Below are 71148 nucleotides of genomic sequence, written 5' to 3'. Positions count from 1 at the left end.
CTAATGTTTAAATGTACATTCCATTAGTTGGCATGATCTTGTATAAGCATATATTACACACTATAAAATCATGAGAGCAAACCTTGGAAATTATCTCCTGGTTCACGACCCATCATTTGTGCCAAGCTTGCGTTAATCTCTGGGCCGGTGAACGCCATCCCCATCTTTTTTAGTGCAACACATCAATGGATGAGTCATGAGTCCCAACTGTTACATGACATTTCAAAATTGATAATGAGTCCATCTTGACAACAAAAGATAGGACTAACAATAGTTGTTGCATCCAAGGCTTATTGTATTGCAAGAACAATTAAAATAAAAAAACATCCATCAATAAAAAAAGCATCCATCAATGAGAATGAGAATGAGACCATGCAATTTGCTTTCCATGATTCGTTGTTTACTGGCATGTGATGGGGCTACATCTGTAAGTGGACTATTCAAGTTATCAAGTAAATAATATATGAAAGCACGCACTCTAGTAATCGTGCAGAAACTGCATAGATAATCAACAAATCATGGAAAGCAAAACAGAGTGCAGAGCATGCTAGATTGAGCTTTTCTACTCAAACTTAACAAAGACACCAACAATTGAACATGCATGCTGCTAACTGAATTGCGACGGCCCAAAACACTGATAACAGAACATAGTTTTTAAGTGGGTCACACAATCTGATTATAATAGTTTGGTTCCTTAATAGTCTAGTTCTCTAAAAAGAAAAGGCAGAGAAGATTTCTAAACACCCCTTGTGTAGCCTAGGATCATGCACTCTTACTACAGACCATTATATGTTTAATTGTGAATCTGTAGAAGCAGAAGCACTCTGTATAGATAAGTCATGAAGGAGAAAGGAGAAAATAAAGGCAGCAAGCCTAACGGTCATGCTGTCATGCATTTCAATGTAGAGATGTAGGACTATATCGTCATTTAACTGTCAGTCAAGAAAAAAAATACTAATACGAGTCTATTTTTCAATGGTCTTAGTCAATTAATCATGGCTACCATACTTTTGGCACTTTTGGCAGTGCTTGTACGTTTTCTGCATGAATAATAGGCAGCTGACAAATGTTTAAGATAAGATAATCGGCTAGTATTACGCCCGAGTGATGGAAAAAGGAAGGTTCTAGCTAGCCATGGAACATACCGTCTCTTCGGTTCTAGCCAATGATAGCAGCCATGTTTTCCCCTATTTATTTGAAAAGGAATAGCAGCAGACATGTTAACACAGTAGCATTGCCCTGCCATCGAAAATACTATTTTACACTATAAACAGTACTACTATTTACAAAGTGAAGCTGAATAAGAGGTGAGATAGAAGGTTGGACAGTGCTGATGATAGCCTAATTAAGATGAATACTCATACTCCCAGTGTAGTGGCATTTGGGTTTTGTAATTATGTAATGTGTCTGTAGTAAGAGTGCATGTTCAGGGTTGTTCAGAAAGGGTTGTTCACCTATTATCTTCAAATATTGTTTAGCATTTCTCTTGTATGGTGTATGGTCTCTTCAGTTCTAGCCAAAGATAGCAGCCATGTTTTTCCCCTATTTATTTGAAAATGAATAATAGTAGACATGTTAACACAGTGGCATTGCTCTGCCATCGAAAATACTATTTTACAGAGAAATGTGTGGTAAGTTTATAGAGAAAACCACATAAACATAACCTAAAGCCCTATTCATAGATTGATCCCCAAATTTCAAAAGAAGTTACTATCAATGTGCATAGAACAACAAAATTCAGAATGTAATATCAAAATTCAGGATGACAACAAAGACAATTCACAGTTCACACAATGGCTCTTTCAGCATAGCATCTCAATAATTTGCTCCCTCTATTACAGAAATCTAGTAAGCATATGACAAATCAATTACTAAGGCGGAACCATCATAACACAAAGCATCATAACGTGCACGGTTAAATCATATTAATGAAATCACAGAAACTGAGACCTCACATGCAACTAAATGCCGCACTGCACAAAAAAGACAATTAACAAATAAATGTCGTACCCATTAACAAATAAAGAATATCCACGGTAGAGTAATATTCTATTGGTGGACGCGACGCTCCGGTCGAGGATCTCGGCGTAGTCGGCTCCCAGAGAAGAGGATACGACGAAGCAAGAGCCTTCGCCCCCGTGGCATATCATAGCAAGAAGCATGGTTCAGCTCATGTATGAGGCCACCAATATTTGCTCTTCCCCATGTTTATAGACTCCCAAACTCAGACGCAAGCAGATTCTTCACTTTATCAAGTTGTGCAACCAATGTCCAATGGCCACAATTGCTCCTAATATAATAGAAAACAAATATACAAATCTCATTCAGATTCTTAAATACTAAGAACAAGATTCCGTGACACTTGTTGATAGATTGGTATATGTGCAATCACCTCCAAACTGTTGCATATAGAACACGATTCATTCTTTTCCAAGAAGAACAAAATGCAATAGTCTCTTTTATCAAAATAACTTATATTATAAATTTCTCATCCAATCACTTGTAGTGATATCAGTCAAAAACTATTTCTTCACTCTAGGCAAATACAATAAATTTAAAGCTTGTGTAAGCTCACCCACGGGCTTCGCTGGCGTCGAGAAGCCCCCATAAGCCAGAGCTCCATGTTGTTTTCATCCACATTTTAAACCAAAACAGATCGACGGGCCCTTGTGGCTACATGTCAAGCACAAGAGCACGCGTGGAGCATGGGTCGAAAGCGAAAGGGACAATGTGCCGTTGATTTAGAATCTAGCGTTCTTACCTGTTAAACACCATAACCAGGGTGTCAAAGTTCGCTGGGTCCTCCAAGAAGGCCTTGAGCTCGGCGGCGTGGCGTGCAGATGGGAACCGGACGGCCGGGGCTCGCGTCATCCCGTCCTTGAGCACGATGCTGGGTTGCCTCATGAACATCACTGGTTTCTGTTCGGCATACTACATATAGAATATTTAGATAAGAACATACAACAAAAGAAACTGAGCAACTTCAACCTCCTAAACCCTAAATCACTATCACCCAATTGAAACGCCTACAAAGACACTTAAAATTAGTACATCAGGAAAACATTATGATTCAGAAGAGAATAATGAAAAGACCCAGGTTACCCTAGTTGAGAATAGCATCATGATTAAAGCACACTCGAAGTGCCGACACAAATCGCGTGGTAGGTAGCTTGACCGAAGAACCTAGAATTTCGGTAATAAAATTTATTAAAAATGGTGACACGAAGATATATGCAACAGTCATGATTATCACCTGGTATTTTAACACGTGTCAAGTCGGATCTTCTTGGTTTCAAGCATTCTGGAAACCTCATTTCCTGCTTCAGCCACTAATTGCCTACTCTATACTTGAGTACCTCAGTTCACCTAGATGTCATATACTTGTCAAACAATACTTGTCACCTAGATGACATATATTAGCTTATGAACAGTTGTGATGGTGGAAATGGGTTTACCTCAGTTCAAACAAAAAAATATTAGCTCCCCTAGATGCCATATATTTAAAAATGGAGGGAGTAACATAACATAATAAACAAGCAGTTTAAGAAGACAAATGTCCCACAAGACGACCACAATTTTTAAAGGCACCTGATAACAATACCTACTAATAGAGTTAGAATTATAAGCAGATGGGTTCAGTTATTTTTTTTTCTTGACTATGTCATGGGCTGGTATTAAAGGTCAAACCAATACAACAATTTAAAGTGGCAATTTAGCAAAAGAACTACAGGATCAGTTCAGTCATAGGCATCAAGAGCTGAATGAAAATGCAAGGAGGTGAGTAGTTTAAGGTCCTTGGGGTACCAAGGGAAGGGTAACATAAGGTCAAGACCATCCCCCACCCCTCACCCAACACATAAAAAAAGGTTAAGGCATGTTATCAACCAGATGAAGGTAGAAACATGAAGGGTGCCGATTTGTCAGATTCCACAATAAATTAGCAGAAGATATTGATCCCACAAGGGCAAAAAAACTAACAATTGAAGACCATAGAAGTGTGAAAATACAAAATAAATAGAGTAGAAGGGTGGAGTAGACTTTTAATGGCAATGGAAAATATGTGAGCGAGTGAACAAGTTGTCAACTTGTGCTGCTTAATCAAAACTATCCTAAATGATGTTTCTATCTTCACTGTATTGAATGTTTCAAGGTTACAAAATTAGTGCTTCCCTTGAAAGCTCCAATATTAGAAAATCAAGCTTATAAGGAAGTTTTAGTGGATGGGGTTTTCGGTACAAATAATCAATTAATCACCCACCTGGAGATGGATGGCTATATGCTTCACAGTCAAACCCTTTACATTCATCAGGTGCAGGATTCTCTCAGGTGCAGCAACTGTTAGGTGTTAGCCACCCAAAGAAAACAAATAACACATGGTCATGTTGTAGCTAATAAAATAACAAATACCTAATTTAGGTTTCAAGCCATGTGTAGGTATGAGCTATGCTTACACTTGTCCCCCCAAGAGCTTCGATAACCTCCAAGAACTTTTCATGGAGTTCAATGGTCCATGTGGCCTGATTTTGCTTTTTTGTCTCTTCATGTCCATTGCTTTCAGGAACAGATAATCATTTGTCTTTAGAATAAGCACTTCCTTAGGCTTTTCAGTAGATGGTGAAACCATTCTATTTTTGGTACTATTATTGAGACTTGATCCTTGAGGTGCTGCCTTTTTAGACTTGTAATCCAGTGCTTGGTGCCTTAGAATCCTGAAGCTTCTTCTGTCCAGTGGCTTCATCACATGGAAGCATGCACCCAGGTTCATACATTTGGAAAGTGCCTCTTAGTCGTCACAAGAACACATTGCTGTCAACAAGGAGGAATAACCCTAGAATGGTGAGTTTGGATAGGTGAGAAATCCTTAAGATAATAGAGCTCTAAATATAAACACTTACCGATAAGAGGGGCTTGAAGTTCATTTAGTATGTGATGGAACAATCAGAGTTTGCTGAAGTGTCTGGTGCCATATTGTTAGGATTAACCTCCACCAACACCAAATCAAGGTCTGCTTCTTTAGCAGCCCCACATTTAATAAAATCCAGGGTCGCTTTTACTGTTTGGAATGAAAAAAACTACACAACAATAAAGGTAATAAGATTAAAATATTTGGAAAATTAATACATGTATTTAGCACTGTTCTACACTTAATGGACCCTGCAATTGACATCACTACACATATAAAGATAGTCATAATATTAAGGAAAGCTTGGTGATGCTTCTATAGAAAAAATAAATAAATCCCATTACGAAGTCTTGGTGATGCTCACAGCTTGGTGATGCTCACGGCTTAGTGATGCTCACTTTATATTTATTCATCCAGCTGACTTCTAGAAGTTCCAAAGAAGTCATTACAAAACACATAGTTTAAGGACCAGAAGCCTGAGATTGCTCACCATCTTAATTAGTTGTTGCCTTCGCTTCCTGATTGATGATTCCCTGCTATCAATGTATAGTAACCATCATGTGCGACTATAAACTGCAACCAACAGAACTGATTCTCCAAGTGCCTGAAGTCGGCGTTCGTCGCGGATCCGCATGACCCCCTTATCGACATGGATGTCGTACCCATCCTCGTCCAACTGCCCGACGCTGATGAGGTTGATGTCGAGGCGTGGGATTAAGTAGACTCCAGCGAGCTGCCGGTGCTCACCGGTCTTGCACGAGAATAGGACCGTCCCCCGCCCTTCAATGTTGACGAGGGATCCATCACCGAACCTGACGGTGCCGGTGACGTGTTCGTCGATGTCGGAGAAGACGGCGCGCGACCCCGTCATGTGGTTGGTCGCACCCGTGTCGAGATGCCAGAGTGCGTCATCGGGGTTGCCTACGCCGTCGAGCTGTACGTGGGCACGTGCCTCCACCAGATGCACGCGCGCCTGCTCCGTCGTGGCGTGCAGCTCCTCCAGCACCGGGAGCAAGGCGGACGGGCGACCCGCAGCGGCGTGCCCCTCCACCACCAGCGATGGCGGCTTTCGCCCCTTCGTGGCGCGCGGCGCCTCCACTGCCGGGTCCGCGGCCGCGGCCTCCACCTGCCCCTGTCGAGCGCGTTGTGTCCCTCGGCACGCAGGTACCTGCTCCACCGCCAAGGTCAGGACAGGGGCCGGGGCCAGGGCCGGCCTCCCCTTCTCCGCCAGGGTCGAGGCCATCAGCTGCGCCATCTGGACCGGCGGCGCTTCCAAACCCCAGATGGAGGCCACCGGCGGCCGGATCTGGACCCTCGTCGCCTCCAACTTTGCTCCTTTGCCTACCGAAGGAGTACCGCCACCGCCGCCATGAACCGGTGACCGGAGCTGGACGGTGTTGAGTCTGGCAGAGCGGTTGAGGTCGTGGGGGAGGAGATTGAAGTCGTGGTGCGGCGCGCCGTCGTGGAGGCAGATTGAGGACGTGGGCACATCTCTGCGTGCGGCGCGCCATCGTGGAGGTAGAGGGTTTAGGGCTGCCGAAGATGATGACAGGCTGGGCTGGGCTGCACAATGGGCCGCACCAACGGTTGGGCCACACGAACCACTGGGCTGCACGCAGACACTGTTATGGGATTTATTTGATTAGTACCATACCGGCCACTGAGACAGACCAAACGTGGCTTATAAACGTTGGCGTGGATTGTTTGTTGCTCAGACTAGTTCCTCTGGTGCCGCACCAAGATGTATTTTTTGGCACGGGGATGTACGTCCACGGTTGGGAGGCAGAACGGGTCGGATCGCCCTGGATGAAGCGAACGGTCCAGATTACCCGGAGGCAGAACCAGGGGAGGCAGCCTACCCCTTGCGTTCTTAATAGGTAGTATAGATATTGAATATGATGCGAATTGAAAAAAAATAGTAAGTACATGAAGGCAAAAATGCAGAACACATCTACCATCGTGTCTGAAAGGGAATTAGGCTTACACCTAGTTCCTAAATAATTTTGGTGGTTGAATTGCCCAACACAACTAATTGGACTAACTAGTTTGCTCTAGTGTGTAAGTTATACAGGTGCCAAAGGTTCACACTTAGCCAATAAAAAGACCAAGTATTGGGTTCAACAAAAGAGCAAAGGGGCAACCGAAGGCATCTCTGGTCTGGCGCACCGGACTGTCCGGTGTGCCACCGGACAGTGTCGGTGCACCACCGGACAGTGTCCGGTGCACCAGAGGACTCCACCTCAAACTCGCCACCTTCGGGAAAATCCAGAGGTGCTCCACTATAATTCACCGGACTGTCCGGTGTACACCGGACAATGTCCGGTGCTCCAAAGAAGAGCGGCCTCAGGAACTCACCAGCTTCGGGAATTCGCAAGGGTAGTCCGCTATAATTCACCGGACATGTCCGGTGTGCACCGGACTGTCCGGTGTGACAACGGAGCAACGGATATTTTGGCGCCAACGGCTACCTGCAGTGCATTAAATGCGCGCCAGCGCGCGCAGAAGTCAGGCACGCCCATACTGGCACACCGGACACTCTATAGTACATGTCCGGTGCGCCACCGGACATCCAGGCGGGCCCAGAAGACAGAGCTCCAACGGTCGGAACCCAACGGCTTTGGTGACGTGGCTGGCGCACCGGACATGTCCGGTGTGCACCGGACTGTCCGGTGCACCATACGACAGTCAGCCCCACCAAACGGCTAGTTTGGTGGTTGGGGCTATAAATACCCCCAACCACCCACCATTCATTGCATCCAAGTTTTCCACTTCTCAACCACTTACAAGAGCTAGGCATTCAATTCTAGACACACCAAAGAGATCAAATCCTCTCCAAATTCCACTCAAGGCTTTAGTGATTAGCGAGAGAGATTTGTCGTGTTCTTTTGAGCTCTTGCGCTTGGATTGCTTCTTTTCTTTCTCACTTGTTCTTGTGATCAAAACTCCATTGTAATCAAGGCAAGAGGCACCAATTGTGTGGTGGCCCTTGCGGGGAAGTTTTGTTCCCGGTTTTGATTTGAGAAGAGAAGCTCACTCGGTCCAAGGGACCATTTGAGAGAGGGTAAGGGTTGAAAGAGACACGGCCTTTGTGGCCTCCTCAACGGGGAGTAGGTTTGCGAGAACCGAACCTCGGTAAAACAAATCCGCGTGTCACACTCTTCATTTGCTTGCAATTTGTTTTGCTCCCTCTCTCTCGGACTCGTTATTCTTTCTAACGCTAACCCGGCTTGTAGTTGTGTTTATATTTGTAAATTTCAGTTTCGCCCTATTCACCCCCCTCTAGGCGACTATCAATTGGTATCAGAGCCCGGTGCTTCATTAGAGCCTAACCGCTCGAAGTGATGTCGGGAGATCACGCCAAGAAGGAGATGGAGACCGGCGAAAAGCCCACTACAAGCCACGGGAACACTTCATCGGAAGAGTCCCGCACCAAGAGGAAGGAGAAGAAGAAGGACTCCTCCAAAGGGAAGGAGAAGAGATCTTCTTCACACCACAAAGAGAAGAAGGAGAAATCCTCTTCCCACAAGCCGCATCAGAGTGGGGACAAGAAAAAGAGGATGAGGAAGGTGGTCTACTACGAGACCGACTCTTCATCGGCATCCACCTCCGGCTCCGACGCGGCGTCCGTCACTTCTAAGCGCCAAGAGCGTAAGAAGTTTAGTAAGATCCCCCTACGCTACCCTCGCATTCCTAAACATACACCTTTACTTTCCGTCCCATTAGGCAAACCACCAACTTTTGATGGTGAAGATTACGCTAGGTGGAGTGATTTAATGCGATTTCATCTAACCTCGCTTCACAAAAGTATATGGGATGTTGTTGAGTTTGGTGCACAGGTACCATCCGTAGGGGATGAAAACTATGATGAGGATGAAGTAGCCCAAATCAAGCACTTCAACTCCCAAGCCACAACCATACTCCTCGCCTCTCTAAGTAGAGAGGAATATAACAAGGTGCAAGGGTGGAAGAATGCGAAGGAGATTTGGGATCTACTCAAGACCGCGCACGAGGGTGATGAACTCACCAAGATCACCAAGCGGGAAACGATCGAGGGGGAGCTCGGTCGCTTCCGTCTTCGCCAAGGGGAGGAGCCACAAGATATGTACAACCGGCTCAAAACCTTGGTGAACTAAGTGCGCAACCTCGGGAGCAAGAAATGGGATGACCACGAGGTGGTTAAGGTTATTCTTAGATCACTCATCTTCCTTAACCCCACTCAAGTTCAATTAATTCGTGGTAATCCCAGATACACACTAATGACTCCCGAGGAAGTTATCGGGAATTTTGTGAGCTTTGAATGTATGATCAAGGGCTCAAAGAAGATCAACGAGCTTGATGATCCCTCCACATCCGAAGCACAACCGGTGGCATTCAAGGCAACGGAGGAGAAGGAGGAGGAGTCTACACTAAGTAGACAACCAATCGACGCTTCAAAGCTCGACAACGAGGAGATGGCTTTAATCATCAAAAGCTTTCGCCAAATCCTCAAGCAACGGAAGGGGAAGGATTACAAATCCCGTTCCAAGAAGGTTTGCTACAAGTGTGGTAAGCCCGGTCACTTTATTGCTAAATGTCCATTATCAAGTGACAGTGACAGGGATAACGACAAGAAGGGCAAGAGGAGAGAAAAGAAGAGGTACCACAAGAAGAGGGGCAGCGATGCCCACGTGTGCCGCGAGTGGGACTCCGATGAGAGCTCCACCGACTCCTCCGACGACGAGGACGCCGCCAACATCGCCGTCACCAAGGGACTCCTCTTCCCCAACATCGGCCACAAGTGCCTCATGGCAAAGGACGGCAAGAGGAAGAAGGTTAAATCCAAATCATCCACTAAATATGAGTCTTCTAGTGATGATAATGCTAGTGATGAGGAGGATAACTTGCGTACCCTTTTTGCCAACCTTAACATGGAACAAAAGGAAAAATTAAATGAATTAATTAGTGCTATTCATGAAAAGGATGACCTTTTGGATTCCCAAGAGGACTTCCTAATTAAGGAAAATAAGAAACATGTTAAGGTTAAAAATGCTTATGCTCTAGAAATAGAAAAATGTGAGAAATTATCTAGTGAGCTAAGCACATGCCATGACACTATTACCAACCTTAGAAATGAAAATGCCAAATTAATTGCTAAGGTTGATTCTCATATTTGTAATGTTTCAACTTCCAATCCTAGAGATGACAATGTTGATTTACTTGCTAGGATTGATGAGTTGAATGTTTCTCTTGCTAGCCTTAGAATTGAGAATGAAAAATTGCTTGCTAAGGCTAAAGATTTTGATGTTTGCAATGCTACTATTTCCGACCTTAGAACTAAGAATGATATATTGCATGCTAAGGTTGTAGAATTAAAATCTTGCAAAACCTCTACATCTACCGTGGAGCACACTTCTATTTGTACTAGATGTAGAGATGTTGATGTTAATGCTATTCATGATCACATGGCTTTAATTAAACAACAAAATGATCATATAGCAAAATTAGATGCTAAAATTGACGAGCATAACTTAGAGAATGAAAAATTTAAATTTGCTCGTAGTATGCTTTATAATGGGAGACGCCCTGGCATTAAGGATGGCATCGGCTTCCAAAGGGGAGACAATGTCAAAATTAGTGCCTCTCCTAAGAAATTGTCAAACTTTGTTAAGGGCAAGGCTCCCATGCCTCAGGATAACGAGGGTTACATTTTATACCCTGCCGGTTATCCCGAGAGCAAAATTAGGAGAATTCATTCTAGGAAGTCTCACTCTCGCCCTAATCATGCATTTATGTATAAGGGTGAGACATCTAGCTCTAGGCAACCAGCCCGTGCTAAGTTGCCTAAAAGGAAAACTCCTAGTGCATCAAATGAACATAGCTTTTCATTTAAAACATTTGATGCATCATATGTTCTGACTAACAAATCCGACAAGGTAGTTGCCAAGTTTGTTGGGGGCAAACACAAGGGCTCCAAGACTTATGTTTGGGTACCCAAAGTTCTTGTTTCTAATGCCAAAGGACCCAAAACCGTTTGGGTACCTAAAGTCAAGAACTAAACTTGTTTTGTAGGTTTATGCATCCGGGGGCTCAAGTTGGATCATCGATAGTGGGTGCACAAACCACATGACAGGGGAGAAAAAGATGTTCTCCTCCTATGAGAAAAATCAAGATCCCCAACGAGCTATCACAATCGGGGATGGAAACCAAGGTTTGGTCAAAGGATTGGGTAAAATTGCTATATCTCCTGACCATTCTATTTCCAATGTTTTTCTCGTAGATTCATTAGATTACAATTTGCTTTCTGTATCTCAATTATGCAAAATGGGTTACAACTGTCTTTTCACTGATGTAGGTGTTACTGTCTTTAGAAGAAGTGATGATTCAATATCATTTAAGGGAGTGTTAGAGGGTCAGCTATACTTAGTAGATTTTGATAGAGCTGAACTCGACACTTGCTTAATTGCTAAGACTAACATGGGTTGGCTCTGGCACCGCCGACTAGCCCATGTTGGGATAAAGAATCTTCATAAGCTTCTAAAGGGAGAGCACATTTTAGGACTAACAAATGTTCATTTTGAGAAAGACAGGATTTGTAGCACATGCCAAGCAGGAAAGCAAGTTGGTGCCCATCATCCACACAAGAACATCATGACGACCGACAGGCCGCTTGAGCTACTCCACATGGATCTATTCGGCCCGATTGCTTACATAAGCATCGACGGGAGTAAGTATTGTCTTGTAATAGTGGATGATTATTCTCGCTTCACTTGGGTGTTCTTTTTGTAGGAAAAATCTCAAACCCAAGAAACCTTAAAAGGATTCTTGAGACGAGCTCAAAACGAGTTCGGCTTAAGGATCAAGAAAATTGGAAGCGACAACGGGACGGAGTTCAAGAACTCCCAAATCGAAGGCTTCCTTGAGGAGGAGGGCATCAAGCATGAGTTCTCTTCTCCCTACACGCCACAACAAAATGGTGTAGTGGAGAGGAAGAATCGAACTCTATTGGACATGGCAAGGACCATGCTTGATGAGTACAAGACTTCGGATCGGTTTTGGGCCGAGGCGGTCAACACCGCCTGCTACGCCATCAACCGGTTATATCTGCACCGAATCCTCAAGAAGACATCTTATGAACTCCTAACCGGTAAAAAGCCCAATATTTCATATTTTAGAGTCTTTGGTAGCAAATGTTTTATTCTTGTTAAAAGAGGTAGAAAATCTAAATTTGCTCCTAAGACTGTAGAAGGCTTTTTACTAGGATATGATTCAAACACAAGGGCATATAGAGTCTTTAACAAGTCCACTGGACAAGTTGAAGTTTCTTGTGACGTTGTGTTTGATGAGACTAACGGCTCTCAAGTAGAGCAAGTTGATCTTGATGAGATAGGTAATGAAGAGGCTCCATGCATCGCGCTAAGGAACATGTCCATTGGGGATGTGTGTCCTAAGGAATCCGAAGAGCATCCAAATGCACAAGATCAACCGTCCTCCTCCACGCAAGCATCTCCACCAACTCAAAATGAGGATGAAGCTCAAGTTGATGAAGTAGAAGATCAAGCAAAAGAGCCACCTCAAGATGATGGCAATGATCAAGGGGGAGATACAAATGATCAAGACAAGGAGGATGAAGAGCAAAGGCCGCCACACCCAAGAGTCCACCAAGCAATCCAACGAGATCACCTTGTCGACACCATCCTCGGCGACATTCATAAGGGGGTAACCACTAGATCTCGAATTGCTCATTTTTGTGAGCATTACTCTTTTGTTTCCTCTATTGAGCCACACAGGGTAGAGGAAGCACTACAAGATTCGGATTGGGTGGTGGCTATGCAAGAGGAGCTCAACAACTTCACTAGGAATGAGGTATGGCACTTAGTTCCACGTCCTAATCAAAATGTTGTAGGAACCAAATGGGTCTTCTGCAACAAGCAAGATGAGCATGGTGTGGTGACAAGGAACAAAGCTCGACTTGTGGCCAAGGGATACTCCCAAGTCGAAGGTTTGGATTTCGGTGAAACCTATGCACCCGTAGCTAGGCTTGAGTCAATTCGCATATTATTGGCCTATGCTACTTACCATGGCTTTAAGCTTTATCAAATGGACGTGAAAAGTGCCTTCCTCAATGGACCAATCAAGGAAGAGGTCTATGTTGAGCAACCACCCGGCTTTGAAGATAGTGAGTACCCTAACCATGTCTATAGGCTCTCTAAGGCGCTTTATGGGCTCAAGCAAGCCCCAAGAGCATGGTATGAATGCCTAAGAGATTTCCTTATAGCTAATGGCTTCAAAGTCGGCAAGGTCGATCCTACTTTATTCACTAAAACTCTTGACAATGATTTGTTTGTATGCCAAATTTATGTTGATGATATTATATTTGGGTCTACTAACGAATCTACATGTGAAGAATTTAGTAGGATCATGACACAAAAATTCGAGATGTCGATGATGGGGGAGTTGCAGTATTTTCTAGGATTCCAAGTCAAGCAACTCCAAGAAGGCACCTTCATTAGCCAAACGAAGTATACTCAAGACATTCTAACCAAGTTTGGAATGAAGGATGCTAAGCCCATCAAGACACCCATGGGAACCAATGGGCATCTCGACCTCGACATGGGAGGTAAATCCGTCGATCAAAAGGTATACCGGTCGATGATAGGTTCATTACTCTATTTATGTGCATCTCGACCGGACATTATGCTTTCCGTTTGCATGTGTGCAAGATTCCAATCCGACCCTAAGGAATCTCACCTTACGTCCGTAAAACGAATCTTGAGATATTTGGCTTATACTCCTAAGTTTGGGCTTTGGTACCCTCGGGGATCCACATTTGATTTGATTGGTTATTCGGATGCCGACTGGGCGGGGTGCAAGATTAATAGAAAGAGCACATCGGGGACTTGCCAGTTCTTGGGAAGATCCTTGGTGTCTTGGGCTTCAAAGAAGCAAAATTCCGTAGCTCTTTCTACCGCCGAAGCCGAGTACATTGCCGCAGGCCATTGTTGCGCGCAATTACTTTGGATGAGGCAAACCCTACGGGACTACGGTTACAAATTAACCAAAGTCCCTTTGCTATGTGATAATGAGAGTGCAATCAAGATGGCGGATAATCCCGTCGAGCATAGCCGCACTAAACACATAGCTATTCGGTATCATTTTCTTAGGGATCACCAACAAAAGGGAGATATCGAGATTTCTTACATTAACACTAAAGATCAATTAGCCGATATCTTTACCAAACCTCTAGATGAACAAACTTTTAACAAACTTAGGCATGAGCTCAATATTCTTGATTCGCGCAATTTCTTTTGCTAAATTGCACACATAGCTCATTTGTATACCTTTGATCATGTCTCTTTCCTATGCTATGACTAATGTGTTTTCAAGTCTATTTCAAACCAAGTCATAGGTATATTGAAAGGGAATTGGAGTCTTCGGCGAAGACAAAGGCTTCCACTCCGCAACTCATCCTTCGCCGTCACTCCGCGCATCTCTCCATCTTTTGGGGGAGAGTTCAAAAGCAAAAGGACTTCGTCTTTGGTATAATCTTCACTCATTTTCTTATGACCAAAGGGGGAGAGAGTATTACAAAAGGGCTCTAATGATTCCGTTTTTGGCGATTCATGCCAAAGGGGGAGAGAGTAAGAGCCCAAAGCAAAAGGACCGCACCACCACCCAATTTTAAAACTAATGATTTTCAAATTGGTATCTCATTGTGTTCAAAAGAGGGAGAAAGTAGTATTTTCAAAATTGATATCTTAAAACCCTCTTGAACACTAAGAGGAGGATTTCATTAAGGGGGAGTTTTGTTTAGCCAAAGGAAAAGCATTTGAAACAAGGGGAGAAAATTTCAAATCTTGAAAATGCTTTGCAAAATCTTATTCATTTACCTTTGACTATTTGCAAAAGAACCTTGAAAAGGATTTACAAAAGAATTTGCAAAAACAAAACATGTGGTGCAAACGTGGTCCAAAATGTTAAAAATAAAGAAACAATCCATGCATATCTTGTAAGTATTTATATTGGCTCAATTCCAAGCAACCTTTGCACTTGCATCATGCAAACTAGTTCAATTATGTACTTCCATATTTGCTTTGGTTTGTGTTGGCATCAATCACCAAAAAGGGGGAGATTGAAAGGGAATTAGGCTTACACCTAGTTCCTAAATAATTTTGGTGGTTGAATTGCCCAACACAACTAATTGGACTAACTAGTTTGCTCTAGTGTGTAAGTTATACAGGTGCCAAAGGTTCACACTTAGCCAATAAAAAACCAAGTATTGGGTTCAACAAAAGAGCAAAGGGGCAACCGAAGGCATCTCTGGTCTGGCGCACCGGACAGTGTCCGGTGCACCAGAGGACTCCACCTCAAACTCGCCACCTTCGAGAAAATCCAGAGGCGCTCCACTATAATTCACCGGACTATCCGGTGTACACCGGACAATGTCCGGTGCTCCAAGAAAGAGCGACCTCAGGAACTCACCAGCTTCGGGAATTCGCAACGGCTAGTCCGCTATAATTCACCGGACATGTCCGGTGTGCACCGGACTGTCCGGTGTGACAACGGAGCAACGGATATTTCGGCGCCAACGGCTACCTGCAGCGCATTAAATGCGCGCCAGCGCGCGCAGAAGTCAGGCACGCCCATACTGGCGCACCGGACATTCTACAGTACATGTCCGGTGCGCCACCGGACATCCAGGCAGGCCCAGAAGACAGAGCTCCAACGGTCGGAACCCAACGGCTTTGGTGACGTGGCTGGCGCACCGGACTGTCCGGTGCACCATACGACAGTCAGCCCCACCAAACGGCTAGTTTGGTGGTTGGGGCTGTAAATACCCTCAACCACCCACCATTCATTGCATCCAAGTTTTCCACTTCTCAACCACTTACAAGAGCTAGGCATTCAATTCTAGACACACCAAAGAGATCAAATCCTCTCCAAATTCCACTCAAGGCTTTAGTGATTAGCGAGAGAGATTTGTCGTGTTCTTTTGAGCTCTTGCGCTTGGATTGCTTCTTTTCTTTCTCACTTGTTCTTGTGATCAAAACTCCATTGTAATCAAGGCAAGAGGCACCAATTGTGTGGTGGCCCTTGCAGGGAAGTTTTGGTCCCGGTTTTGATTTGAGAAGAGAAGCTCACTCGGTCCAAGGGACCATTTGAGAGAGGGTAAGGGTTGAAAGAGACCCGGCCTTTGTGGCCTCCTCAACGGGGAGTAGGTTTGCGAGAACCGAACCTCGGTAAAACAAATCCGCATGTCACACTCTTTATTTGCTTGCGATTTGTTTTGCTCCCTCTCTCTCGGACTCGTTATTCTTTCTAACGCTAACCCGGCTTGTAGTTGTGTTTATATTTGTAAATTTCAGTTTCGCCCTATTCACCCCCCCCCCTCTAGGCGACTATCAGTGTCCAACAATCCAACTCCACAACTTTCTAAAGCAGCCCAATTCCGCTTCTGTTTTGTTATCGTTGTATCCGATCAACACAAGGTAGAAGCGCTCGACTCCGTCGTCGCCATCCCCTTGTTGTACTCGCCCTGACTTTTTCGCATGTCCTCTTCTGTGTTGCCCCAATGTCGCTGCCACACCTAGCTCCCTTTCTGCGCTCACCAACTCTGTCGCTGCACCAATGTCGCTGTCGCCCGTCCATCCCCCTTCTACCTACACTCACACACCCGCACAATTCAGTCATTCAGCCATCGCAACATTGACGCGTAGTTTTTTCTTGTTCATATTTTTCTCTTCTTTCAAATTTTAATTTCTATTGTTTGATCACTAGATTATATATGCAGTGTTACATCTGTTTTATAATCTTATCTAGATGTCTTATGATTTTGTTTGGCCCCACATAAAATTATGTCATACGTCCGCCACCGCAGTTGGTTACCGCAGGACGTACTCCTCTCTACTAAAACGATTGTATTTCTAGCTTTGACGGTAGATACCAAAGATACTGATAAAATTATATACATGTCCATATCTATACTACCTATTAAGAGTGTAATAGTAGTCTGCCTCCTGCCGTTCTGCCATCCTGCAACCTCAACCGTCCATTCCATTATTCTGCAATTTCATCCGTTCGATCACCAGCCGCTCGATCCCCCACCGCCGCCAGTCGTCCGATCCCATCGCACGATCCCCACCCCGGAGGTTGGAGATGCGAGGGATGGCCCCTGCCCCGGTGCCCCCCACCCCGGTTACCCTCGTCTGATCCTCTTCCTTCCCCCGCAGTCTCCGATCCGCCCGGCTTCACCAAATCTACCCCTCCCCACGCAACAGCCACCGACCGTGTTCGCCGCCCCACCTCCCCGCCTGGCGTCCGTGTTGCTCGCCGCCCTGGAAGGGACGCGTCCACAAGAGGCAAGGCCGTGCCCCCGCCCGCCCCCGCGCAACCGCCGCGGCGCTCGACGTGTGGACGTCCGAGCCGGCGCCCGTGCAGGAGCGGCGCCGGAAGCTGCTCCAGATGCTGGGGCTCGCCGGGGACCCTGCCCTGGCGCGCCTCGAGATGGGCCGATCGGTCTCCTACGACGACGGGCTTGTGCTCGTCCGCCCGGCGCCGGCCTCGCTGCCCATCTCCCGATCCAGATCAGACGGCGGCGCCGTGCCGTCCTCGGCGACCAAGCCGCCGCTGGGAGGGCGGTCGTCGGGCTCCTCCGAGGCCACGCCCGAAGGGGAGGAGGAGGAGGAGGCCGACCCGAGGTGTCTGATCCGGAACCTCGACGACGGCAGCGAGTTCGTGGTCAAGGAGGGGTCCGAGCTCCGCGAGGTCGGCACGGGCCGACAGCTCACCATGGAGGAGTTCGTTGACCTCTGCGTCGGCCGCTCGCCTATCGTCCAGGAGCTCATGCGGCGCGAGAACGTTGCGAGCTCCGGCTCGTCCACCCCCGTCCAGCGCTCCATCTCCGACTCCAGCAACGGAGCGACGCGCCATCGGCGGCGGCGGCGGCATAGCAGCTGGCTTCGGGGCATCCGGAACGTCGCCGGCTCCGTGGTGGCCAGCTCCCGCGACCGCCGCAGCAGCGACGACAAGGACACGTGCTCGGAGAAAGGCGGGCGCCGGTCCAGCTCGGCCACAGACGACAGCCAGGACAGCGCTGGAGCCGTGCGCCACGGCCCGGTGCGCGTTAAGGTGAGGCAGTATGGCAAGTCGTACAAGGAGTTCATATGAAAATGGAGCTGAGTTATCTGCTCTCCCCTACAATCATCACTTCCACTGGCCTTGTATTACCAAATGGCTGCGCATGAATGCGACATGTCCACTCTGCAAGTATAACATTCTCAAAGTGAATGCCTGCAACTAGAGGATAAAGTGAATGCACTCCAATAACTATTCCCTGGTCAAATTAATGGTATGTGTGCATATAGGAGTGACAACTACATTTATATTTCAAACTGCTTTATTAGATTTCTAAGCTATAAACTACTACCTCCAGTAAAGAGTCAACGTTAGTTCCAGTTTACCACAGGCAAATGAATCTTGTCCTAAACATCAAGTAATTTGAGAGAGTACATATTTTTCAGAGATAATTTATGAACCAAATAGCTTGTCCTAAATGTAGACAAAGCATGCTTACATTGTTGAGCAGATGTTGTATTACAGTTGTATATATCTATTCTTTTGTTAGAAACATTAGTTAGCATGCCCTGTACGCTCGGTAAAGTCTTCTGTTTTACATACCCTGAATAATTTCGTTTTCTTAAACATGCTCTTTTACATTTCACTTTTTTGGTTTAGAAGGGGAATAATGATACGATACAACATGTAGCCAATTCACAAGCGGCAACAGTTTCAAGCATACTCAGTACACGAGTAACTTTTGGTCATATACTTGCATTTTATAATAGGTGTAGCTCTTCATTCTTAGATATTGTACACGAGAAGGTCCAACTGCGGCTCACCACAGACCTAAAAGGTTAAAACAGCTAAACCAAATATATGCACGAACCATTTGTACTCTCCCAATTGCCTCTTCTCATGCCAGAGTAATTACTGTTACACCTTCCTACAGGGCATAAATCATCTTCTCATGATCAGAGAAGGCTTCCAGATCTGAAAAACCATCATGGAGTGACCAGGAGAAGGACTTGCTGCCACCTGCCCTCTTGATGCGGCGCTGTCTGTCTTCGCCAAACTTGAACCGTGGGCACAACAACGGATAGGCTAGGAACAGGAGGGTTCCGATCATGATCGGCCCTCCGATGGCTGATACTGTGAAGGCCATCCAGGCATGCTGTGGGCCAACTACAACATATGCCAGTGAGGTAAAAGCTGCACCTGTGCTAAGGCATGCAGTCCACATGAGCTTATTTATGATCTTGATAACTTGCTTCTGGGCACCAGTTTCCCAGGCAACCAAAGTGATCTGCATGACGACCACCACGAGGGAACTGAAGAGAGCAGTTGCATTCAGAAGGCAGAAGACACGAAAACCAGTAAGCTTGGCTATTTGAGCCTCACCAATGTCTCCCCCACTATTCACATCTTGGAAGTATTGACCTGGAAAATTGAATATGGCAATGAAGGCAATGGAGGCAATCAGGGTTGCTACCATGGTGACTGAATTGATGGTGTTCTGAATAGCTTCTCTATGCAGTTTTTGCAATTCTTTGCAAATCCCAGTCACTCGTTTATTGGTCTTAGCATTCTCGCTAAGCTGTGCCTGAACATTGTGCTTGATATCACTCACAGTTCTCCTCAGTTCTGATGCCTCATCAATTTTCTCCACATTTCTGGCATTCTTTGCACCAGCCTCTGTCAACCACTCTATTATTTCCGTTTTAGACTCACCATAAGGAACTTTGTCATCCAAATCCATAGCTGTTTCATTTTGAATATTGATAGCATTAATTTCAAGTGATTCGTAGCTAAGAAGAAGTTGTACCATCTGAAAACAATAGTGACCAGTAAGGTAAAATAAACTTGGCAAGTCAAAGCAAAGCATCCTTGGAATCAAGTATGGACAATTCCCACAAAAATATAAACATATGTTCAGAGTTTGAGAACAAGGTAACTTAGAACCTAATTCATGTCTCGTCGTTAGCTTATATTTTGGCTAGCTTCTATACGGAGTTAGAATGTAAATACTCCATAAAATAGAAAAGCAATCCATCATTCTGCAAGTTTGTGGATGCTTATTTTTTATCTTTCTTTAATACTCAAGCTTCATTTAGGTGTTTTTGAGTCTGGTTATAAGGTGGTGTTTTGTACTGATATTTCATTGTTCACTTGAAGAAACCTCTGTCGGAGGAGCAGAATGCTTGGTGCTGTTTAAGTTGGCTCATGTTATATTGCTCATGTTCCAAGCATACATATCCAACATGTCGGTCACTTTTCTGTTGTGCCATTCTAAGTTAATATATGTAATGCTATTTCTGCACCGGTGTAGTTTTGATCATTGTCTTATGCAGCAATATCTTTATTTTCTTTGGAAAAAATCCTTTTATTTCGCACGGGATTTCCGATGATTCAATGCAGCTTTCATACTGTTTGTTCGACTGCAGTATTTTCAGTGACACAGCCAATTTGCTTGTTCGCTTGCTGATGGCCTTGTTAATATGACGTCTGCCAACTTCTACCACTAAATTAAATTTCATGGAGCCTGATCTCGATGCTTAACGAAATCAGAGTTCATCAAATATTTACCTATAAAAGCAAGTTGGATACGAAACCATGATCTGAACCAGAAAAACAAGTCGTTTTGGATTGATCATTTTGTCAGGGTGCCAAGAGTCCTGGAAGATACCATAAGTTTAACCCATAAGCCACATGCACATACATGTAAAATGTTCATCAATTCATGCCTATATAAAATACAATGCAATGTAGCAGTAATATATATATATATGATTTCAAACATTGCCAGGGAAACTTGTACATTGCTAGGGAAACTTGTACATTGCCGGTCGCCGTCGCCCCGAGCAGAGCCGTGCGCCAGTGCCCTATGGAGAATAGAACTGCTTCTGTTTCAACCTATCAACGCGGAAATGGTTGTGTAAGTGTGCTATTTTACTTGCGATTGCTGAAGCAAATGGACGCAATGTGTTGAATCACTTCGAACTGCATAGTTGGTTTGGAATGAAAATGATGGTTAGTCTATAGTGGGGTTTCCTTTTGCGTACTGTTCTAGGTCTTGTGATTGATTTTTTTGGCACATAAACCATGCATTTTTTTTCTTTGTGATTTTTGCTCATAATGTTGGCATGAGACTGGTGGAGCTGATAATATGCTACAGGTACTTGAAAAGAAGCGATCTTTCAAACCACATCATTTTGTTATTTGAAAAAACAAGGTCATATGTTTATCAAATGTGTGACCTCTTTCTACTGACAAACGCAGATATAGATGTCGTACATGAGTATGCCACAAGACTCGAATTTGAAAAGGTCTCTGAACAGACTATATATAGATGAGTGCAAAGCAAATGTCACGACGCCGACATTTTTACTAAAGCAGCAATTCGTATAATTGCTACACTTCTCTGCAAGGGTTGAAGCAGTTGGGCTTCCTAAGGTTATGCCCTTCCTTCCTCGTTCTTCTCTACTTTAATTTATTATGTATGTATAAAGGTGTTTCTTTTTCAAATTTACTTGACATCATGCGTTAACCATGTTTTTCAGATGTACCGTATCAATACATGATGCCATTTACTAACTAGCCTAATATTTACCACTGACTGTGGTAGCAGCCAGTCACTGCCACAACAATTTATGGGCATATGTACCTTGTGACTAGCTGCATTGCAATTTCTGGGTCATCTGTACCTTGTGAGTTGTTATTCATATCATCAACACCTTTTTCTTATGGATATGTGAATATGAATGTTTAGGTGTCCCTAGAAAGGCCACAGTGCTACAACAGCCAACAGGTGAACTAGAGTAGGGAGAGAATACATAATTCTAGATTAGCAAGCTTTCTGTCAAGATATGCATGTACTTTGTTGATTAAATGGTGTTGCCACCTGTGCAATAGGTTAACTAGAGCAGTGAGAGAATACATAATTCCAGATTAGCAACCTTTCTATCCAGATATGCATGTGCTTTATTAATTAAATGGTGTGACCACCTGGAGATAAAAATTGAGACTATATCACTGCAGGTGGAGTTCAGCTTGTTGTTTAGACAAAAAAACCGCAAATTAGTTTGCGAGATATCAGCATGCCTATTATGTCTAAATTAATCATAATATGCTATTTCTGTAGAGTAGTAGGTTTGTTATCAAGCTTTTTGAGGTCCAGGGTTTGAATTAGCCTCAAATAAACAAGGGTAAGGTTGCATAGAGATTTTGTTCCCTAGATACATAAGTAGAAATCTGGTCATTTATTATCGATATCCTGACTATAGCTGCTGAATCCAACGGTGGGGATGGACCTAGGATGATGACAATTGATGACAGTGTTTGGCTATTTGTTCTCAGTTGTTTTTAGCATGATGACACAGTGTTGTTCTACTAAATATCTGAGTTGTAGTTTGGCTATTTGTTCTCAATTGTTTTTTGGCGTTTGTGGCCTTAGTAACCTATATTTATTACTCTTATCAGATAGTAATTAATAGATTTTTCCAATTTTTTCCTCATTTCTGTTATTTTCTATCAATCTTTTAACCATTAGGGGTTTAGTGTAGCTTAGTATTTGATCTGGTTCAGCCTCAGGGTTGCTTAGATATTATATTTTTGTTCATGTTCGATTAGGTTGGCATGATGCTGGTACCTATGACAAGAACATTATCGAGTGGCCCAAGTGCAGTGGCGCTAATGGTAGCTTGAGATTTAAAGTCGAGTTGAAGCATGGGGCCAATGCTGGTAACACTCTTCTCAGCTTATTATCACCTGTAACTTCATGATGATGGGTTACTCAACATTTTGTTTCATGACAGATCTTGTGAATGCTCTGAAGCTGATCCAACCTATCAAGGACAAGTTTTCAAGTGTTACCTATGCAGATCTGTTTCAGCTTGCCAGCGCCATAGCTATTGAGGTCCTCTAAAACGCTCCAGCTTAATGATCAAGTGATGGTCATTCATAAATTGCTTCATGTTAATGATGACTGTCTGACTGGTTCCTCTGGTTCTTTCATTTTAGGAAGCAGGTGTCCCCAAAATCCCTATGATCTATGGAAGGGTTGACGTTATTGCCCTTGATAATGCCCGCCAAAGGGGAGGCTTCCTGCGTCAGTGATAATGATTTTTTTACTGTTCTTAACTCATGCCAATTTTGGTTGAGTCTAACTTATAATTCAGAACCTAGAACATAGGGTTGTTCCTTTAGTTTGCTTTGATGTTAATCCAAGCATATTGTTGCAATCATTGCTTAGTGATTGAAACACCAAATAGCTATTTGATTCATTAACCTTGTATGGCTGTTCTCAGGGTTCTACCGCATAGCAAACTTGCAGCTAAGGGGTACCATTAAAAGTTAGCCAGGAAGTATATGTCGTATTCACATCCTCTACTTGCAATATTGCATCAGTGTTTTGTTTGTATTATAGTTTTTGGTTGTTTTTCTATAATTGTACTATGCATAATATTTTAGGTTGTTTTTCTGTAATTATAGTTAGAATCTTAGATGAACCTACAATTAAAGGTATACCTAGCAGTGGATATAGGATTGTTGTTGACTCGTCTTCTAAGCATGGTGAAGTTGATGTATCACATGAGCTTGCATCAACCACATTAGCAATGAACTATCAGAGCAATGATCATGATTTTGTACACACCTTTGGTGTCGCATCGCCTAATAAAGTGTCCACAAACTTGTGAGCCTTTTTCCGGTTCCAGCTGCAGATCCCACAATAGGACCTATAGTTCTAGCAAATAAGTCTAAATGGTCACCAGAGCAGGGGCAACGCAGAATCAGGCGCCCATTCTATGTTGCTGAAGTAGAAGCACATGTGCTTGCAGTCAAAAAGCATGGAACGGGAAGGTATAGTTTCCTATCCCCCCCTCATTCGACCTAACAGAATTCCTTGGTTTCTATATTCTCACTAAAGCAAAAATATATGTCTTTGCATATATTCGCTACAGACAGTTCTACCCCATGTTAATAGAACAAGCTAGGTTTAGTGTATTTATATTTTATCAAAGTCCTTGTTTTTTTGTTTATTTATGTCACTTTTACAATCACGCTTGTCTTTATAATTGCTTCTATTTGATTTTATTGTGAGGTGTTTGTGTTAACTTCGAGAGAACACCAACACACTGCTTACTGACGGAAGGGTTCTTTAGTTCTTTCAGCTTTTTTTTGGAGCGAATGTTACATGTTTGCATGTTCCAAAGCAAACGTCAGAAATCAAGTTTTATCTGTAGAGGTTTGCTGGCGAGGATTTTCATCCTTGAGGCCATCCTCCATTTGAAATGGTCTCATATTCCATTGCCTTGGGTAGTGGCATCGCTGCATTGAAACTTTGGGACTGGCCATGAGACATATATTTTCTTCTTTCAATACTTATGATGATTCCATGCTAAGTTCCGGTGCTTTGGAATACTTGATTGTTTAAGTCTTCTATTGATTTCTACTGTCTATTCTTCTGCCTTTTCTCTTGTTATTAACTGTTGAACTGGCCTAGCTCTACTTTTTTGTTATTAACTGTTGAACTGACCTGCTCTACCTTTTTTGTTATTAATTGTTGAATTGACTTGGCTCTACCTTTTTTTTATATTAAATGTTGAACTGACCTGGGTTGCTGCCTTTCATTTGCAGATAATGCTGGAGTGATTGTGAATCCCAAGGGTGATATGAAAGGTATGAATTGTCCACTATAATTCTCCAGCATTGGGCCTATTATGTTTGGAATGGCATGACAAACTATCAAATTTGTCTTGCAGGTTTCGCTATCACTGGACCTATCGACAAGGAGTGTGCTAATCTTTAGCCTAGGATTGCTAGCGCCGCAAACGCCATCGTTTGAGAGCTTGTTGGAATATGTTCAGACTTCTATATGATCATCTTATTATCAGTTGCTAAGAGTGCCATTGGGCTTAATGGGCCCTTTATGTTTGTTCACTCAATTTTGTAGTAAACAGAATTTGGTATACCAAGGGGATCTATATAACAATGTATGCCATAAATTTTCTGACTACCATTTCTCATGAAATGCTTATATTGTTTATATTGCTTCGGTGACAGCAAAATTTTTGGTAGTTAATTTGTTTCCCATCCTTTATGTTTGTTCACTCAATTTTTATTTGTTTCCCATCCAGCTGAAATGTTTTAATGTCATCATTCTTCCTCATTTGTATGAACATGTACAAGAGTTTTTTTTGTGATTAGTTGTGACAATCAGTCGAGTTCTTGTTGCATTTCCAGCGAGTTACAAGCATGTAAAATATTATATTTCCATGCATAATATTTTTTCTATGGATCTAACTTGTGAGTCATTTTCATAAACCAACACTAAGGATGAATCCATGTTTGTTACCAAATATATGGATTATGAAACTTTTTCTCATAACAGTATAACATATATTTTGTATATAAGTTATTATGGTATTATATGTTCCCGTTGCAACGCACGGGCACTCGCCGTCGTGCCCCCTCAGCAGCAGCTCATGGTGTCTGTGTTCCCATTCTCGTCGGCGTCGTCCCTGCTCCACCACTACCAACAGCAAAGCAAGCCCCAAAGGTTCAGTGTCTTGCTTTTGAATCCTAATTAACTTGCCAACTTTTTCTATGTAATGTCATTCTTTTTAAACTTGTGGTTACTTATATTCTTTATTCTGGCCTCTGAGCATATTAATCCTTTTGCAGGTCATTAGCAAACCGGAGGTCCACACCTGTGCCCCTTTGACACCCTTGACGCGCTAGGGTTTTCCTCTCCCACCCCACTCGCTGCTGCCCTCTTCGGTAGTCTATTTCAGAATTCTGTTGATGGAGCTTTACAGACATGCCAATTTATAAATGGAGCATGTTGCAGTTAGATGTAGTCTATTTCAGAATTGAGTGTACAAATAGATTTTACTTATAATGTGTTGCATAATAGGACTAAGCTTTAGGGGAGTGCTTTTGTACCAATGGTAGTAATTGATTAGTATCTGATGATCTTCATGAGAAATATGACATCATTATATATTTGTCATGTGTCGTCTCCCTTGTAAGATGTTGATTAATATTTGTTATATCATTGTTTATTTTTTAGCAATGAAAAAGTACATGTATAATCTTATATATTTATAAGGTATGTAAACATATACTTTACAAATAGGGTATAGAATAACAATTAGGGTTTTTACAAATCAACGTATTTTATCATATTGATTCCGTAGCAACGCACGGGTATATACCTAGTATAAACAAAAAGGAGCTAGATGTACATTTATTTTAGAACAGCGTTTAAATTTAAAACGCACTTAATTTGGACGGAGGGAGTAGAGACGTCGGTACGTGTACGAGCTGTGTTTAGTTGTCTTGTCTCCCAAATACTCGGTACTCGATCTAGCTACGTCCATGCGGTGTACACTATACATCCATTGGCCAACGCGCATCTACCGTGGGTCCGTACGTAGTAGTACTACAAAATACACTAGAAGCCGCCGTGCGCGCGGATGACGACGAATTCGCTGGAGAACGGACGAGCAAAAAAAAAGAGCCGTACGAGCAAGAAACTGAAACGTCATCATCCGGCCGCCAATGAATCTACCGGATAGGATTGTCTTAGGCTCCTCCAACGAGAACATGTAAAGGCTCATGTCCAGTAAACCTAGGGGACGGTCAGATCTCCTACGGCTCTAACAAGGTTCTCTAAAGCGTCTCCTAAATTATAGAGGATGTGGCAGATATATTAAATATGGAGGCATCTCAGCGTGCACTATCCGCACGACGGATCCACCAGCCGCTGCGAGGAAACTTCCGCCTCCTCCTACCGCGCGCTGGCGACTGCATCTTCCGGGGCCGAGCCCTCGATCCGGCGTGCTTCGCCGCCGGCATCGAGGCAGGTGGGAGAGAAGATGGCTTGCGCGGGCGGGTCTGGCGGCGTAGAGGTCACAACCCTTGCAACCGACGACTCGCGACCCACCGCAACCCAAGTTGGAAGCGAGGTTCCCCCGGCTCGTCGTCGGAGAGTCGCCATGGGCAAACGCCTTCGTCGTCTGCCGAGTTCGTCCAAGGTTGCCGGCAAAAGGAAGCGAAGCTCATCGCCGCCCGTCGTCTTCCTCTTCCATTGATTGCCTCCTATGCAACTCCGGATCCAAGACGCGCCCAGTGATGGTGGATAAGATCAACCTGAAGCTGAGTATATTTGTTGCGATCTTTGAGTTGGTTGTACCTTTGATTGACGAACTCGTTGCGCTCTTCCATTGAACCTTGACTTGTGTCAGCCACCACTCCGATGTTTTCAAAAGTTGTGTTCAACGCCAATGGACCTTCGTCTTCTACTATCATATTGTGCAATATTATGCAAGTTTTCATGATGTCCCAAATGTGTTCAGGACTCCAACCGTAAGCAGGGCCACGGACCACACCCCGTCGCTTCTGGAGTACACCGAAAGCTCGTTCAATATATTTTCGAGCAGACTCTTGAATTGTGGCAAAGTGTTGCGTTCTAACGTCGTACAGATTACGGATTGTCTTTACAAATGCGGGCCAGTTAGGGTAAATCTCGTCTGCTAGGTAATATCCCATATTGTACGTGTGACCATCACAGTGAATGAAACAGGAGGTGTGTCACCGCTCAGATGCCTTTCGAAAAGGTTTGAACGGTGGAGAACGTTTATGTCGTTGCAGCTACCTGGCAGTCCAAAATATGCATGCCATATCCAAAGGTCATACGACGCAACAGCTTCCAAGATCATGGTAGGATGTTTACCGCGCCCTGTAAACATGCCCTTCCATGAACTTAGGCAGTTACGCCACTCCCAATGCATGCAATCAACACTACCAAGCATACCAGGAAACCCACGTGACTCGCCAACTTGGAGGAGGCGTGCGATATCTTCCGCATTGGGTGCACGGAGATAGTACGGACCAAACGCGGTTTGGATGGCCGTGCAAAAGTGTTTCAATGCCTCATGAGCCGTGGATTCACCAATGCGTACGTATTCGTCGACGGCATCAGCCGGAATACCGTAAAGCAAGGATTCGAACAGCAACAACAACTTTCTGTAGAGCAGAAAGACCAATTTCACCCGCACAGTTTGGGCGCTGAATAAAGTATGGATCCACTTGTTGCACAACATCAACCAGGCGCTCAAACACATGGCGACGCATACGGAACCTACTATAAAATTAATATGTCGTAATAGGGGTCATGAAGTTATGTACATGGCAAATTGAATGTGGGCATTTCAAATACCTCCTACGAAATTGAGCATCCGTGTACACGGGTTGCGCTCCAAAGTAGTCCGCTCGGATTCTTGCATCGCCGCTCATGTGATCACGATGAATCCGAACACGTCCTGGAATGGAACCACCATGATGACGTTCGTTGCGTGCACGCCGCCTCCTAATGAGCATGTGTCTCGCCAACTCCAACTCTTCTTCTTCCTCTTCCATTTCTTCCATCAACCTAACCAGAAAATTCGATTCTAAGTAGGGGTTCATTGTTGTGGAGTTTGTAAATGCAAGGTTGAGTAAAGTATGTGTAGGAAACGGGTGACGCCTAAGAGGGGGGGTGAATTAGGACTTCTAAAACTTTTACTAAACTAGGCCACAATTAAATCCCTAGAGCAAAACCTATGCAAATAATCAAAACTAGAATGTGCAAACTCGGTTTTGTCTAAGTGTTGCTATCTCTACCGCAAAGGCTAAGTTTCAATCTACACTAAATAAGTATGACAATAAGATTGAAACTTAAATGCTTAATATAAATGCGGAATGTAAAGAGCTAAGTAGAGAAGCAAACTCTCGTGGATGACGCCGGTATTTTTACCGAGGTATCCGGAACCACGCAAGGTTCCGACTAATCCTCGTTGGTGCCCCTACGCAAAGGGAAGCCCACGCGAGGGCCAAGCACCACGGTCGAGTAACTCCGTAGAGAGCCACGGACCTTCTCCACGCACAAGTGGTGCTCCGCTTCCGGCTCCTCTCGGACGCTCCCCGCCGTCTCCACTATCGAGCTTCCGACTGAAACGCCGCGGGCCTCGTTCCCTCCGGTACACGATGGCGGTCGTGACACAAACGCGGTTGTCACGGTCTCGCAAGACTCTCGCCCCACTCGGTACAATTACAATGACTCACGCAAAGAGCCGAGGGGTTGTGTGGTTTTACAAAACTCACTCAACTAACTAGGGTTCACCTAGAGCAAGCGCTAAAGCGGTCTAACTAACCTAAGCACTTCGCAAAGCACCTACGCTAATCACCGAGTGATTCTATTAAGCACTTGGGTGTTTGAGCTCTTGGAAATGTGCACTATATGCCTTGGTATGTTGCTTGGGCTCCCACACTTGAGAATGGCCGGTTGGGGTGGTATTTATAGCCTCCACACCCCAAACTAGCCGTTGGACAGAAAGCAGCAGCTTTCTGTCGTCGGGTGCACCGGACAGTCCGGTGCACCACCGGACACTGCACAGTGGATGTCCGGTGCACGCCACGTCAGCCGACCGTTGGCGCCTGTAGCAGTCGACCGTTGGATCCGACCGTTGCCGTCTGCCCATTGGCACACCGGACAGTCCGGTGCACACCGGACAGTCCGGTGCTACAGCCAGAGAGCGCCTGTCTGCGGCCTCTCTGCGCAGACTGTCCGGTGCCGCACCGGACAGTCCGGTGCACACCGGACACCAATGTCTGGTGCGCCACCAGGCGCTGGCTGACAGCCCTTATCTTGGATTTCTTCGCTGATTTCTTCGGGCTTCTTTGTTCTTGAGTATTGGACTCCTATGCATCTTTTTATGTCTTCTTTTGAGGTGTTGCATCCTCATTGCCTTGGTCCAATTCTCTTTGCATCCTGTGAACTACAAACACAAACACTAGAAAACTTATTAGTTCACGGATTGTGTTGTTCATCAAACACCAAAACTCAATTAGCCAAAAGGCCCGGGGTCCATTTTCCTTACAATCTCCCCCTTTTTGGTGATTGATGACAACACAACCAAAGCAAGCAAATAATACAAGTATTTGAGTGAAAATATGCAATCTACTTGCTAAGATGCATGATTGTCCCCACAATGTGATATTGTGGACTTAAGCCTCCCCCTAACTCCATAATTCACTTACTTCCTATTTTTGGACCAAATAACCAAAACCACTTGAAAAAGTCATTTGGAGATATAAAATTTTAAATTGGTGGTGTTTGGTGTTTGATATAGTTTTCATTGCTTTGGTCCCTAAACTTCTCCCCCTTTGGCATCAACCACCGAAAAGGAAGACATTAAAAGCATGTAGGAAGTAAATAAAAGCTTGCCCTCATCAAGAATTGTATCAAATGATATCACTAGAAGGATATTAAATTAAACTATGTGAATGATACCACTTGAAGGAGTCCTCAAAAGATTACTCCCCCTAAATGAGTTGTCTCCTTTAGAAAGAGTTTTTCTCCCCCTTTAGAGATGAAGAAATACTCCCCTTGACAGAGATCCTCTACTTAGGAAAAAGCATGTGAAAATTAGAGGTGCAAGACATGATTTGAAAAGACTAACTTCCCTTATGCATAGGTAACAGAATATGAGTTAACTACTTATGCATTTTTAGCAACATGGAAGCATATGATATGAAATATAGTCTAATCAAATATTGGAGAAGACATGTAAATGATACTGAATGTAGTCTCAAAAGATACCAATTGAAAGTCAATGGTGAGCTTGAGAGACATGAGAGTTCTTGGAGATTTTGCAGTGGAAGATTGTTGTCTTTCTCCGGGGACTTCATTTTCCTTACAATGAGACTATCACATAAAATAGACTTGAAAAGGTGTTAGTCTCAAAGTATTAGATTATAGAGTAACCTCCCCCTGAAGATGTGCATACAAGTTTTGAATACTTGTTGGAGACATGCACTTTGATTTGATATCAAGAGGGGCAAATTATCCATAATCCAAACTTTGGCACATATAAGTTAAATGATACACTTTGTGGATATCAAAAATTTTCAATTGATGCATCATTTACTATGGAGTTATATAAAAGCTATGTGTCGTGCTTAAATAAACATTTTAAGCCATGTAGGTTTGCTTAAGTATATGAATTAAGAACAAGCACTCCTACCATATGATTTACCTAGTATGCATGATTTTAAACAAAAGTACATAACAAATGTAATACTAGGCAAGGAAGGTAAACTAGATAAAAGATAAATAGATACGCATATCTAAAAACGAAGAATAAAGCTAGTTACCTCAGTCATGGGTGGAAAATTTGGGTCCAAAGTTTTCACTAACCCACTTGGCAATAAACTTGATCTAGTATGATGTACCCCATGATATACATCCCAACTTTGCCAAGTCTCCAAATTTCCCGAGGACCTTCGGTCCACTCACTTCCCTTTCGGGATCCAAACCTTCTTGGTGCTTTTCATGGTTGAAATTATCTCCTTTGGCACCCAGATGCGTTTGGCCTCCTTTCCTTTGTTGGCTTGCTTGTTGGCCTTGATTGCTATCACCTTTCCATTCTTCTTCTTTTTGATTAAGTATGGTGTAGCAGTCTTTTTACCCACCTTTTTGATGTAGGTGTTGGAGATTTTGCTTGATGGCTTTTGCTTGAGCTTTTGCCTTTGTTTATCCCCGGTCATCGCCTTGCATTGGAAAGACTTGTGGCCTTCCTTGTGGCATAGCCTACAAATCACAGTTTCTCCCTCTATAGGCTTGTTCACTCCCGCAGTGGTGTTATCCTGTGGAGGTTGGATTTGTTTGGCTTTGCTTTTCTTGTCATACAAAGCCTTGCCAAGGCGAGCCACTTCTTGCTTTAATTGTTCATTTTCCTTTGCAACCTCATCCGTACATGTCTCTACAACAATATTCTCAACAACGACTTGGTTGCAGGGGTTAGAATCATCAATTAAATCAAAGTAGGAAGTAGAAGCATCTTTCTTAATTATTTCAGGTATTTCAACTAAAGATGCTGCTGGGGTGCTACCAATGTTTTCTAGCTTAGTAGTTAGCTCATTGTTGTGTATGCTAAGAATTTCCATTTTCTCTAGCAAATTTTCAATAGCTTCTTGGGAGCTAGCTAACTTAGCCTTAAGTTTTTCATTCTTTTTAATAAGGCTATCATCGGTAGCAGTGGATGGAGCACTAGATTCTAATAGCTCAATTTTAGTTGATAGCTCACTATTTAAGTTTGCAAAAGTTTCAAATTTTTCTAGCAAACCTTTGTAATCATTTTGAGAGCTAACCAACTTATTTTTCAAAGTTTTAAGTTGAGCTTTTTGCTTAGTGCAAACATCCTGGAAAAATTCTACGGCTTCCGCAAGCTCATCTAGAGAGGGCTTTCCCTCACCTTCATCATCACTACTACTTTCATCACTAGAGGATGGAATGCTTTTGTTACCTCTTGCCATAAGGCATTTGTGTGATGACTGTGATGAGCGTGATGAGGACCGGTGGCTGTGCGTCCTTGGAGGTTCATCTTCACTTGAAGAATCATCCCAAGTTCTAACACTTGTTAGTGCCTTGCCTTTGCTCCTCTCCTTTTTGGGCTTGGCCATATTTGGACAGTTGTCCCTGAAGTGGCCCTTCTCCCCACATGCGAAGCATCCTCTCTTCCTTTGCTTTTTCCTGTCAATGTTAAAGAGAAGATCCTCGACCTGCAGGGGCACACCCATTAGATTAATCTTGCGGATCATCCTCATTACCTTTCCGACGCGTCGGATTGTTTCTTCGTCCTCGGAGGATGATGTGCATGGTTGATTATCTTCATCATCATCACTTTCTTCTTCTTCCTCTTCTTCACTTGAGGAACTTGGAGTGGGAGCCTTCTTTTTGCCCTTCCTTTCATCACATGCAAAAGCATATGGCCTTGAGGAAGTTGGCTCCTCTCCTCGACTCATTTTTTGTGACATCTCAAAGGCCGCGATTTTCCCAATCACAATGGTCGGGGTCATGTTGCTCAAATCCTCCATGTTGTGAAGGATGGTGATGATGCTCCCATATCTTTGTTGTGGTAGCAGGGAGATAATCTTCCTCACAATGTCCGCATCACCTAGCTTATTAATGCCAATAGAATTGAGCTCATTGATAATTAGATTCAAACGAGAATACATGTCTCTAACAAGCTCATCATCTTTCATAGCAAAAGAATTATACTCATTCAAGACTAGGCAATGTTTTTGCTCCCGGACATTGGATGTGCCATCATGGAGCTCATGCAATTTTAGCCAAATCTCATTAGCAGTTCTCAAGGTAAATACTTGATTAAAAATATCCATGCTAAGAGATTCATACAAGCAATTTTTGGCTCTAGCATTTAAATGAATTTCTTTTTCCTCACTCGTGGTGGGTTTCTCGGGATTCTTGAGAGGTTTCATCCCGTCACGAGTGACTCTCCAAACACCTAGATCAATGGCCTCTAGGTAACAAGCCATTCTAGCACTATAATATGGGAAGTTAGTGCCGTCGAAGTGTGGTGGCCTATGGGTATCCATCCCTTCCTCTAAAAAGCGTCGGCTCTTTTTAGCGGTGAAGCTAAAGCGTTTCAAATGAGCCAAACCGGCCTCTGATACCACTTGTAGGAAACGGGTGACGCCTAAGAGGGGGGGTGAATTAGGACTTCTAAAACTTTTACTAAACTAGGCCACAATTAAATCCCTAGAGCAAAACCTATGCAAATAATCAAAACTAGAATGTGCAAACTCGGTTTTGTCTAAGTGTTGCTATCTCTACCGCAAAGGCTAAGTTTCAATCTACACTAAATAAGTATGACAATAAGATTGAAACATAAATGCTTAATATAAATGCGGAATGTAAAGAGCTAAGTAGAGAAGCAAACTCTCGTGGATGACACCAGTATTTTTACCGAGGTATCCGGAACCACGCAAGGTTCCGACTAATCCTCGTTGGTGCCCCTACGCAAAGGGAAGCCCACGCGAGGGCCAAGCACCACGGTCGAGTAACTCCGTAGAGAGCCACGGGCCTTCTCCACGCACAAGTGGTGCTCCGCTTCCGGCTCCTCTCGGACGCTCCCCGCCGTCTCCACTATCGAGCTTCCGGCCGAAACGCCGCGGGCCTCGTTCCCTCTGGTACACGGTGGCGGCCGTGACACAAACGCGGTTGTCACGGTCTCGCAAGACTCTCGCCCCACTCGGTACAATTACAACGACTCACGCAAGAGCCGAGGGGTTGTGTGGTTTTACAAAACTCACTCAACTAACTAGGGTTCACCTAGAGCAAGCGCTAAAGCGGTCTAACTAACCTAAGCACTTCGCAAAGCACCTACGCTAATCACCGAGTGATTCTATTAAGCACTTGGGTGTTTGAGCTCTTGGAAATGTGCACTATATGCCTTGGTATGTTGCTTGGGCTCCCACACTTGAGAATGGCCGGTTGGGGTGGTATTTATAGCCTCCACACCCCAAACTAGCCGTTGGACAGAAAGCAGCAGCTTTCTGTCGTCGGGTGCACCGGACAGTCCGGTGCACCACCGGACACTGCACAGTGGATGTCCGGTGCACGCCACGTCAGCCGACCGTTGGCGCCTGTAGCAGTCGACCGTTGGATCCGACCGTTGCCGTCTGCCCATTGGCACACCGGACAGTCCGGTGCACACCGGACAGTCCGGTGCTACAGCCAGAGAGCGCCTGTCTGCGGCCTCTCTGCGCAGACTGTCCGGTGCCGCACCGGACAGTCCGGTGCACACCGGACACCAATGTCCGGTGCGCCACCAGGCGCTGGCTGACAGCCCTTATCTTGGATTTCTTCGCTGATTTCTTCGGGCTTCTTTGTTCTTGAGTATTGGACTCCTATGCATCTTTTTATGTCTTCTTTTGAGGTGTTGCATCCTCATTGCCTTGGTCCAATTCTCTTTGCATCCTGTGAACTACAAACACAAACACTAGAAAACTTATTAGTTCACGTATTGTGTTGTTCATCAAACACCAAAACTCAATTAGCCAAAAGGCCCGGGGTCCATTTTCCTTACAATCTCCCCCTTTTTGGTGATTGATGACAACACAACCAAAGCAAGCAAATAATACAAGTATTTGAGTGAAAATATGCAATCTACTTGCTAAGATGCATGATTGTCCCCACAATGTGATATTGTGGACTTAAGCCTCCCCCTAACTCCATAATTCACTTACTTCCTATTTTTGGACCAAATAACCAAAACCACTTGAAAAAGTCATTTGGAGATATAAAATTTTAAATTGGTGGTGTTTGGTGTTTGATATAGTTTTCATTGCTTTGGTCCCTAAACTTCTCCCCCTTTGGCATCAACCACCGAAAAGGAAGACATTAAAAGCATGTAGGAAGTAAATAAAAGCTTGCCCTCATCAAGAATTGTATCAAATGATATCACTAGAAGGATATTAAATTAAACTATGTGAATGATACCACTTGAAGGAGTCCTCAAAAGATTACTCCCCCTAAATGAGTTGTCTCCTTTAGAAAGAGTTTTTCTCCCCCTTTAGAGATGAAGAAATACTCCCCTTGACAGAGATCCTCTACTTAGGAAAAAGCATGTGAAAATTAGAGGTGCAAGACATGATTTGAAAAGACTAACTTCCCTTATGCATAGGTAACAGAATATGAGTTAACTACTTATGCATTTTTAGCAACATGGAAGCATATGATATGAAATATAGTCTAATCAAATATTGGAGAAGACATGTAAATGATACTGAATGTAGTCTCAAAAGATACCAATTGAAAGTCAATGGTGAGCTTGAGAGACATGAGAGTTCTTGGAGATTTTGCAGTGGAAGATTGTTGTCTTTCTCCGGGGACTTCATTTTCCTTACAATGAGACTATCACATAAAATAGACTTGAAAAGGTGTTAGTCTCAAAGTATTAGATTATAGAGTAACCTCCCCCTGAAGATGTGCATACAAGTTTTGAATACTTGTTGGAGACATGCACTTTGTGTTGGGGGCCTTCGGCTTCCGAAGGTCCTCAAAAACATGATTTAACGGTGTTTTTAGAGTATAATGTGTGAGCAGGTATCTTCGGACTCGTATCAGAAAGGGAGAAGCTCAAAAGATACGAAGGTTGACACAGCGCCGAAGCTGTGAAACAGGAAAGCTTCGGCATGTTCGCAGAAAAGGGAACCGACTTAAAGATGAAAAGGCCATTTAGACCTCGATAGAGTGCTATAGAATTATCACCAAATGTAAAGGGCATGTATGTAATTTTGTATGGGTCGTACCCCGTGCCTATAAATAGGTGAACAGTACCCCCGTACTGTTCACGCTGACTTGGCATTCGCTTTTTGTGTCACACTTGTATTTTCATCTCCTTCCAAGCCGAAGGTACATTTATAATTCGATATTGTCTCTATTTCTCTATGATGATCTAATAAAGTTGAATGGATGATGTCATATGATTATTCATGCTATCTTTCATGTTTCATATGCTTCGTCTTTCATTAATGTATACTGTGATAATGAAGGTTCGTCCTTCATGACCTTCGTCCGAAGATCGTTATATCCTAGGGGAAATAATACTTCGGAGGACGAAGGACATTAACGATTAACATTTTTCTATGTTGCCTTGTTCTTAACTCTTAGTGTTTGAGAACAAGTCCCCAACATTGGCGCCCACCTCCGGTGAACTCACTTCCATTTCTTGAGCTTTTCAACATCTTCGGCAAGCATCACCTTCGTCATGCCGCCGAAGAAAGCTTCAGCACCAGGGGCTGGCACGCTGCAGCCGCTGGACCACAATCAAGACGTCCTTTCTCTTAGAGAGGCACGAAGCCAGAAGAGGAAGGCTACCAGTCCAACACCTCCGGAGGATGATCTAGATCAGGAGATTCAAAATCTGGAAATCCTTCAGCAGCAGGTTCAACGCAAGAAGGAAAAGATGGCCAGGGTAGCTGAGTTGCAGAGACAGATAGACGAAGCCTTTGAAGAAGTTCGTCATCTTGCTCAGGACGAGCAACACCGAAGGCCTCAGCATCAAGACCTTCATCAGGAGGGTTTTCCCAACGAAGATGATTGGTATGACAATTTCCATCATGGGAATGTTGTTTTTGATGATGCTTCTCCTCTGTCCGCTGAGCTGCAGGCTACACCTTGGCCCCCGTCCTACAAGCCGCCTCAGCTCCCTGTATTCGATGGCCACTCAGACCCGAAGCAGTTTTTGATGAGCTACGAAGCAACAGTGTCTTCGTATGGTGGCAATGCTTCAGTCATGGCCAAATCTTTCGTTATGGCTGTCAGAAGTGTAGCTCAAACCTGGTATTCCTCCCTTCGACCAGGAACGATCACTTCATGGCAGAAGCTGAAGGATTTGTTGTTAACCAGCTTTCAAGGATTTCAGACGAAGCCGGTCACTGCTCAGGCTCTGTTCCAGTGCACTCAGGACCACGAAGAATACCTTCAGGCATATGTCCGAAGGTTCTTGCGTCTGAGGGCACAGGCACCAACGGTGCCCAATGAAATTGTCATCGAGGCCATGATCAAGGGGCTTCGGCCAGGTCCGTCAGCTCAGTACTTCGCCAGGAAGCCTCCTCAAACTTTGGAGAAGCTTCTCCAGAAAATGGATGAATACATTCGGGCCGACAATGATTTTCGCCAAAGAAGGGAGGAGGCTTTCAGGTTTTCTGAAATGACCAGGGGCTTCGGAGGGAGGTTTTACCCGAGGCATGTGAGATCAATTCACAATTCTACACAAAATGATGACAGAGGAAGCCAACAGCAAAGGCCACAATGCTCCTCACAGGCTTCTGGACAACAGCAAAGCTCCTTCCGGCCACCAGCTCCAAGAGGCAGAGGCGCCAGGGGCTTCGGAGGAAGATTTGGCGATCAACCGAGAAGAATCTTTTGCTTATTCTGCGGTGAGAACAAAGGCCATACTACCAGGATGTGCCATGTTACTATACAGAAGCAAAAGGAAATAGCTGAAGCAGCAGCACAACAAGCCCAGCCGAAGCAGGTCATGCATACAGCTTCGTATCATTCGCCCTACATCCCAGAATATGTGGGCAACCATCCTGCAGTCTCTGCTGCTTCGGCGAGTCAGCCTCAAGCTTCCTGGCAACAACCTCCGCCTCCACCTCCGTTGCAACAAGGCCAGCAGCCAGAAGGGAGCCAATATGCTCCGCATCAAAGGGACTTCAGAGAACAGTCCGAAGCTCGCACGGTCAACAGCACCGTGCCAGAATCAAAGCACATTTATTGACAAATATCCTACCTTAATAGCAATCTTTTTCATTCAGTTTTATTTTCTGTAATAAAGGACATTGTTTAGGTTTCATGTAATTAGTTTCGTTGATTCCTACAAGAAAAATATGTTTTCTTCACAGGCTTGTGATAATAAAAAGGACCTTCGGACTATCGAAAATTCTTCGAAGCAACAAAAAGTCGTTCTAAGGAACGCAGAGTAAGTTTGACGAAGTCACAAAAAGTCGTTCCGAAGGGAGCGCAGTGTAAGTTTTCTGCTCCAAAGTCGTTCCTAAGGGAATGCAGAGCTTACAGCGAAAAGTCAACGCTGATACCGCCTAAGTAAAAGGCGAAGAAGCTCCAAAGACGTTCCTAAGGGAATGCAGAGCTTACAGCAAAAAGTCAACGCTGATTCACAAAAAGATTATGTGTTTTATCACGCAGATATGTGTGTATCTTCGGAATATCACCTTACATAGCATAACATCATCACATCATCTTTGCATAACATAAGCATCATACATCATACTGCATGTGGCATAAGAAAGAAATATGGTATCAATCTTCGGGAAAACACTTTGAAAAAGGGGCAAATCATGCCAAGTCACAAGGAGAAACAATATTGATCTCTGGAGTATAGCCTTGAAGAATGTTTCTACGAAGCTTCAACACTTTTCAGGATACTTCGGATATTGTTGTGATAAATGATAATTCTTCTTCACGAAGCATGAAAAGAAGGGAAGGTGTTTTTTCGCCAAAGACTCAAAAACGGTACGTATGTAAAGTTTCATGCATCGTAAAGAATTGAATCATAAAAAAAAATAATAATAAAACAAATATATTACATACAGGATAACAAGATATTACACATGTTACATTTAAAATGTTTTTACAATAGCATTTAGTCTTCCCTAAGTACCACTTCTGCAGCTTCGTTCAACAGTCGATCGACAACTTCATCCATAATAGCTTCAGCCATCTTTTTAATCTCATCGTCACCCTTAGGCCGTGCATCCGGAGATACTTCGATAGGATCTGAGGAGGGACAGGACACGGCTACATTGCTATTACAAATCGCAAATAAATCTTAAAGCCTAAGATTACAACACGATAAAAACTATTATTTAGTACCTAATTGACTTTCGGCCTCTGCGCTCTTTTCAGCAGCCTCAGCTACTTCTCTGGCATCGTGTATGCCCTTTTCACTTCTTCGAATAATTTCTCCGGCCATTTCTCGGCCACCATTATCCCAGATATCGGTAAAAAACTTTCCACCAATTATGCTAGCTTCGGCCGAAGGATCTCTTGTATCTTCAAAGGACAAGGCAGCTTCGGACTGTGCTAAAATTTTTACATGTTCGCAGCCCTTCTTCTCTAAGATGGTGGCAATCCCTCTGGCGCCAGAGAAGGCACATATATCTCCTCGGCTATTTAAAATTTCTTCGAAGGCTTCAGCTTCGTGGTCAATCCATTCAATGACACCTTCGGGATTGCCTCTAGAAAAGTTTTCCTCACTTGAGAACGCGCCGACCTTAGCGAAGCTAGCCTTTAATTTCTTAACACAATCTATAGATTTGTTGTAGCATCTCTTTTTGGACGAACGAAGCTCTTCAACAGTCACTTCTAGGTGATCTGCCCATTGATCGCTGAGTTCACGCTTTGTTTCTTCAAGTATGCGTTCTTCCCTGGCTCTGGCCAGTTGTTTCCGAAGGTCTTCAACTTCGCGTTTCCGAGCTTCAGCTTGACTTTTAAAAGCAGCTTCGTCTTCCTTTATTTTATTTATCAATGCGTATAATATTTTATCTTTTTCAAGACCTTCGTTCCTCAGTTCAATTACTTCGGAACGAAGGTTGCTCAGGGCTATAGTACATCCTTCGTCCTCAGCATCTTTCTGTGCCCTGAGGGCATTGCTGAGTATCAGACCCTGCAAATAGGAATATGTCTGTGTCAATAGTTTTAAACAAACGAAAGATTTGAACTCAACAAAAAATACAAGAATTTCATTTGTCGCACCTTTAAGCTGTTGTAAGCTAGGCTGTCAGCCAGATCGTTCTTTGATAACACCGAAAGTCCGTCTTCTAAAGTTGGGAATCCGAAGCTTCTGCTCATCTCCCGACAGACAGAAATTTCCTTGCTGTCGGGGAGACAGTACAAGAAGTCTTCTTCTCCACTGCCATTAAATATTAACGCCCCCTTTGGATACTTCAGCTTTTGGGCGTAGTGCTGGGCCTCTTGCTCCTCTTTTTCTGAAAGTTTCTTCCCCGAAGCATGACGAACAATATAATCACGAACTTTGATGGATGCTTCGGGGGCAATGACTTTGATCTCTTCAGCAAAAGTTGGCTTTGTTATTTTTTCCTCAGTTTCCAAGGATTCTATCTTCGCGGGCTCTGAGGACCCAGCTTCGGCTTCAGTCCCTTGCACTGGAGTGTTGTCATAAGAAATTTCAGTTGTTTCAGGAATGGCAGCAGCCTTCTTCGGAGGCGTGCTTGAAGTTTTAATTGTTTCTAGTACATCTAGCACATTCACCATTCTTCTTCTTTTTGGAGTCACTGCGGGCACTTTTTGATTTTTTGTTGTCTCAACATTTGCTGCAGGACTCACAATTTCTGGTACTTTTTCTTCAATTGGTTTTTTCACTTCTGCAATTTTTTCTGTGGATAGCGCTTCGGCCATTTCTTTGGTTTCTGGCAGCGAAACCTTCGGTTCTTCTAGTTCTATCTTTTTCGCCATCTCGGTTATCCCTGCAGCTGCAGATGGCGTGACTGGTCTGGTTGGCTTTTCAGCCTCGGTAGCCGAAGAAGATTTTTCGGTAAACTCCAGCACCGAAGCTGGTTCGATGTAGCGCGGCCGGTGAGTGAGGACCTTTATTTTCTTTCTTTCAGGCTCTGGCTCGCTAGGAGCAGATGCAGCTTCTTCTTTTGCAGAGGTTATGTTCTTTCTTTTCTGCCTTCGGATGGGGTAGCAATAGTCAGGGTAAACAAACCCAATTGCATCAAATACCCGATTCAGCCTCTTCTTTTTTCGGCCTCCAAAGGCTGCTGACATCGCAGTATCTTCGGCCTTCGAATAAGCACCAAGCAATTCGTCACTTAAATTTTCAATACTCTTTAGCCAGTCGTCATCTGGCTCAGTAAATTTATCTCCAAACTTGAAGGTGTACTTCAGTCTCACAAGCCCACCTTCGTCGGTCTCTTTTGTGGTTTCTTGAGGCATTTCCCATTTTTCCGCAAGAGGCCACACCCGAAAGGCAATATGCTCTTGTACTAAATCTCTTGTCCCAATAAAAGAGCAGATGACGCCGAAGGCCCTCTGGCATTCTTCGGCAGCTTCATTCATTTCCACCTTCGGCCTCCGAAGGCCGAAGCTTTGCCAAATAGGACGCATAATTATACCTTTGATGTCTTCTCGTGCTGATAGGTCATTCTTCACATAAAACCATTCTGTCATCCAATCCCCGGGCCATCTCTTCCGAAAGGTTGGTACGGGACAGCTTGCCCCGGACCGAGAGACGAAGCTGTAGCAGCCAAAGTTATTATGGTACTGTTCTTTGCCCCAAGGCTTTGTTTCATATAATAATTCATGTATATTACAGAAGCTTCTTGCGTCAGGCTTCAGACCTTGGCTTCTCGCGGCCCACACGAAGATATTTAGCCTTATAATTGCCTCGGGAGTAAGTTGATGAAGATAGACTTCGAAGATTTTCAATACCTCCACGACGAAGCTGCTCAAGGGGAATCGCAATCCAGCTTTCAAAAAGCTTCGATACACCACAACTTCATTTTCTTCAGGCTGTGGACAAGTCTTTTCCCCTTCGTCCGCCCTCGCAATGGACAGATCCCGGAAATACCTTCCCCTCATATTGGCAAGATGGTTTTCTTTGATAGCTGATTTGCCGAAAACCGCATGACTTGGTCGCCAGGGGCGATCTTCGGAGTCTTCACCACCACTATCTACATCAAAACTGTCACTGTCACCAGTATCTTCAGACAAGCCTTCCAGAATTTCCTTGGTGATTTTTTCCGTGTTTGTCTTCGACATCGCTATAAGAAACCCCAAGTTTTTCTCCTCATCAAGAGACAGCTTCGTCTCAGTAACAGCTTCCTTGTCTCCAGACATCTTCGGAAACACTAAAAAACTGTTTTCAAAGCCGAAGCTTTAAAACTAAAGACCCAGGGAATCTTAGCGCGCAAAAGCTAAAATTCGAGCGAGCGAGAGCAAGTGGCAAGAGAGCGTACCAAATGAGTTCACGGCATGCTCTTATTTATACGCTCGGTGCGGTAAAAATTGAAAGAGCCCGCCTGTCAGTGAATGTTGCTATTCTAGCAAAGGGAAGGTGTTTTTTCGGACCTTCGGCTTAAAGCCTTCGTCCATGTCGCAATCTAAATTTATTATTCTTTTTAACAAATTAATATTGCGAGGGGCTACTGTTGGGGGCCTTCGGCTTCCGAAGGTCCTCAAAAACATGATTTAACGGTGTTTTTAGAGTATAATGTGTGAGCAGGTATCTTCGGACTCGTATCAGAAAGGGAGAAGCTCAAAAGATACGAAGGTTGACACAGCGCCGAAGCTGTGAAACAGGAAAGCTTCGGCATGTTCGCAGAAAAGGGAACCGACTTAAAGATGAAAAGGCCATTTAGACCTCGATAGAGTGCTATAGAATTATCACCAAATGTAAAGGGCATGTATGTAATTTTGTATGGGTCGTACCCCGTGCCTATAAATAGGTGAACAGTACCCCCGTACTGTTCACGCTGACTTGGCATTCGCTTTTTGTGTCACACTTGTATTTTCATCTCCTTCCAAGCCGAAGGTACATTTATAATTCGATATTGTCTCTATTTCTCTATGATGATCTAATAAAGTTGAATGGATGATGTCATATGATTATTCATGCTATCTTTCATGTTTCATATGCTTCGTCTTTCATTAATGTATACTGTGATAATGAAGGTTCGTCCTTCATGACCTTCGTCCGAAGATCGTTATATCCTAGGGGAAATAATACTTCGGAGGACGAAGGACATTAACGATTAACATTTTTCTATGTTGCCTTGTTCTTAACTCTTAGTGTTTGAGAACAAGTCCCCAACACTTTGATTTGATATCAAGAGGGGCAAATTATCCATAATCCAAACTTTGGCACATATAAGTTAAATGATACACTTTGTGGATATCAAAAATTTTCAATTGATGCATCATTTACTATGGAGTTATATAAAAGCTATGTGTCGTGCTTAAATAAACATTTTAAGCCATGTAGGTTTGCTTAAGTATATGAATTAAGAACAAGCACTCCTACCATATGATTTACCTAGTATGCATGATTTTAAACAAAAGTACATAACAAATGTAATACTAGGCAAGGAAGGTAAACTAGATAAAAGATAAATAGATACGCATATCTAAAAACGAAGAATAAAGCTAGTTACCTCAGTCATGGGTGGGAAATTTGGGTCCAAAGTTTTCACTAACCCACTTGGCAATAAACTTGATCTAGTATGATGTACCCCATGATATACATCCCAACTTTGCCAAGTCTCCAAATTTCCCGAGGACCTTCGGTCCACTCACTTCCCTTTCGGGATCCAAACCTTCTTGGTGCTTTTCATGGTTGAAATTATCTCCTTTGGCACCCAGATGCGTTTGGCCTCCTTTCCTTTGTTGGCTTGCTTGTTGGCCTTGATTGCTATCACCTTTCCATTCTTCTTCTTTTTGATTAAGTATGGTGTAGCAGTCTTTTTACCCACCTTTTTGATGTAGGTGTTGGAGATTTTGCCGTCTGCCCGTTGCCGTCTGCCCGTTGAACACACCGGACAGTCCGGTGCACACCGGACAGTCCGGTGCTACAGCCAGAGAGCGCCTGTCTGCGGCCTCTCTGCGCAGACTGTCCGGTGCCGCACCGGACAGTCCGGTGCCGCACCGGACAGTCCGGTGCACACCGGACACCAATGTCCGGTGCGCCACCAGGCGCTGGCTGACAGCCCTTATCTTGGATTTCTTCGCTGATTTCTTCGGGCTTCTTTGTTCTTGAGTATTGGACTCCTATGCATCTTTTTATGTCTTCTTTTGAGGTGTTGCATCCTCATTGCCTTGGTCCAATTCTCTTTGCATCCTGTGAACTACAAACACAAACACTAGAAAACTTATTAGTTCACGAATTGTGTTGTTCATCAAACACCAAAACTCAATTAGACAAAAGGCTCGGGGTCCATTTTCCTTACAGTATGCAAGCCTCACTCGCTATTTATAAAAGAAGTAGGCTTCGGAGACAAGCCATCCACTTGTTGTGCAGAGGAAGCAAGTCGATGGCTTCTCGAAGAAGAGTTGTGGCTTACGGTGGAAGCTTGTCAATTTGAAAACATATTTTCGTACCGATAAAATACTATGCGACGTTTTATCGACAACAATCACACACAACATAACATCCAATGGTAATTAATGTTGATGATTCGAATTTATTAATTAAAAAATTAATAAATACACATTTTTGCACATCATTTGTATAGCGTGAATTGGGGAAAAAAACAAAAAAACAGAAAAAGAAATAGAAAAAGGGAATCTGTTAACACTGTAGCTACAGGGGACCGAATTTAGAGGACGCTGTTGGAGACTGGGAAAATATAGAGGACAGAATCTTTTATAGTGTTCTGTAAAGGATAGAGAATATTCTTTTAGAGAATGGAATTTAGGGAACGCTGCCGGAGGGAGACAGCCTTACTCCTTCCCATATACATACATGCGTGCGTGCACGGGTACCGTGTGTAGTGTCCTTTCCTGTCATTATATACTCCAGTAGTATGCGGTAAATTGCGAGGGCAAAAGTGCTACTCCAAAAAGAAGGAAATCAATGCAGTCGATCGAGTCTGTGATCCTGTGGTTTATTACATTTGATTTGCAAGATCTTGCTAGTAGCCTAGTAGTACAGTACAGCGAAGCAAAGAGCAACGCAGGAAACTAATATACAAAAAATATTAGCATGAATGACCTGATATATACAACAGACGACCTGAATTTTATATAATAATAAAACAAAAAATAGGAGGAGAAGGAGAGAAAGATGGGGAAAAAACCATGCTGGATGGAAGGCATCCAGAGAGCTTAATTTGTGCGGTCTGTTCAATGTGCGTGATGTGTGCCGCGCTATATGCTGGTTGCTGCCTGTCATTTGTCAATACATACATATACATGCAGACAGACAGGAGACAGCTTATTATTTGTTTCACACTGCTCATACATACGCTAGTGCTGTGCATTGGCCTTTATGAATGAGTATGGCCGCGCGCGTTTATTATTGTGAGAGTGTAAGCACTATAATAATAAGGCGCGCATGATTAAAGCGTTGCAGCTAGATCGACAGAGCCCAGGAAGACAAAGAGGCAGCAGCTATAGCAGGCCGTACGTATTCTGTGGCCGTGGAGTTGGGAGGAGAGAGAAGCATCTTATTTGCAGACAAGTTAGTCGCACTACTGCATGCATACCATAGGTAGTGCCGAGAAGATTCCCGTGTAATGTTAGATTCTTGTTTTTCTCTAGAGCTAGCCTAGCTGAGGTGACAACGAACGATAACGTACGTGTATTAATTTTAATAGATGCTTGTAGGAGGACTGTCGAGTAAAACTGCATTTACACAGGCAGCTGGTGTGTATCATTCACATTCATCAGCGTGCGTGCATTCGTCAGTCAGGGCCTGCCGCGCGCATCGATCGATCTGATATCTGCCATCAGGGTTTCGACACATGCCATAACTAACAAGCTAGCCATCATGATGGATCATCAGTTCTAGTTGATCGGCGGCGAGCTTGAGTAGAGTACCGTAGTGGAGCACCAGAGCCCGTCGCAGCTGCAGCTCCAGCTCCATGGGATCTCTGATGGATCCTCTTCACCTGCATGCAGTTACCTTTGAGCGGCAAGGAGTTACTAGCTAATAAGCAATCATGCATGCATGGGAATCTCTGCTCAACGACGATGCCACATATATGCCATTGGTTGCATTGCATCCCACTCCCACTGTTGCGAGCTTTTCATGATGACATGCATCAGTTGGTGCTTTGCGTTAGCGCCAAGGACGTCGTCGGGTGCTGGGTCACGGGCCTCATATGGCTGGCTCCACGCGCCTAGCGGAATAGATCGAAAGTCACGTGTTAGTGTTGACGAGTAGAATTGCCCAAACCGGCCGGGCTCTCCTTCTTCAGCGCCGGCAACACACTTTGACGGGATTAAAATACAGCATATGGGTTGCCGTTTACTTTAGGAGCAGAGCGGCTGAGGGAGTATAATAATACCATACAATGCTACCCACTGGAAGAGACAAGAGCTAGCGGGGGGAGGATACGTAGAGACGAGAGCCAGCTTTTTTTGGCCTCGCCGCTTGTTGGGCCCTTTCCGAGCGGCGAGCTGAAGCGAGATTAGAACAGTGAAGTCTGGAACGAAAGCGATGAGACGGCGACGCACGGAGCAGTACGTTTTTACCCACGCCGCGCGCTAGAGGCCCGCCATGCCCGTCCAGCTCACTCGGACCCGTGCCTCCAGTACACTACACTGTGGAGACGAGACGACAGACGGGGCGGCGACGAGGAGACGGACGGGTTGCCCCGGAGGACGTACGAAGCTTCGTTGGACTTGGACCACCAGCTGGACGACGCCCGGCGGGCCCCAAACTGGCAGACGGTGCTGTGGGAATTCCGTGAACCATTCGCGGCTGCTTGCGCTCGGCTTGGCCCAGTGTCAACTCTGCGCTGGATTGTTTGGAGGGAGGGAGGGAGGGAGAATAGTACGTGCCTGTTTGTCGACCACGGTTTTCATCGGGATTCGGGAGGAAGAGAACGGTTGGGTCCCGAGGAAAAAAAACACCGGTTGTTGTTGTTGCAACGCCAATGAGCAAATCCGCTGCCTTTTTTCCCCTCTCTGTCTCTCCGCGAAAGCGAGCTTTGGTGGGCAGCAAGCGGCTCATGAACGGCGTACAGTACAAGCGCGTGCAATGCAGTTCACCCGTCAGCATGCCATGATCCATCAGCTTGTTGCTGCAGCTAGTTTGCACTTGACTTTGGTCTTGGCTCTCAGTTATCCGCACGCGTCGTCCGCCCTGCGAATTATCGGGGTTGTTTTTGTTGACGGCGAGTCCAGGTCCAGGTCCAGACTTGCAGAGCAAGCTGGCGAAAACAAAACAAAAAAAATCTTCGGATGACAGGGAGGCCACCACCGCCCCTGGTCTGGATCTTTTGGTCTGCAGCACCTGTTTGCTGGCCGCCCGGAGGGAGCGGTGTTTTCTTCCGCATTTCCGGCCGGCTAAAAAGCGCTCATTTATTTATTTATTACGAGACGACGATGGTGGTTGGTTGCCGAGTGAAACGAACAGTGCTGTTTGCTGTTGCTCCACCACAGGCGACGCGAGACCGAGCCAAAAAAAAAAAAACAGAGAGAGAAACCCCAGCGAAACGAGCCCAAACGGGCGCTCCAGCAGCCCACATACTTCCGGAGCCCGAGGGAGAGCGACCGACCGGTCCCTTCCAGGCTAAGGTTTCCCCTTTCCCTCCTCCGTCGCCTTCTCTCTCCAGTCCCAAGCTACAGAACGGAACGAAGTAGCACCCCCAAGCCCCAAAAGCAGCGGACACACAACCAGAAAAACATGCCCGAGGCTGTAGCAAAAGCACACATCGTCCCTCCACCGCCTTCCCCAAGCTAGCTAATCTACCAGAGACTACCAGCGTATACCCCCCACCCCCCCCTCGCGGCAGTTCGCCGCTCCATGGGTGCGGCGCGTCCGCGGCGCTGGAAGCTCCCGTTCCACCGCACCACCAGCGCGCCGTGCTCGCCCTCGTCCAGGTCGTCGGCGCCGCCACCGGGCCCCGCCTCGCCCGCGCGCTCCGAGGCTTGGGTGGCCCAGCCGGTGCCCGAGGCGTTCCTGTGCCCGATCTCCGGCGCGCTCATGGCCGACCCCGTCATACTGCCGTCGGGGAACACCTACGAGCGGGCCTGCCTCCAGGCCTGCGCTGAGCTCGCGTTCCTGCCTCCGGGCGCCGAGGCCGGGGGCCTCCGCACCGTCATCCCTAACGCCGCGCTCAAGGCGGCCATCGGCACCTGGTGCGCGCGCTCTGGACGGGCGGGGCCGCCGCCGCCGCCGCTCTCTGCCGAGGCGGCGAGGCAGGCCGTGCTGCGCGCTATGCCTCCGGCGGCCGCCAGGACCACTGCCAGGCGCGTGGCGGCGGTGATGGCCGCGAGCACATCCAACTCGTCCACGTCGTCGTACGGGTCGGCCTCGGAGATCACCGCGGCGGAGGACGAGGCGGAGGCGGAGGCGCCGGCTGACCCGCTGGAGGACGACGTGGTGGGCAAGGTGATGCGCGCGGACGACGGCAGCGGCGGCGTGGTGGCCGCGGCGATGGGCGCGCTCCGTGAGGCGACGCGGGAGGGCGCGGAGCGGCGGCTGGCGCTGTGCACGCCGCGCCTCCTCGGCGCGCTGCGCCGCGTGCTGCTGCTCCCGCGCCACGCCGCCGCCCGGGTGGACGCGGCGGCCGCCCTGGTCAACCTGTCCCTGGAGCCCGGCAACAAGGTGCGCATCGTGCGCGCGGGGGCGGTGCCGGCGCTCGTCGAGGTGCTGCGGTCGGCCGCGTCGGCGCCCGAGGCGCGGGAGCACGCGGCGGGGGCGCTCTTCGGGCTTGCCATCCACGAGGACAACCGCGCCGCCATTGGCGTGCTGGGCGCGGTGCCGCCGCTCCTGGACCTGCTGGCGTCCCGCGCCCACCCGCCCCGCGCGCGCCGCGACGCCGGGATGGCGCTCTACCACCTCACCCTCGCCGCCGTCAACCAGTCCAAGGTCGCGCGCTTCCCCGGCGCGCCCAAGGCGCTGCTCGCCGTGGCCTCGGGCGCCGCCGACCCGGGCCCCGTCCGGAGGCTTGCGCTCATGGTGGCCTGCAACGTGGCAGCCTGCGCCGAGGGCCGCAACGCGCTCATGGACGCGGGAGCCGTGGCGTCCGTCTCCGCCATCCTCCTCTCCGACGGCGGCGCAGCGGCGGCGGCGGCGGGCCTGGAGGAGTGGTGCGTGTCGGCGATGTACGCGATGAGCCGTGGCAGCCTCCGGTTCCGCGGCCTGGCGCGCGCGGCCGGCGCGGACCGGGCGCTCCGGCGCGTGGTGGCCGACGAGGGCGGCGGCGTCCGGCGCGAGATGGCTCGGAAGACCCTCCGCGCCATGCGGGGCGACCTCGACAACGACGACGGCGGCACCGAGTATAACAACGACCTGACCGGCAGCAGCGCCGAGTGCGAGGACTGCGGCGGGAGCATCGTGTCGGACGGGCTCATGTCGTTCAGGCGCCGGCAGCGCGAGCTCGGCAACACCGCCGAGTTCTGAGCCCTTCTCCGGCGACCGATCCACGTCCATTGTGATGAATGTTTTGTACTATGTAAATTGCTTGGTTTAGGTGTTAGACATTTGTGCCGTGTCCGTGTGTGAGGAGCTGATGAAAAAAACGTCCATGGTTTTTGGAAGGAACGGTGGCAGATGCACCCTCGTGTCTCATCTCACCTGTGTGTGTGACTGTCAGTGGAGCTCCGTGCTGTGTGTTGGACCGCGGAACGGGATGGGTGAAAAAGCGTCCGGGTCGTGTGGCGGCCGGACAAGGCGGCGGGCGGAGTTGGGTGTTGCTTGCAAGTCAGAGCATGACTTTGTTCTTGTATCCGTACTCCCTCGCCGGCTCGCGCACCCTGATCTGGCAGCTCGTGTCCTTGACGACGGGCCACACCGCGACAGAGACGCACGCATGTGCCTCCGTCAGGAGAAAAGGAAACCATCTTTGTGCTCTGATCTACTACTCGCTCTAATCTTTTGGCGCCTACTGGCCCTACACTGTCAATCACTCATCTCCAATCACTAATGTTGCTTAGACGAGAGGAGAGGCACATCATGCTCTCTTCGTGCGGATCATAGCAAGTCACATCCGTGACTGACTTCTTCATCCAACCTAGAGATGTCAATGGGGACCCGATACCCGCCAACCCGTGGGGAATTCCCCTATTAGGGTACGGGTATGGGACAAAAATTGTCCCCATGGGTATGGATATGGGACAAAATCTCCACTCATTGGGTAAACGGGTATGGGTTTGGGAAGCAATAATCCGAACCCGATTACCCATGGGTATTTCATACGTATACACCTGTCGTGTTTGTATGAATGAGTTAAGGTCGAGCCGGCCACCAAGCCCAGCACGGCAGCGCACCAGGCCCCAGGTCCTAGCCCAACAAGGCAACACGACAAGGCAACTAGCAGACTAGCAAAAAACAAAACCCTAAAATAACCAGCCATATGCTATGCCCTGCCCAGACGACGGTGACGACCATGGATTCTCAGGCGCCAACGAACTCAGATGGTGACCAATGAAGGTGAGCAAACTCCATTTCTCCATTTCTTCTATCGGTCCTGAAGTACTTATTTTTTCTGATGGATGGATGAATGGATCATGGTTCATGGATGAGTGCTTGCCGATGTAGTGATGTCTGAAATCTAGATTGTTTGTGCTACATGTTAGTACCTAGTTATCCCTTAATTGGGGATGGGGACCCATTGGGGACCCGAAACCTGAATGGGGATGGGTATGGGATGAGTTTTGTACCCATGATGGGTATGGGGATGGGTATGGGGATGGATCAAACATGATGGAGATGGGTATGGGATGCTATAACCCGGTGGGGAATTCCCCATTGACATCTCTAATCCAACCTGTGCCGCTCCTGCTTCTCTGTCCTACCACGCAGCATTTCGGACAGATAATAAACCATTGGATGGAGAGGCTTGCTTCTTCCAGCTCGTCCAACCTTTCGCTCGTTCTTCCGGTTGCTTCAACTGTTCACCGCCGGTCCGAGACCGTCGTATTCAGCAACGAACAGAAAACTCTTTGTTGCAGAGAGGAATCTGAAAAGCGATACAATGACTCTTCTGGACCAGTCATGCAAACGTATGCAATGTCAACCCCGCTGGGTGGGGCTGCCATGTGAGCAGAGGGGGGGGGGGGGGGGGGGGGGGGGGGCGCTTGGAGGCGTGCCTGTCGAAAAAACTCAAACAAAAAAGGTCTAAACAAACAGAGTGGGGTGGGACGTGGGACCAATAAGCCTGTGCGTCACTGTATCAACAGTAGTAATAGTAGTAGAGCTGACCTATGCTAAGTTTCGGTCACTCTGCAACTTTCTCAGCATGCTAAAGTTGGGTAGCTCGTCCGTCGTCCATCGGCGTGAATGCGTTTTGCCTCTCGCATGGCATGGCAGGTGCTTCGTGATCGACCAACTTTTTTGCATTTTAGCCCTTTTGAGTTTTTTTTCAACAATTATATCTTTTGTAGTTTTATTTCAAAAAATACATTCTAACCTCGGCGTCGTCATCATGGTGCCGAGGTAACCCATAGTAGCACCGATATAATTGACACCAACTTTTCCTACGTGGTAGCCGATATGGCAAGTCTCAAGGGGTCGGCGACATAGATCTTGCACTACGCGGGGAAGACAACGGGAATTGGCACCAAGCCGCAAGCGCGCTGTTCTGTTCCTCCAATCCGGTCGTCGCCTGTCATTTGCCCTGAAACTGTCCATAATCATGGCGCATGCGGGTCATGCTGCCGCGGCTAGTAATGTGAGGAGTTAGTTGTGTCTGGTGATCGATCCGTCGGCCTCGGCACCACCGGAAGAGATTCCCAGCGACAGACAGGCAGACGCCGAGGCGCACGCTTGTTAACACTCCAAACTTTGTCTCTACACTTAGGTGTTGTTTGGTTCAAGAAATGTAACGCAAATGGTAATGGTAATGGTTTACGCTCGATTACTGGCGGTAACAAATTTGAATAAGCTGGTATCAAATTTTAGTATGGTATCTGATTACGGTTAGACTAAAATAAACATGATTTAACGTTATCAGTTATCGATTGCGTTACAAATATGTGAACCAAACGGCACCTTAGAGCATCTCCAAGAGACTAGCTAAATAGTTTGTCAAGCTAAATTTTAGCTACTCCGTATTTAATAGCATAATAGCTCTCCAACAGACTAGTTATTTAACTTGCTAAGATATCTGGCTCTCTAGATTAACTCTCTCACTAGCTAAATTTGGCTAGCAACTCTCGCTAGCCAAGCTATGAAGCTAACTTACATGTTAGAGAGTCTGTTGAAATGAGATGCTATATATAGAGTTTAATATTTATGGAGCGACAAATAAAAAGTCAAATAGAGAATCAAAAATAAAGAGTCTCTTGGAGATGCTCTTATTGAACAAAAAAAGTACCTGCTAAAATTAGTCAAAGTTATTCAAACAGTCTAGCTAATAATGTCGGCGTTTCGAGACCGGGGGGTCCCTGGGCCGACGAGTGAGAATGTCACCGCGTGCCCCAGTCCAGATGGGTCGACGCGAGGCCGAGCGCGAAGGGGGGAAGAAGGCGTGAGAGAGGTGGAAATCTCGCGGCCTTCGTGTTCGTCCCGCGTCCAGGTCGGGTGCGCTTGCAGTAGGGGGTTACAAGCGTTCCACGCGGGATGGAGCGAGCGGCCTCACGCGAGCGCCAGTCCCATCCTCTTCCCCGCGCGGGCCAACCCTCTGTAAGAGGGCCCTGGTCCTTCCTTTTATAGGCGTAAGGAGAGGATCCAGGTGTACAATGGGGGTGTAGCAGAGTGCTAACGTGTCTAGCGGAGGAGAGCTAGCGCCCTAAGTACATGCCATCGTGGCAGCCGGAGAGGTTTTGGCACCCGGTTCGTGTGGTGTCGTGGCCGTCGGAGGAGCGCTGAAGCCTGACGGAAGGACAACTGTCGGAGCTGTTGAGTCCTTGCTGATGTCCTCTTGCTTCCGTAAGGGGGCTGAGAGTCGCCGTCGTCATAGAGCGTGCGGGGCGCCATCATTGCTTGTCTGGCGGAGCGAGCCAGATGGGACGCCGGTCTTGTTTCCCGTAGCCTGAGTCGGCTTGGGGTAGGTAGGGTAATGATGGCGCCTCCTGTTGACGTGGCCGGTCCGCGCCCTAGGTTGGGCGATGTGGAGGCTCCTTCGAAGTCGAGGTCGAGTCTGTCTTCCGAGGACGAGGTCGAGTCCGATCCCCTGGGTCGGGCGAGGCGGAGACCGTCGGCGGAGGCCAGGGCTGAGTCCGAGCCCTGGGTCGGGCGGAGCGGAGTTCGTCGTCTTCCGGGGCTGAGCCCGAGTCCGAGCCCTGGGTCGGGCGGAGCGGAGTTCGCCATCTTCCGGGGCTGAGCCTGAGTTCGAGCCCTGGGTCGGGCGGAGCGGAGCTTCCTATGGTGCCTGAGGCCGGGCCTGACTGCCTGTCAGCCTCACTCTGTCAAGTGGCACAGCAGTCGGAGCGGCGCAGGCGGCGCTGTCCTTCTGTCAGGCCGGTCAGTGGAGCGGCGAAGTGACTGCGGTCACTTCGGCTCTGTCGACTGAAGGGCGCGCGTCAGGATAAAGGTGTCAGGCCACCTTTGCATTAAATGCCTCTGCGATTTGGTCGGTTGGCGTGGCGATTTGGCTAGGGTTGCTTCTTGGCGAAGACTGGGCCTCGGGCGAGCCGAAAGTATGTTCGTCGCTGGAGGGGGGCCTCGGGCGAGACGGAGATCCTCCGGGGTCGGCTGCCCTTGCCCGAGGCTAGGCTCGAGCGAGGCGTGATCGAGTCCCTTGAATGGACAGATCCCTGACTTAATCGCACTCATCAGGCCTTTGCAGCTTTGTGCTGATGGGGGTTACCAGCTGAGAATTAGGAGTCTTGAGGGTACCCCTAATTATGGTCCCCGACAGTAGCCCCCGAGCCTCGAAGGGAGTGTTAACACTCGCTTGGAGGCTTTTGTCGCACTTTTTTGCAAGGGGACCAGCCTTTCTCGGTTGCGTTTTGTTCCGGTGGGTGCGCGCGAGCGCACCCGCCGGGTGTAGCCCCCGAGGCCTCGGAGGAGTGGTTTGACTCCTCCGAGGTCTTAATGCCTCGCGCAATGCTTCGACTGGTCTGGTCATTCCCTCATGTGAGCTGGCCGTAGCCCGGGTGCACGGTCGGGTCCCAAGTTCTCGGGCTGGTATGTTGACGCTGTCAACGGTTTGGCCGGAGCCGGGTTTGTGAGAGCAGCCCCCGAGCCTCTACACAGGGCAAGAGGACGGTCTGGGACATACTCGACTTTTTTACATACGCCCCTGTGTCGCCTTTCCGCAAGGAGGAGGGGGGGAAAGCACCATGTTGCCCTCGGAGGGCGCCGAACATGGTGTCTCCGGTGAGCTACTGGCGGGTAATCCGAGCGGACGTCCGTGCCCCATTTGTTAGGGGTCGGCTAGAGGCCCAGAGGCGCGCCCAAAAGTACCTGCGGGTGATCTGCCGGACCCGGTCCCCTGTCGACGGGGTCCGAGGGCTCGATGCCTCCCTCTGATGGGATTCCGTTACAAGATCGTTCCCGCTGGTCTCGGAAATGTCCTAGGGTACCTCGGGAGCGTAGCCTGAGCCTTGGTTATGTATCGAACGTACCCATGGTCATCCCTCGCTCTGTGTCTGAGGCGGCTGTGAACCCTTCGAGGGCCAGCCTTCGAACCCCTGATCAGTAGTGGGCGCAGAGCCCGAGTGGCCTGAGGCGGCCGTTGAACCCTTCCGAGGGGCCGGCCTTCGAACCTCTGACCAGTAGTGGGTGTGGAGCCCACGCGCTCTGAGGCGGCTGTTAAACCCCTCCGAGGGGCCAGCCTTCGAACCTCTGATCAGTAGGGAGGCTCAGAGCTTGTTTCCTTCACGGAGAAGGATCCTTTTCGGGGTATCCCCCTTTCCCGGTCCCTGTTGTAAGAGAGAGAAACAGGAGAAGGAAAAGGATACGAAATTGAATGACGCGGCGTACCTTTTTTGACGTGGTCATTATGGCGGAGGCGAAGCGTCGCTCGCTTCCCCTGCCAGAGGCGCTGCTTGTCCCGCCGCGGAGTTAATGCGACAGGGCGAGTGGTTCGCGGGGCAGCCGTTGCGCGTGCGTGAGCCGTTTGAGGAACGGAACACGGGCGCGCCGTCTTCACGCCGTGAGAGAGGGTTCTCTCACTGCCCCAGGATGGGACGTAAGCCTGGCTGACGACGTGACTGCTGCTCCCGCCCGCCTGCCATCGCCATTACTGTAGGCCCATTTTTGGCCGCATTGACCGTCGCGCCAGGCTGGCGCTGCTGGGTCGCACGCTGGGTCGCCTCGAGTCGCGGTACTAGTTTCGCAGTCGAGGAGGCGCGATAGTGGTGCGAGTGGCGGTGCAGTTGCTTGCACGTAGCGACCGGCGCGCCGGTTGCATGACGCGTGGGCGTGTTGGAAGTCGGAGAAGTGGCCCACTTGGCGCGGTTGCATGCCGCCTGCATGGCTGCCCGCCCTTTCACCCGCTGGTCTGGGCGAAAGTGGAGGGACGCTTGTAACCGCTGGACGGTTGCATGCACCACGCGCGGCGGTTTGGCTTCTTCTGCCCTGGGCCAGCTTGCATGATGTGTGGGACCCTGCCCCCGCGCCGTAGGGGGAGGACCTTGGAGCGTGTTGGAGAAGACTCAGCCCACGACGGCTGGGGACGCAAGTAGGGAGAGTCGTCTTTAAAAGGAGGGTGACCCCCTTGAAAGGCGACCATGTCTTCATGCTCCCTTATGCATCGTGTCTTTCCACCTTCCGAGCCCCCGGATGGGGGACACCCGCAGTCCTTCCGCCTGGTCGTTGGAGGAACGCAACTCCGTGGGAGTTGGTACCTTTCAGCCATCGTTCGGCTTCAAGGATTTTCATCAGTCAGCCCGGCTGCATCCCCTCGCCGATGGTCACCCAAGACGGTGACCACCAGCCCCTGGGTGGGGAGAAGCAAGCCGGGCTGCGATCTTGGTCCCACCCTCAGCTTCAAGGATGTTCATCATCCTCGCTGGGGTGGAGGCCGGGCTGAGCCGGAGCTCTACCTCCGCGTGGGTTCGTGGGTCAGCCTCTCCCTCAGCGTTCGAGGGAGAGGGCGCTCACTGACCCTGCGAGAGGGGCGGACTTCGACAACGCGGGGCTGGTCGACGGCGGGCGTCGCCAGCTTCAGCGCGTTGCGCTCGCCGGCTCGGCTCCCGGCGCCCCCTCCTGCCGCAAGGGCGGTTATCGCGCCGCGCGCACGGGAGGACCGCCCAAGACGTCGCGCGCTGCCAGGGCGGCGTTCGTGTTCTGGGGCGGCCCTGCCTTTGCACCGGTACGGCGCCTCCGCGCGGAGGTCGGTGCCCCGCTCGTCTGGGAGGATCCGAGTGGGGATCTGCCGGTGGGCTGACGGCCCCTGTCGTCGGTGCCGAGGCAGAGGCGGCTCGAGAAGTCCCCGTCGCCGACGGGATCACCGCCACCATCCGCGCTTCGGGCCTCCGGCTCTTTGTACTTGTCCTCGCCCCTCGAGCGTCGGCGTGGGCGAGGACAGGGTTGCAGCGGCGTTCGCCCTGAGGCCATCGCTGCTGCAGTTCGGCCACCCGTAGAGGGGGTCGTTGTCGCTGCTGCTGGAGCGGGCGACGGTGAGCCGTCCGTCGGTCTTCTGTTGCTCCGCAGGCCCCCCAATCGTGTGGGGTTGTTCGTACCTGCGGAGGTGGAACCGGAGTTCCGTTTGTAATGGCACCTTGAATGCCAGTGTTTTTGTTCATTGTGGCTGTCGGGGCCTGAACATGTATGTATTTTTGGCATGGAGCCGTGTTTTTTCCTCATTTTCGAGCACTAAGACTTGCCTGTTGGTTGTCTGAACCGCTTCACCAAGCGTGAGTCGCCCCGTGCAAAGGTGACGAGTGAGGTATCCGTATCCCGGAGGCGTAGGAGTCCCTCGGCTCGGTCGGCCTTGCTGTCCGAGGCTTCTCTTGCTTAGTTAAAGGAACCCCTCGGCCGCTCTTCGATGAGCCGAAGCCAGGGGTAGCGGTGTCAGCACGGATAGAGGCAGAGTTGGCTTGAAAAGAAGACTTGGTCGGCCAGAGCCTGGCCGGGTCGTCCGTTAGCGGGACCGACGCCGGAGTTGATCTGCCGAGGCCTCGGGCCGGGCTGATGTCTTTGGGGGACAGCTGGCCGAGGCCTCGGGGTGATCAGCCGAGCCGCCTGCTCGAGCCGGATTTTTGGAGGAGACCTCGGCGGCGATGGCCCGGGCGTGATGATGAAGTCGTCCTTCAGAGTGGAGATCCTCGGACCACGTCGCCGTCCGAGGCTAGGCCGGACCTCGCCGAAGGTGTAGTTGACGCCGAGGGTGCTGCTGCTCCCTTCAACCGTCAAGATCCGAGCCTGCAGGATCGGATTATCTTGTAGCGTGTGTTTTCTACGGCCGTCGAGGCCCAAACACATCCTCGCCATGTTGTAAAGCTGCACTTCTTTTCCTCTCGTTTCGAGTATCTAGACTTTTCCGTCGGTAACAGAATTGTCTGTGCGAGCGAGAGTTGCTTTTCACGGGAGGTGATGAGTGAGGTATCCGTATCCCGGAGGCGTAGGAATCCCTCGGCTCGGTCGGCCTTGCCGCTTACGCGCACTCTTGCCCGTCCATAGGGTTCTATCACCGACGCAGTCGAGAAGGCTCGAAGAATCGCTTCGGCAGAGGAGCTTTCGAACGTGAAGACTTGTTCGGTCCGCGGAATCACTTATCCGAACGTGAGTTACTTATCGCAGAAGGTGATGAGTGAGGTATCCGTATCTCGGAGGTGTAGGAGTCCCTCGGCTCAGTCAGCCTTGGCTGCTTACGTGTACTCCGTCGTTTTCAGGATCCACTTTCGAAGTAGTCGAAAAGCACGAAAGACATTCTGGCAGAAAGGATCTTTTTTCGAGGAAAAAATTCGACGTAGAGGGGGTTCCCCCCTTTTAGCCCCCGAGGGAGGGTCGGGCTTTGCCGAGGCAAGGCTGACCCTTCCTTGATGACTAAACTTTGCGTGGGAGCGAGGTATATGAACAACTTGAAAACATCTTAAGGGTAGAAGCGACGTAGCTGTTGGATGTTCCAGGCGTTGCTGTAGACCTCGCCTTGACTGTTGGCCAGCTTGTACGTTCCGGGCTTCAAAACTTTTGTGATGACGAACGACCCTTCCCAGGGAGGCGTGAGCTTGTGCCGCCCTCGGGCGTCCTGTCGTAGCCGAAGCACCAGGTCGCCCGCCTGGAGGTCTCGGGACCCCTCGAGCGTGGTAGCGTCGCAGGGACTGCTGGTACCGCGTCGAGTGTAGTAAGGCCATGTCCCGAGCCTCTTCCAGCTGGTCCAGCGAGTCTTCTCGACTAGCTTGGTTGCTTTGGTCGGCATAGGCCCTCATCCTCGGGGAACCGTATTCTAAGTCTGTGGGCAAGATGGCCTCGGCCCCATAGACCAGAAAGAACGGCGTGAAGCCCGTGGCTCGGCTCGGCGTTGTCCTCAGGCTCCAGACCACCGAGGGGAGTTCCTTCATCCATCGCTTGCCGAACTTGTTGAGGTCGTTGTAGATCCGAGGCTTGAGCCCTTGTAGAATCATGCCGTTGGCACGCTCTACTTGCCCATTCGTCATGGGGTGAGCCACGGCTGCCCAGTCCACCTGGATGTGGTGATCCTTGCAGAAGTCTAGGAACTTTCTACCGGTGAACTGGGTGCCGTTGTCGGTGATGATGGAGTTCGGGACCCCAAAGCGATGGATGATGTTGGTGAAGAACGCCACCGCCTGTTCGGACCTGATGCTGTTTAGGGGCCGGACCTCGATCCACTTGGAGAATTTGTCGATGGCGACCAACAGGTGCGTGTAGCCCCCGGGTGCCTTCTGCAAGGGGCCGACGAGGTCCAGACCCCACACAGCGAAAGGCCAGGTGATGGGTATCGTCTGTAGAGCCTGAGCGGGCAGGTGGGTCTGCCTCGCGTAGAACTGACACCCTTCGCAGGTGCGGACAATTCTAGTGGCGTCGGCCACCACCGTCGGCCAGTAGAAACCTTGTCGGAAGGCGTTTCCGACGAGGGCTCGAGGTGCTGCGTGATGGCCGCAAGCCCCCGAGTGTATCTCTCGTAGGAGCTCCTAGCCTTCGGCAATGGAAATGCATCGCTGGAGGATGCCTGAGGGGCTACGGTGGTAGAGCTCCTTCCCATCTCCCAGCAAGACGAATGACTTGGCGCGTCGCGCCAACCGCCGAGCTTCGCCTCGGTCGAGGGGTAGCTCTCCTCGGTGGAGATATTGCAGGTACGGGGTCTGCCAGTTTCGATCAGGCGTGACCCCGCTTCGCTCCTCCTCGACGCGCAGTGCCTCACCCTCGGGGGCCGAGGGTACCTCGGGCTGAACCGAGGGTGCCTCGGGCCGAGCCGAGGGTGCCTCGGACTGAGCCGGGGGTTCCTCGGGCTGGGCCGAGGGTGCCTCGGGCTCGGGTGTGTCATCGATCTTGACGGAGGGTTGATGCAGGTCTCGAGAGAAGACGTCCGGGGGAACCGTTGTTCGCCCCGAGGCTATTTTAGCCAGCTCGTCCGCAGTCTCGTTGTAGCGTCGGGTGATGTGGTTGAGCTCGAGCCCGTAGAACTTGTCTTCCAGGCGTCGAACCTCATCGCAGTAGGCTTCCATCTTCGGGTCACGACAGTGGGAGTTCTTCATGACTTGGTCGATGACGAGCTGAGAGTCACCGCGAGCGTCGAGGCGTCGGACCCCTAGCTCGATGGCGATGCGCAACCTGTTGACTAGAGCCTCGTACTCAGCCACATTGTTGGACGCCGGGAAGTGGAGGCGTAGCACGCAGCGTAGATGCTTTTCGAGGGGCGAGATGAAGAGTAGGCCTGCGCCGGCCCCTGTCTTCATCAGCGACCCGTCGAAGAACATGGTCTAGAGTTTCGGCTGGATCGGAACTATTGGGAGCTGGGTGTCGACCCATTCAGCCACGAAGTCCGCCAAGACCTGGGACTTGATGGCCTTCCGAGGGGCGAACGAGATCGCTTCGCCCATGATTTCCACCGCCCACTTTGCGATTCTACCCGAGGCCTCTCGACACTGGATGATCTCCCCCAGGGGGAAGGATGACACCACAGTTACCGGATGAGACTCGAAGTAGTGTCGCAACTTCCGCCGCGTCAGGATCACCGCGTACAGCAGCTTCTGAATTTGTGGGTAGCGGATTTTGGTCTCGGACAGTACCTCGCTGATGAAGTAGACTGGCCTCTGTACGGGCAATGCATGCCCCTCTTCTCGTCTCTCAACCACAATCACGACGCTAACCACCTGAGTGGTCGCGGCGACGTAGATCAAGAGGGCTTCTCCGGCAGCGGGGGGCACCAAGATGGGCGCGTTCGTGAGGAGCGCCTTCAGGTTCCCGAGGGCTTCCTCGGCCTCGGGAGTCCAAGTGAAGCACTCGACCTTCCTTAAGAGGCGGTATAGAGGCAGGCCTCTTTCGCCGAGGCGTGAGATGAAGCGGCTTAGAGCCGCAAGGCATCCCATGACTCTCTGTACGCCTTTCAAGTCCTTGATGGGCCCCATGCTGGTGATGGCCGCGATCTTCTCTGGGTTGGCTTCGATGCCTCGCTCGGAGACGATGAACCCCAAGAGCATGCCTCGGGGTACGCGAAGACACACTTCTCGGGATTAAGCTTCACGCCTTTCGCCTTGAGACATCGGAATGTCACTTCAAGGTCGGAAAGGAGGTCGTAGGATTTCCTCGTCTTGACTACGATGTCATCGACGTAGGCCACGACCGTCCGGCCAATGTGTTCGCCGAACACATGGTTCATGCACCGCTGGTACGTCGCGCCCGCATTCCTCAAGCCGAACGGCATGGTGACGTAGCAGTACATGCCGAAGGGCGTGATGAAAGAAGTCGCGAGCTGGTCGGACTCTTTCATCCTGATTTGGTGATACCCTGAGTAGGCATCGAGGAAAGACAGGGTTTCGCACCCAGCAGTGGAATCCACGATTTGATCGATGCGAGGCAGAGGGTAGGGAACCTTCGGACATGCTTTGTTTAGACCAGTGTAGTCTACACACATCCGCCATTTCCCTCCTTTCTTTCTCACAACCACAGGGTTGGCAAGCCATTCGGGATGGAATACCTCTTTGATGAACCCTGCCGCCATTAGCTTGTGGATCTCCTCGCCTATGGCTCTGCGCTTTTCCTCGTCGAATCGGCGCAGAGGCTGCTTCACGGGTCGGGCTCCAGCTCGGATATCCAGCGAGTGCTCGGCGACATCCCTCGGTATGCCGGGCATGTCCGAGGGACTCCACGCGAAAACGTCGGCGTTCGCGCGGAGAAAGTCGACTAGCACAACTTCCTATTTGGGATCGAGCTCGGAGCCGATCCGGATCTGCTTGGAGGCGTCGCTGCTAGGGTCGAGGGGTACGAACTTGATCGTCTCCGCTGGCTCGAAGTTGCCAGCATGACGCTTGACGTCTGGCACCTCCTTAGAGAGGCTCTCAAGGTCGGCGATGAGGGCCTCGGATTCGGCGAGGGCCTCGGCGTACTCCACGCACTCCACGTCGCATTCGAACGCGTGTTTGTACGTGGGGCCGATGGTGATGACCCCGTTGGGGCCCGGCATCTTGAGCTTGAGGTAGGTGTAGTTGGGGACGACCATGAACTTCGCGTAGCATGGCCTCCCCAGCACCGCATGGTAGGTTCCTCGGAACCCGACCACCTCGAACGTGAGGGTCTCCCTTCGGAAGTTGGAGGGCGTTCCGAAGTAGACGGGAAGGTCGAGTCGTCCGAGGGGCTGGACGCGCTTCCCGGGGATGATCCCGTGGAAAGGCGCAGCGCCTGCCCGGACCGAGGATAGATCAACACGCAGGAGCCCGAGGGTCTCGGCGTAGATGATGTTGAGGCTGCTGCCTCCGTCCATGAGGACCTTGGTGAGCCTGACGTCGCCGATGACGGGGTCGACGACGAGCGGGTATTTCCCCGGGCTCGGCACGTGGTCGGGGTGGTCGGCTTGGTCGAAGGTGATGGGCTTATCGGACCAGTCTAGGTAGACTGGCGCCGCCACCTTCACCGAACAGACCTCCCGACGCTCCTGCTTGCAGTGCTGAGCCGAGGCGTTCGCCGCTTGCCCACCGTAGATCATGAAGCAGTCGCGGACCTCGGGGAACTCTCCTGCCTGGTGATCTTCCTTCTTGTCGTCGTCGCGAGCCCTGCCACCCTCTGCGGGTAGCCCGGCCCTGTGGAAGTGGTGCCGAAGCATGGCGCACTCCTCAAGGGTGTGCTTGACGGGCCCCTGATGATAGAGGCACGACTCCTTGAGCATCTTGTCGAAGAGGTTGGCACCTCCGGGGGGTTTTCGAGGGTTCTTGTACTCGGCGGCGGCGACAAGGTCCGCGTCGGCGGCGTCGCGTTTCGCTTGCGACTTCTTCTTGCCCTTCTTCTTGGCGCCGCGCTGAGTTGACGCCTCGGGGACGTCTTCCGGTGGGCGGCCCTGGGCTGCTTGTCCTTCCGGAAGATAGCCTCAACCGCCTCCTGGCCAGAGGCGAACTTGGTGGCGATGTCCATCAGCTCGCTCGCCCTGGTGGGGGTCTTTCGACCCAGCTTGCTGACCAGGTCGCGACAAGTGGTGCCGGCGAGGAACACGCCGATGACATCTGAATCAGTGATGTTGGGCAGCTCGGTGCGCTGCTTCGAGAATCGCCGGATGTAGTCCCGGAGAGACTCTCCCGGCTGCTGTCGGCAGCTTCGGAGGTCCCAGGAGTTTCCAGGGCGCACGTACGTGCCCTGGAAATTGCCGGCAAAGGCTTGGACCAGGTCGTCCCAGTTGGAGATCTGCCCCGGAGGCAGGTGCTCCAACCAAGCGCGAGCGGTGTCGGAGAGAAACAGGGGGAGGTTGCGGATGATGAGGTTGTCGTCGTCCGTTCCACCCAGTTGGCAGGCCAGCCGGTAGTCTGCAAGCCACAGTCCCAATCTCGTCTCCCCCGAGTACTTTGTGATAGTAGTCGGGGGTCGGAACCGGGTCGGGAACGGCGCCCGTCGTATGGCGCGGCTGAAAGCCTGCAGACCGGGTGGTTCGGGCGAGGGACTCCGATCCTCCCCACTGTCGTAGCGTCCCCCACGCCTGGGGTGGTAGCCTCGGCGCACCCTATTGTCGAGGTGGGCCCGACGGTCGTGGTGATGGTGCTCGTTGCCGAGGCGACCCGGGGCCGCAGGCGCTGTGTTCCGCGTGCGCCCGGTGTGGACCGAGGCGTCCCGCATGAATCGGGAAGTCGCGGCGCGATGTTCCGAGGGGTACCCCTGCCTTCAGGAGGCGGAGCTCTCGGCCCGTCGGACCGCGGTGCCCTCCAGAAGATTCTTGAGCTCTCCCTGGATTCGCCGCCCCTCGGTGGTTGATGGCTCTGGCATCGCGCGGAGAAGCATTGCTGCGGCAGCCAGGTTCTGGCCGACCCCACTGGAAGCGGGTGGCGGCCTCACCCTGACATCGTCGGCGATGCGGTGCTGGATACCCTGGGGTAGATGGCGCACTTCTCCGGCCGGAGGTTGGCCCGCCCATTCCTGCCCGACGTCCCGGCGGATCGGCTCAAGCGCTCCTGCTCCCTCGTCGAGCCTGGCCGGCACCCCGCGGATTTGCTCGAGCTGTGGGTCATGGCCCCCCGCCGGAACGGGGACCACAGCTAGCTCCCGTAGGATGTCAACATGAGGCACAGGCCTAGGGAGATCACCATTCTCCGGCATACCGAGATGGTTGCCTTCGGAGGGACCCCCTAGATCGACGTGGAAGCATTCACGACTTGGGCCGCAGTCCTCGTCGCCGAGGCTGCGGCTACCGTCGGAACAGTCGGAAAGGCAGTAGTCGCATGCGGTCATGAAGTCCCGCATGCCACTGGGGTTGCCAAGTCCAGAGAAATCCCAACAGAAGTTGGGCTCGTCATCTTCCTCGGACCCCGAGGGCCCGTAGGTCGAGACGTCCGCGAGCCGGTCCCAGGGTGACCGCATACAAAACCCCAGAGGGTTTGGACTCGCCTCTACGAGAGAGTCCGCCAAAGCGAAGCCGCTTGGCGGGTCGAGGCTGAATCCGAAGGGCGTGAGATGGGAACTGGTGGGTACCTCTTGGTCGACGGGCGGTGACGAAGTCACGTCAGGGACTGACTGCACCGTCGTCTCAGGTACGAGGGTGACGCCCAGCAAGCTTTTCGCGAGCGTGCTGGCGTCGTCCGTTTGCTTGGAATTGGTGTGTTGCGGGGAGACGACGCTCGTCTTCGTCTCAAATGCGAGGTCGATGCCCGCCGCGCCCCCCGTTGGGGCGCCGGCGCCGTCGACTCGCTCGACAGCCGACGAGGTGCCGCCTCCTGCTTGGCCTTGGTTTCCCCGCCTCCTCCTTCGTCGGCGGGGGAGAGGGCGGGGTGAGCTCGAATGTCGCTCTTCCACCACGCGGGGAAGACGTCGCCGATTCCACCGCCGACGGGCGGGCTGTCGGCCGCCATTGTTGCTGTCGCACGGCGGGGGAAGGAGTATCATGTCGTAGCTGCCGTCGAGGGACATGAACTCAAGACTCCCGAAACGGAGCACCATCCCGGGCTGGAAAGGTTGTTGGAGACTGCCCATCTGGAGCTTGACGGGAAGCTGTTCGTCAACACGCAGCAGGCCCCTACCTGGCGCGCCAACTGTCAGCGTTTCGAGACCGGGGGGTCCCTGGGCCGACGAGTGAGAATGTCGCCGTGTGCCCCAGCCCAGATGGGTCGGCGCGAGGCCGAGCACGAAGGGGGGAAGAAGGCGTGAGAGAGGTGGAAATCCCGCGGCCTTCGTGTTCGTCCCGCGCCCAGGTCGGGTGCGCTTGCAGTAGGGGGTTACAAGCGTTCCACGCGGGAGGGAGCGAGCGGTCTCACGCGAGCGCCAGTCCCGTCCTCTTCCCCGCGCGGGCCAACCCTCTGTAAGAGGGTCCTAGTCCTTCCTTTTATAGGCGTAAGGAGAGGATCCAGGTGTACAATGGGGGTGTAGCAGAGTGCTAACGTGTCTAGCGGAGGAGAGCTAGCGCCCTAAGTACATGCCATCGTGGCAGCCGGAGAGGTTTTGGCACCCGGTTCGTGTGGTGTGTGGCCGTCGGAGGAGCGCTGAAGCCTGGCGGAAGGACAGCTGTCGGAGCTGTTGAGTCCTTGCTGACGTCCTCTTGCTTCCGTAAGGGGGCTGAGAGCCGCCGTCGTCATAGAGCGTGCGGGGCGTCATCATTGCTTGTCTGGCGGAGCGAGCCAGATGGGACGCCGGTCTTGTTTCCCGTAGCCTGAGTCGGCTTGGGGTAGGGTAATGATGGCGCCTCCTGTTGACGTGGCCGGTCCGCGCCCTAGGTTGGGCGATGTGGAGGCTCCTCCGAAGTCGAGGTCGAGTCTGTCTTCCGAGGCCGAGGTCGAGTCCGAGCCCCTGGGTCGGGCGAGGCGGAGACCGTCGGCGGAGGCCAGGGCTGAGTCCGAGCCCTGGGTCGGGCGGAGCGGAGTTCGTCGTCTTCCGGGGCTGAGCCCGAGTCCGAGCCCTGGGTCGGGCGGAGCGGAGTTCGTCGTCTTCCGGGGCTGAGCCCGAGTCCGAGCCCTGGGTCGGGCGGAGCAGAGTTCGCCGTCTTCCGGGGCTGAGCCCGAGTCCGAGCCCTGGGTCGGGCGGAGCGGAGTTCGCCGTCTTCCGGGGCTTAGCCCGAGTCCGAGCCCTGGGTCGAGCGGAGCGGAGTTCGCCGTCTTCCGGGGCTGAGCCCAAGTCCGAGCCCTGGGTCGGGTGAAGCGGAGCTTCCTATGGTGCCTGAGGCCGGGCCTGACTGCCTGTCAGCCTCACTCTGTCAAGTGGCACAACAGTCAGAGCGGCGCAGGCGGCGCTGTCCTTCTGTGATTCTGTCGGGCCGGTCAGTGGAGCGGCGAAGTGACTGCGGTCACTTCGGCTCTGTCGACTAAAGGGCGCGCGTCAGGATAAAGGTGTCAGGCCACCTTTGCATTAAATGCCTCTGCGATTTGGTCGGTTGGCGTGGCGATTTGGCCAGGGTTGCTTCTTGGCGAAGACTGGGCCTCGGGCGAGCCAGAAGTATGTTCGTCGCTGGAGGGGGGCCTCGGGCGAGACGGAGATCCTCCGGGGTCGGCTGCCCTTGCCCGAGGCTAGGCTCGGGCGAGGCGTGATCGAGTCCCTTGAATGGACCGATCCCTGACTTAATCACACCCATGAGGCCTTTGCAGCTTTGTGCTGATGGGGGTTACCAGCTGAGAATTAGGAGTCTTGATGGTACCCCTAATTATGGTCCCCGACAAATAATTTATATATTAGTTAATTTTAGTAAATTAGCTAATAGTTTTCTAGCTATTTATTAGCTAGCTAATTCCACTAGCATTTTTTAGCCAACTAATTATTAGCTATAGTATATTCAAACACCCCTTAAGTTATAGAGTTATATATAATTATAGTTTGTAAATAGTTAAAAGTGTGTAAAAAGGGTGTGTTCTCTATGGAATGGTTTATGTAACAATATGAGTATATGTGTTCATAAGATATAACAATAATAACATTAGACAAAGAACACAAATTTTTCTAGTTTTACACTTTTATTTTTTTTGAAGACAATTTAACAAGTATAAACTTAGATAAATATGTATTCAGTACTATTTAATCTATTTGGCATTAACTTTTGCTATAGGCCAAGCATGATCATCATACAAATTTCACCATAATCGGATCACATAAACTACAATTATAAATTAATTACAGAAAACATAGATCTAAAGCTGCAATGATTACTTTATACTAAAATATACTATATCATATATTAACTATGTATATCTACTCATGTGTAGTTAAATTATTCTTTCAAAGTTTCATTGTGATTTATTATAATTTTTCAATGATTCAATCCGAATTAACATAAAAAAACCACCTAGAAAAATAGTAGTCATGTGTCCGGTTTTGGATGAAAGAGGACCTGTATCCAGTTTTGTAACTGAAAAAAAATAAAAATCAGAGAGAGATAAAATAGTTTTCTTTCTTTCTTTCTTTTTAATGCTGTCAGCTTAGCAAATCTGGCTCGGCCTATGAGACCATGCTTTAGCTCAGCTCGTGGATACAATAGAGATGGTTTGGAGTTTTGGACCGGGCCGGGATGATCAAGACCAAAAACTATTGATAGCCCATTGTCTTAAGGCATGTTTGGTAGGCAGGCTTCATTTATGCATGTTATTATATGTTCAGTTGTCGCGACCAGAGTTCTGGCCTGGCCCATACTATACAGTTCGAGCCCCTTAGCCTAGCCACGAATGAACGCCTAGAATACTAGAATAGAAGTATGGGCTATGGCTGTGAAAAAAACAGTAAATAGTTGTAAACTGTGAAAAAGGTGGAATATGAACTATAAAAAAACTAAAAATCGTTTAGTGAAAGCCACTAAAGATTCTTCTATATATATTTTTCACAGTTCCATCTGAAAGCCGCAAAAATCAGGTCTATAGGTGCTTTTAAATTTTGCACTACGAGAAAATCGGCTTATGGAAAAAACTACTTTCTGGATCGAGCCCTTTAGTTTGGTTTTTGGCTTTTATGGGGCAAAAGCAAAAACCAAAAGCAAAACCAAACACAACCTAGATCGAGCGTTTTTTCAAAAGACAGTATCTGCGCTGCTATTTTTGCTGGAGTAAAATGCAGTGCTCGGATTGGACATGTGTTACTTAGGTCACCGAACTCAGAAAACCAACAAAACAAATTCTCTAACTTAGTTGGTACATACAAAACTGTCCAAAACCGGGTTTACTCAAACCGGTACCAATATGATGTGCCACGTTGGAGCACAATAATCAAAGTTCGGGGACACAAGTTACACAACATGTCAAATCTGGAGACTCAAGTGACATAACATACCAAGTTCGAGAAGTCAAGTGACTCTAACGTTTGAGATTGGGAAAATACAATTAGGGCTACACTATGTCTACTCCTAAGATATGATAATGTAAGGTAATATAAATAATAGATTGGTTCTATTGTAATGTAATCTGAGTTCTCAATTGGTCGTACATCTTTATATTTATAGGGGGTCTGGATCCGTTACTAGATGAGATCCAACATAATCCCACAAATAGGTTAAGATAATCATGCATGGATAATTACTCTCGCCTAAATTAATCTGACCGCGGACCATCCGGGCTATCCCACAGACTGGCTAGGACACGAACTGTTCAGGCCACATGGTTAAACCGTTCGACCGTGTCCATGTGCCAAATATGGTGCTCAACAATTGTGTTTCATTTCTACCTTGGTTTTAGAGTTAGATTGTGCTATTGTGAGAACTTTTGTTAAATGTTGTATGTTGATAGCTTCATGTATACTAGCGAGTTGCCGAGTTGTCCTTGCTTTGCTACGATTTTTTATATATCATATAAATAGGTATTGAGATATTTATTCAAATATAATTATTGTTTATTTTTAAACACTAAGATACATGTGGTTAGATGGTAACTGCGCAGGCGGGGTCGGGTGCTGGACAAATGCAGGAGTTGGGGCAGGTGCTGGGGTCCACTTGGCTCACAGGGCATGGCGCTGAGACGGGACATGAGAACCAGTCGAAACGCGTGGGCACATCTAAAGTGTTAGCGTGGAAGGTGAGACCGTGGTAGCAACAGGTGGTCACGTTAAATTTTTAATAGAGTGGTATAAATTTACATGCCCTTTTCTAAAAAATCCACTTTCTCCAAGTAATAGCTGCGCAAACTACTTGAAAAGCCTGAGACGCTGACACAATGACCCACCAAGACGACTAACAACGCGGACGCTCGCCTCCAGAATAAAACCGCCCCCAGCTAAGAAAAGTCGCCTCCACCAGAGGAGGCCCGGCCAATCCAGAAGGTGACGCCAGCAACGACGCCCGCGATGCGCCGATGACCTGTCCGGACTCCGGACTCGGAACCCGCCTTCTTCTTGCCGCCAAAGAAAGGAAGGCAAAACGGTTCTTCTTTCGCGTCGGCAACAGCGACACCCACAGCCGGCCAGCCCAAGTCTATAAATGTACGCTCGTCCTCTCGTCGCTCGCTCATCACCCAATGACCCAATCAATCGCTAACAACCCAATAAACCGCGGACGCAGCAGAAAAGAGGTAGAGGGGCGGCGACCGATGGCGCGGCGGGGCACGGAGGCGTTCCCTAACCTGGGCGCGCACTGCGACAAGCCGGACTGCAACCAGCTCGACTTCCTGCCCTTCGACTGCGACGGCTGCGGCAAGGTCTTCTGCGCCGCGCACCGGACCTACGGGGACCACGGCTGCGCCAAGGCGGCGGACCAGGGCCGCACCGTCGTCGTCTGCCCGGACTGCGGCGACGCCATCGAGAGGCTGGTTCCGGGGCAGGGCGAGCGGGAGATCCTGGAGGCGCACGTGCGGTCGCGGCGCTGCGACCCGGGCAAGAAGCGCAAGCCCCGGTGCCCCGCGCGGCGGTGCAGGGAGCAGCTCACCTTCTCCAACACCCAGGACTGCAAGGGCTGCGGCCGGAAGGTGTGCCTCAAGCACAGGTTCCCGGCCGACCACGACTGCGCCGCCAGCGCACCAGGAGCTGCCGCGGCGGCGAGGAGGGCCAGCGGGGAGTGCGGCCGCGGCGCGCGGAAGGAAGGGAGCGGCGGCTGGGCGCTGCCGGCGTCCATCCGGAGCCTCAAGATCTTCTGAGGCTTGCCAATTTGCCATACTGTCACGTTGCAGCCAGGTCACCACAGCGAAAGAAACTGTTCCTCGAGATGGATGCAGCGAACGTATTTCATATGTTCTTTGGTTGATGTATAAATGCATTTTCAGGCTAAGAATCTGAAATACAGAAACTGGACATTGAAATGTTCCATCAATACTGGTTTTTAAGGCAGATGTGAAGACAGACAAATTTGCGTTCAATATACTACGGGAGTTTTTTTTTTCCACGCCATCATCTTGGATGATTGTCCTACGTTCTGTTGCGTATGTTGTTGGATATACTCTGTTTTACTTTTTTTTCAGTGGTAATTCATATTGCCACACTATGGGCTAGTTTGAGATGCAAAAAACCCGAAGTGTCTTATTTAAAATTAAATAAAAAGAAGGTTTTAACCTCTATAATACTCTCCGATTTTGGACTCCAAAACTAGTCTTTAATATAATATAAAAATTCTTTACCCCTCCCACTAACTTAAAAATACTCTTAGGGTCTGTTTGATTTGTCCAGAGACTAAAGTTTAGTCTCACCCTGTTTGGTTATTGTCGGGTACCGTAATTAGGGGTACCCCCAACGCTCCTAAACACGGCTGGTAACCACCCTCAGCACAAACTGCAAGGACTGATGAGCACGGTTCAAGACAAGACCTCGTCTACCAAAGGACGCAATCTCGCCTCGCCCGAGCCCGGCCTCGGGCGGGAACAGTATTCCCGGACGAATTCACGCCTCGCCCGAGGGCTACCTCAGGCGGTGGGCGTACCCTCGGCTCGCCCGAAGCCCAGCTCGGTAGGCTTCGTCGAGAAGAAACCTTGGCCAACTCGCCTTACCAACCGACCATATCGCAGGCGCATTCAATGCGATGATCGCCTGACACCTTATCCTGATACGCGCGCCTCAGTCGGCAAAGTCGAAGTGACCGCAGTCACTTCGCCCCTTCACTGACCGATCTGACAGGAAAACAGCGCTGCTCGCCCCGCTCCGACTGTTGTGCCAGCCCCGGGGTAAGGCTGACAACGACCGAGTTGAGCCTCGGGCGCAACAGGAAGCTCCGCCTCGCCCGGCCTTAGGCCTCGGCCTCGGGAGGAGGTCTCCGCCTCGCCCGACCCCAGGGCTCTCCCTCAACATCAGCCTCAGAAGGAATCGCGTCCTCGCCCGACCCCGGTCTCGGCCTCAGGAGAAGCCTCCGCTTCGCCCGACCTTGGGCTCGGACCGACCGCGCCACAGGGGATACATCATTACCCTACCCCTAAGCTAGCTCAGGCTACGAGGGAACAAGACCGGCGTCCCATCTGGCTCGCCCCGGTAAACGGGTGATGATGGTTCCCCGCGTGCGCCCATGACGTCGGTGGTTCTCAGCCCCCTACGGAAGCAAGGAGACATCAGCAGGATCCCAGCCGCACCGCCAGTTGTGCTTCTACAAGGCTCAGGCGCTCCTCCGACGACCACGTTATCTCGTACACAAGGCTCAAGCACTTCTCCGGCAGCCATGTTGGCATGTACACAGGGCTCAGGCACTCCTCTGCCGGACACGTTAGCGCATAGCTACACCCTCCATTGTACATCTAGACCCTCTCCCGAAGGGGGGGGGTCGCGCGAGGAAACGGGCGAACGAACAGGCTC

At 49.0% G+C, this 71148-nt stretch overlaps 4 protein-coding genes and 1 long non-coding RNA gene across 5 annotated transcripts; 2 read left to right on the top strand and 3 right to left on the bottom strand.

The window, feature by feature from the left end:
- Window positions 1-3158: 3158 nt before the first annotated feature.
- On the bottom strand, window positions 3159-5493 carry LOC103647395 (uncharacterized). The gene is made up of 5 exons (XR_562816.3): window positions 4896-5493; window positions 4452-4806; window positions 4259-4335; window positions 3254-3402; window positions 3159-3183 (listed from the first exon to the last, which is right to left on the bottom strand). It is a non-coding gene; the product is annotated as an uncharacterized lncRNA (long non-coding RNA).
- An 11907-nt stretch (window positions 5494-17400) lies between these two features.
- On the bottom strand, window positions 17401-18028 carry LOC103647394 (uncharacterized). Its single transcript, XM_008671937.2, has one exon. The coding sequence runs from the start codon at window positions 17845-17847 to the stop codon at window positions 17401-17403; it is 447 nt and encodes a 148-aa protein (XP_008670159.1). The 5' UTR covers window positions 17848-18028.
- Window positions 18029-18731: 703 nt separating this feature from the next.
- Window positions 18732-19898, bottom strand: LOC103647393 (ankyrin repeat-containing protein). The gene has a single exon (XM_008671936.3). It carries the CDS (start codon window positions 19818-19820, stop codon window positions 18882-18884), a length of 939 nt encoding a protein of 312 aa, XP_008670158.1. The 5' UTR covers window positions 19821-19898; the 3' UTR covers window positions 18732-18881.
- Window positions 19899-47666: 27768 nt separating this feature from the next.
- LOC100281122 (uncharacterized) lies at window positions 47667-49536 on the top strand. Its single transcript, NM_001154041.2, has one exon. The coding sequence runs from the start codon at window positions 47800-47802 to the stop codon at window positions 49399-49401; it is 1602 nt and encodes a 533-aa protein (NP_001147513.2). The 5' UTR covers window positions 47667-47799; the 3' UTR covers window positions 49402-49536.
- A 19353-nt stretch (window positions 49537-68889) lies between these two features.
- Window positions 68890-69755, top strand: LOC100127535 (AN17). The gene has a single exon (NM_001112790.2). The coding sequence runs from the start codon at window positions 68898-68900 to the stop codon at window positions 69510-69512; it is 615 nt and encodes a 204-aa protein (NP_001106261.2). The 5' UTR covers window positions 68890-68897; the 3' UTR covers window positions 69513-69755.
- The last annotated feature ends 1393 nt before the right edge of the window (window positions 69756-71148 follow it).

The sequence above is a fragment of the Zea mays genome, chromosome 2, assembly GCF_902167145.1.
Source record: "Zea mays cultivar B73 chromosome 2, Zm-B73-REFERENCE-NAM-5.0, whole genome shotgun sequence".
NCBI lineage: Eukaryota > Viridiplantae > Streptophyta > Magnoliopsida > Poales > Poaceae > Zea > Zea mays.
Note: the sequence above shows the minus strand (reverse complement) of the source record. Positions and strands in the feature narration are given on the sequence as shown.

What these genes read in the sequence shown, in the direction of transcription:
- LOC103647394 (XM_008671937.2), bottom strand. Translation starts at nt 17,847, where the DNA reads ATGCCCCGAAGCCAGCTGCTATGCCGCCGCCGCCGCCGATGGCGCGTC.
- LOC103647393 (XM_008671936.3), bottom strand. Translation starts at nt 19,820, where the DNA reads ATGCTTTGCTTTGACTTGCCAAGTTTATTTTACCTTACTGGTCACTAT.
- LOC100281122 (NM_001154041.2), top strand. Translation starts at nt 47,800, where the DNA reads ATGGGTGCGGCGCGTCCGCGGCGCTGGAAGCTCCCGTTCCACCGCACC.
- LOC100127535 (NM_001112790.2), top strand. Translation starts at nt 68,898, where the DNA reads ATGACCCAATCAATCGCTAACAACCCAATAAACCGCGGACGCAGCAGA.